Below are 66819 nucleotides of genomic sequence, written 5' to 3' on the forward strand. Positions count from 1 at the left end.
CACTCGATATTGGCACTCAATCAACCCTAGCGCATCCGGGACTTGGGAGCTTCCCTCCCTCTCTCGCCACAGGTTGTACCCCCTACTACAATCACTTAGGTGCAAGTAATACAGTGCATACCCCTCTGGTGGACGTATGGCCTCATCGGCCGGAACCAGAATAAACCCGGTGTCATTGTATTTCTTCTTGCATCAACCATCTGGAGACAAGGACACGCATCACATTCACTGGTTGGAGCCGGGCCGCGATGTCAGGACACTGACAACTATGTGTTGAGCTATGTGAACAATATGAAAATTAGTATTCTTATGTCTTCTCTTATACATGAATATATGGTGACACACATTATGGTTAGTATTTTTATATAAATAATAACATAAATAATATATTAATAATGATAGAAATCGTAATTTAGAATTTAATATTATTTTATAATGGCATAAGTGGATAATTTACATGAAGATTAAGATATTACTTTAGATTATTTTTTATAATGGCAGAGGTGGGTAATTTATATACATGTTTAGGGGATTACTTTAGTTTATTTTAATAATGACATAGGTGGGTAATTTATTAGAAAGATCATAGATTCAATGACTATTATGACTACAGTTGCCAAATTGATGGCTAGATGTTTCTGATTTTTGTGAGAATTCATAGAATTTCTCTATTTTTAGACTGTCCATCTAGGATCCTTGGTGGCTTCACCTGTAGGTTTCAAAAAGAGTCATCAATTAGTAATAATAAAATTTCTTTATTTTCTAGATTGTACACTTAGAATTTTTGGTGACTTCACTGGAGGGTTTAAAAAAATCTTCAATTAATAATAGTAAGATTGCTAAGGGTGTAGACGCTCAGTCCACTAGTCGTGGTCAGACGACCCAGCACATCATCACCGCTGCAAATGCAAATCCAGTGGCGTCAGCAGGTTAATCGCACATCAGCTACTACCGACCACGAACGTGCAACTCGATCCACCAACCAATGATCGGTGGTGATCACGTCGATCCCAGGTAGAACCACTACCCGAGCTAGGCGTCGTCGTTTCCCGGTGCACGGCGGCGCGGCTCTTTTCGTACTGGCACCACGCCTGCATGCTGCGTGTGGTGGCAAGCGGCCGCCGCGTACATCCTGCCGCGCGCAGCGCACGGCGCGGCGCCGACGACCCGGCCGTCTTCCGGCGGGCGGCCTCCTGTAGCTGCGAGGCTCATGAATGCGGCGCAGAGCCGAGACGCGAGGGCCACCAATGGATCGCCGCCGGGTGGCCCCTCGCCCACCGCGCGCCATGGTCAAACTCGCTGCCACCACTGCGGCACTGCGACCGCGTCGGCGTGTTCGTGGCCTCTCCGGCTCTCTTTTCACTCCCCCCACGGCCCCACCCACCTCCTTAAATTCCCCTACGGCAACTAGCCCACTACCGCGCATCGTCTACTCCCCGCCGTATAGATACTACGCGTCCGGCCATCCGGCGCCCTGCCCCTGCCGCTATATATACATCCGCTGCCCGCCCTCCACGACCCGCACTGCACCACACACGCTAGATTGCCCCTGGCCCTGCCTGCAGCCACCAGCCTCGCCACCCACCCACCACGCTCCTCACCATCTGCAGCGACAGAACGGGGCAGAAACGAACCCAAAGAAGCTCCATCTGCCGAGCTTAGCAAAAACCTCGTCATCTCCACAAACAGGCCGGCTCGTAGCCCTCGCTATATGCCTGCCTGAAGTGATCTAGAGGAGTACGTAGGACAGAGAGAGGAGGAGATGGTGTTTCCGGCCGTCCTCCCCAAGGTGGCCGCGCGGTGGCTCTTCACGTTCTACCGCGCCGCCAGGAAGCTCCGGCGCCACGCCTTCCAGCTCTACAACCGCAACGCCGCCGCCAAGCCGTCGCCGTCCGCCGCCGTCCCGCAGCAGCCGGGCCACGCCGCCGCCGCCGCCACTGCCAGGCAGCAGAGCGCCGCCGCCATCCCTGACGCCGCGGCGGGCGGGACCGGCACCGTGGTCTGCGACGCGCACGGCGCGCTGCTGCGCTCCACCGCGCTCTTCCCCTACTTCATGCTCGTGGCCTTCGAGGGCGGCAGCCTGCTCCGCGCCGCGCTGCTGCTCTGCGCGTTCCCGCTCGTCTGGGCCCTCGGCGAGCGCCGCGGCGCCGCCGCCATCCGGGTGATGGCGTTCGTCACCTTCGCGGGGCTCGCGCCCGGGGACGCCGACCTCGTCGCCCGCGCCGTCCTGCCCAAGCACTACCTGGAGCAGCTCGACGCGCTGGTGTACGAGCGCCTGTGGCTCCCCGCGAGGAGGAAGGTGGCCGTGACCGCCGCGCCCCGGGTGATGTCCGAGTGGTTCCTCAGGGAGTACTTGGCCGCCGACGCCGTGGTCGGCCCCGAGCTGCACCAGGTCGCCGTCGGCCGCCGCCGCTACTTCACTGGGCTGCTTCTGGGGCGGGACGTGCAGCAGGAGGAGGCGTTCGGGGCCAAGGGCTGCGCCGTGGCCGACGTGGGCGTCGTCAGCAGCTGCAGCTCCAACCTGGTCGATCAGCTGCTCGTCCCCTACTGCAAGGTGCGTTGCCTTGCCTTGCTACACGTACTAGCTTTTTTTTTTGGCCCATATTGAAGGGGGCCGGGCCTATCTGTTTTCAAAGAATTATTATAAACTAAATGGAGAGTAGTAGTACCAATATATATTAGCATCATTAACGTCGATCGTCTCACGAAAAGTAAGCACCAATAATTAGGAGACTGCTGAGCAAATCACAAACTCTGCCAACAATATCATCATTTATTTTGATGTGGAGGAGAAAAGAGTTGTAGAAGTTACTGGGAGCTGCCAACTGCTAGAAGTAGACAGACTAGAATACCTTAAGGCGTACTATACGAAGTTTTCGTTACTCTAGTGCATGCATGTTAGAGTGTACAACTACTTATGAAAGAGATCCGGCTGGCTCTTGTGTGGAACAAATTAGAAGACCTAGTACGATTAATTGAGTGATCTGTAATATCGATGAATTGAGTGATTGTAATCTCCTTATCACTTTTACTAGGAGAACGTGGTATAGTTCAACTGTAGATATTGGGTTACGGTATTATTCTATTCGGCTGGCTGATTTGGCCGTGAGAGAATAGTATTGTTGGTTGGGGCTGAAAAAACACCGCTGGTCTTATGGTTGCCGAGCAGAACAGAGTCGATGGCTCGATGCATGACAGGCCGGTGCCGAGCAGTTCATGAAGGAACATCGATCAGTGTCTAGACTGCATCTGCAGTAGCAGAGCGGGTCCACAAAGCCGTAAGCCATAGGCTGGCTGTGTTTAGTTGCAAAATCAAATAGAATAATATTTACTACAAACAAAAACAAAAAATATTATAGTATACTATGGCATCCGATGTGATCTTTATACCGTAGAGTTGCGGATCTAAACACAGTCATAGCTTGCCAACCTATAGCGACTGCAGGAGGGGGGCGCTAGAAAACTCCGGGTCGAGGAGGCCGTGCACTGTGCGTGGGTCGATCTGCAGAGTTAGCACTCACTGTGTATGTAGCCTGTCCCACGTGACATGGAGCTCGAATAATCGGAGTCTCTGTTCTCGCATGCACGTACCGGACGGTGGCGGCAGCCCAGCCATCGAGAAATTCTGGACCAAGACGCCTCGGGGGGCGCCGGGCATGGCAAGCCACGACCGGATCGTGGTGAGCCCAGCCTCAGCTCCATCCCGAGGTAGGGCCGAGCCAAAGGCGACCGCATGCATGGGCAATGGGGCGCTTGGCCTTGCCCCCCGGCGCGGCCGCCGCGGGCGTCTCCTGGAAAGGACAGACACACACACGGACACAGCAGGGGCGCGCTGCATGCGATGCGAGCGAGCGCCATTGAAGCGCATTCACGGCGCGTTTGGTAGCGGCATTCAAAGCGGCAGGGGTGCTGTGCGGAGGTGTCGTTCGCCACCACCACCCATCTGGCTCTCCCCGAGGCCGGCGGCGGCCGCGTCGTCCTTTCATGGCGGCGCCTCCACTATTGGCATTCTTCCTATGCACTGTTCGGACACTTGGGTTGGGAAGCTGCAGCAGGCTGGCCGAAGGACCAGTGCTCCTCGCTGGTTTATGGTTTTTACTACTAGCGGCTATCTACACCGCCAAGTTGGGCAACCCGGGGATGGGCTCCCAAAAGGCCGTCCGACACGGGCTATTAATGTACTACAGCCCATAAATGAACACCATTGGCCGGCCATGTGTTTTCGTGCAATTCAAGGACGACGATACGAGTAGATAGGCCGGCGTTTTTTTTCCAAAAATTACAGGGAGATGATACTAGCAGCAGTACGGGAGAAAAAAGAATTTTCCAGAAGCATCCACGCATGCTTGGAAATTTCGAGACTCACGACAGTAGGATGGGCGGCCCTCCCAAACTCTCGAACCCCAAAGTCAGCTGCTGCCGCTGCTGTTTCAGATGGGTACAAAAGGGCTCATAAATTTTCTACAGTGCACGCGACAGTGTTTGGAAATGATTGCCGACAGCGTACACAACTATCAAGTCGGCATGGGCAATCAAATTTGAGTGTCACAGTGCCAGTGATCGGTATTGAAGTCTGAAAATGAAACTTGGCCAGTGTCTTATCATTGACTCTGTTCACCACATCTTCGTTGCATCTAGCTAGCAGTATTTCTTTCTCACATAAAATCAGTACCAGCCAGCGAAAACAGTGATTTTTTTCACACGTTATGTCTTCCGTTCACGAAACTGCATATTTGTTTTTCAAATTGCAAATATTCGATTAGATTGGTGAAATGGTAACGTTTGTTTTATTTTTATTTAGGATACTTCATCATCAGTTTCCAACATAAAGGAAATCTAGTAGTTTTTTTTTAAAAAAAAGTGCTACTTAAACACTAATTCGTGGATAACTGCTTCTCCTTTTAAATTATGCAAATAATTGTAGTTAGTATGTTGTAGCCGGAAAAGGCACTTATGAATAGTTTGACACCCCCCTTTTAAGCAAATAAGTGTGGTGTGTACTCGGAAAAATTATTTAGATCGCCCTCCTTTTTAGCAATTATTAAATGTTTCTTTGGACCATACTTTTATTGATGGATCGTCTCGACAACGATTTTCAAGCCTGTTAGCTAAGAGTGCTAACAAGGCGATCAAAGATTCAACGCGTACCACGGCTGATTTGTTGGTGCACCAAATGCTGCTCTCGGAACAGTCAGCATGGGAGTACCGTGATAAAGTCATAAAGACCAGGACCAACGGTGTCTGCACATTTTAACTCCATCGGGTTGATAGGAAGTTAGGAACGCACAATAATTATCTCGTGGACGATGTTCTTATCCACGTTTTCATGGGAGACAAGCAAAATTTTCTTGCTGATCCATATAGCAAGTGGAGGAAAACACATGCTTGCAATTTGTAGTAGTAGATCGAATAATACTGTTTAAAGTCTAAAAAAGGTTTGTACAGTACCTGTTACATCGAATCTTCGGACACATGCATGCATGAAACATTAAATGAAATATTAAATGCAGTTGGAAAAAATAACTAATTACACAGTCTAATTAATTAGTCTAATTAATTAGCACGGGATGAATTTTTTAAGCCTAATTAGTCTATAATTATATATTATTTATTAAATAACAACGAATGTACTACAATACCAAAATCCAAATCTTTTTCACCAATTAAACACACACTTACTGACCGGCCGGCTGTGATTTCGCTTCTTGCAGGAAGTTTATGTGGTGAGCAGAGAGAGCAGAGAGAGCGCCAAGCTCCCGCGAGACAAGTACCCGAAGCCGCTCATCTTCCACGACGGCCGCCTCGCCTTCCTCCCCACCCAGGCCGCCATGCTGGCCTTCTTCCTCTTCCTGCCGCTCGGCGTCATCCTCTCCGTCATCCGCATCAACATCGGCATCGTCCTCCCTTACAAGATCAACTTCGTCGCCGCCGCCATCTTCGGCATCCGCTTCCGCACCTCCGGCCTCCGCGCCCCGCCGGCCGACGGCGAGCGGCGCCGGGGCGTCCTCTACGTGTGCACGCACCGGACGCTGGTGGACCCCATCATGCTCACCACGGCCCTGCAGAAGCCCGTGCCCGCCCTGACCTACAGCCTCAGCCGGCTGTCCGAGGCAATCGCGCCCATCAAGACGGTGCGGCTGACGCGCGACCGCGCGCGGGACGCCGAGACCATGTCGAGGCTGCTGCGGCAGGGCGACCTGGCGGTGTGCCCCGAGGGCACGACCTGCCGCGAGCCCTACCTGCTGCGGTTCAGCCCGCTGTTCGCGGAGCTCGCGGACGACATGGAGCCCGTGGCGCTGGACGCGCAGGTGACGGCGCTCTACGGCACGACGGCGAGCGGGCACAAGTGGCTGGACCCCGTGGCGTTCTTCGCGAACCCGGTGCCGTCGTACCGGGTGGAGTTCCTGGGCGCCGTGCCGCGGGAGTGGACGCGCGCCGGGGGCAGGACGGGCGTCGAGGTGGCCAACTGGGTGCAGCGGCGCCTCGGCGAGGCGCTGGGGTTCGAGTGCACCGGCCTCACTCGCCGCGACAAGTACATGATGCTGGCCGGCAACGACGGCGTGGTCGCCAAGTAGGCATGCAGCTACATGCTGGGTAAATTAGTACTGTCAAAAGTTCGTTACTGTGTGATTAATTTGCATGCGAGTAATGGATCATCCTTTGCTTCTCCTGTAAATTAAAGAAAGTTTGATTATCTGCAAAACCTAGCCAAATAGTAGATGCTTGGCTTGAACTTCTCAAATGAAATACTACTAGTATATATGTTTGGTCAGATAGTCTTGCAGTATCATCCGCTTCCAGTTCCATCTAATTGGTGCTCCTGGCTTCATCCGTTCAGCTTGTGCAGCCTCACACGCTTCTTTATTATCTCCTCACTTCTTCCTTTTTAGATTGTCAATCAAGCGCCCAACTTCACATTTATTTGCAACAGCCACCAACTTTGATAGCTCATCTGCTGAAAGCATCTGTATATTGAGGGATAGCCAAAGTGCAATCTTTCCTTCAGGGAACAATAACATAGGCCGTTGCTGAGTTTCGGAGAAGTCCAAATCCTGAGAGCCCACATCCCCAATTGAGATGGTCACCGCTCAGCAGCACTGCACAAGGACGAAAAGTGTTCCTTTCAACAAAAATCACAATCAAGCAAGGCGCATGCCGCCGAAATGATCGATACTCTGATCAACTAACCATCTCTGGTTCGACGTTGACGCCATCAAAGCCGTAATGATCCAGGAGCATTTAGAGAACCGGAGCGATTTTTTATTTTAATTATTTTTAATTTAATATCTTACTATTACTAATTGGAGGCTCCTTTTGAAACATTCAGATGAAGCCACCTAGAATCCTAGGTGGACAGTCTAAAAAAATAGAGAAATCCAATAAATTCACATAAAAATCAGAAACATCCGGCCATCAATTCGGCAACTCTAATCATAATAGCCATTAGATCTGTTATATTTTTCTTATAAATTACCCACCTTTGCCATTATGAAAATAGACTAAAGTAACCCTCCAAACATGTATCTAAATTACTCACATCTGTCATTATAAAAAATAATATAAAGTAACCCCTAATTTTCATGCAAATTACCCACTTATGTCATTATAAAATAGTATCAAATAACTCCCTAAATTTATATATATATTATCCAATGATAACACAATAAAAATTTAAAATAAATCCAAAACCTAAATCAAAATTATATGATTATAATAAAATTTTAAAGTGCATCAATATAAAATTCTAACTTCTATCATTATTAATATATTATTTATGTTATTATTTATATGAAAATACTAACCATAATGTGTGTATCATCATATATTTATGTATAAGACAAGAGATAAGAATACGAATTTTCATGTTGTTCACATAACTCAAACAAAATGTTCAATTAAATACATATCAAACATATGGATGTGTGATGCAAATTGAGGAAAAAAAATTAGTAACTAAGCCTATCATGTTTTTACGATTATATAATGATAAATATATAACTTTACACTACTGGATTAAAATATTTAATTGGTTAAAGAGAGCGTGAGATAGATCATTATTATATATCTCTAACTAGCCTGTGTGGGAGCACGGGTTGATAGATTAGTTTTAATAATAATATGTGTGGATCTATATTTTGAAGAAGTAGTCTTTAGTCACGCCACAGCTCGTGGCGCGACTCCCTGAACACAATTTGGCGGGACCAATCTGTCACACTGGTACACACCACATGCTTCTGGTTGGTTTGGTTGATTTGTTGTTAATTTTATTGTTGTCTCATCAGCTTTCTTTGTTCAACCCTTCTTTTGTGGTCTGTGTCGGATCTTGCATATTTTTACATTTCTGAGTACAACTCTACTAGTGACTTTGGGTGGCTCTCTCGAGAGGTGGGAGGCTAACTTAAATAATAATCATTTTATATAGTTGTGCAATCATAATTTGAATTTGACGGCAGGTTTGAGAACTTGAACTTTTTAAGAGAGAGCAGTATAAATAAAAATATTTTTCCATGAAACCGTTCCATGTGGATGTGTCAGGTTGTGCAATCAAATTAAAATATGGCCGGCGAGTAAGAAGTGGTTACCTTTTTAAAATGTTTGCTGCAGCTAAAATTTAGTGCAAGTTCATATTGGCGTGTTTGATTTAAGGAGGAACACCAAACAAATAACCTGATCCTTTGGCCAGCAGATTCTTCGATACATACGCTGGATTTACCAGGCCTTAGATTACATTCGACAGTAGCCTGCTGCCTGCTGGCGAGGAGCGGCAGCTCGTACCAGGAACGCATCCCTTGACGGGTTAAGTTCATGGCCACAGGCTGTACCGTACCTGACGTAGATGCCGAAGCTGAAGAGCTCGGGGCTGTTCGGCTAACCGCATGAATAGTAGACTGATAGAATGAATAGTATTCTGTGAGAAAAAAATAAACCGAAACAAATCGAGATAAATCAAGACAAGACAAGCCGAACCGCCTCCATGTACAAGCACCAAGCCGAGCACGGTGGCCGCCATCTTCCTCCGGGTGCAGGAACGCGAAGCCCTGGCGCGACGGGGACGCGGCCGCCGCGAGCTCCCCTCCCTGGTCGTCATCGCCACCTGCAGCGGCGGCGGCGGCGTCTTTGGCCGAGCCCGCACGCTGCTTCGCTTCCTGTTTGCTTCCGGGCGACCTCGGCTTCGTCTCTCTTCCCCGCCTCATCTTCCCGTTCGGCGTGCGTGACTAGATCAGACGATCAGGAGTAGTAGTGGCGAGTTGACACCGAGGCAATTTCAAAGGTGGAGCTTGCCGGGTCAAGAAGGGTGGGTGGGTTGCGCTTGCGGCTCAACCCGCCGCACGGTGGTGGGCGCACGCCGGCCGGCACGCGTGAGTGACGTGATGCAGCCGCCTCGGCACGCTCGCGGCGCGGCGTCGAGGCGCTATACGGGGACGGGAGGCCTAGATTCTCGGCCCACCATGGCAACACTGGGCTGTCGGCCGTAGTGCGCGTGAGCCGGTCGGCTGGGCCCGTTCGTTTTCTGGGCGGCGTGGTTCGAGCCGCCACTTTTTGGCGACGTTACGATGGTTTGATTTTCTAGCCGTCTTTTCTTAGAGTCAAATTTCAACTAAACATTTTACAGGATTAAAATGTTTTGGTGATATTTGGAGCCAGTACTTATTTGCACGATGCCATATATAGCTAAATAAACCTGCAATCGACGACGTGCTCGTACATTATTTCGAGTGAATTCATCGAGGGCATAGCCATATGGCAAGTGGGCCAACGACGTCGATTTCTGGCTTGTGGCTTCACATGCTGTGAGCCTACGAGTTTCGGTTACTTTACTGGCTTATCGATGTTGAATTGAGACAGAAATTTTGGGCGGGTCTGTTGGATTGAGCTGTGCATTTATCATTGTTTTGGTGGAGTTTCTTTAATTGAGATGAAAATATTTGATTCTTGCTTCTAGGTTCCAATTTCCCTCAACTTGAACTTCTAAGGTGGTCGAGTCGGGAATTGTTTTCTTCCTGTTTCTTTATTTTTAAACTCAAGTTGACGTTGCTGGGCGCCATTTGTGATCCCAATATTAGAGTTCCAAATTTGGAGAGTAAGCTTTGATGGCAGTCGAAATAACAATGCAAATACGATTGAACCAGCAACAACAATGAGCAGTACGTGCCAATGGTTTAGGAAGAAGGGGGTGTCTCTGCAATAAATGAAAAAAAGGAAATTCAGAACTCGGGGTGCACGGTGCCGGTAGGAAACAGCCCCAACGGCAACCCACCAAAAATCTCAAACAGGCAGGCTCAGATTTGCATCAAATATTTCACAAGTACTACTTCTTCCACACATTTAGTGGGATGAAACGAAACAGCACGCCGCAACCGTAATTCAAACCACCTCCCCCTTCCCCCTTCTCTTCCAGCTCTGCGCTCTACCTCGGTGCGCCGGGCCGCCCTGCCCACCGCCACGATGAAGCAAAGCAGCGGGCGCGAAGGCGACGGCGGGGCCCGTCACGGGCGGCAAGCCGAGGATGGGCGCGGTCCGCTCCGGGAGAACTCGGGCCGCACGTCAGGGCTCCCACCGAGGGTTCCACCGGAGCGGCCGCCGAGAGGGCCGCCAGGGGCGTAGCTAGGGGGCGGGTCTCCCCTATGGTTCCCAATTTTACATTATAAATTTGAAATTTGATTAAATTTTTATATAAATTAATGTGGTTGGCCCCCTAATAATAATAAAAACAAATTCCTGGCTCCGCTCAGCCGCGAGCCATCGAGAGCCACCACGACGCCGAGGAGTCCCCCCGCAAGCTAGAGCCAAGCCTGGAGGAGGAGGAGCTCTTGGCGTTGGCTGTACGCCCACGCGGTGCTCCGCTGGAGCGCCCTTAGGTGGAAGGCGGGAGGCAGCGATCCGCCGCGACGGCTCTCGCAGGGAGGGGTCGCCGCGGACACCACCTCCACGACGCCATCAACTGCTACCCTTGCGGGGACCGCGGGGACGAGTCCCCAACCTGGGAGGCCGGGGCGCTCGTCGTGCGCCCACGTGGTGCTCCACGGGAGCGCCCTGGGGGAGGCGGGGCTTCGGAGTCTGGCGCAGCGATGCAGCGATCGCCCACGGCAGCTGTCGTGGGAAAGGGTCGCCTTGGATTCCTCCACCGCCACGCTGTAGCGAACGCGTCCAAGGATTTTCCGCCACGCCTTGCGTAGGACGTGAAGGTGATTGATGCGAGGGTTGGCCGCAAGAGCACCATGGCTGCCGCCTTCTAAACCAGATCCTCATCTGGCAGAAGGTGAACAACAACTACTGATTTTTATTTGGTGCATTTTTCAGTCACATTTGCAGCCACATATTGACTCATGAACTATATATTGCTGCAAATTCTATTTTGTGACAATTAGAGCTTCTGTTGTGGATTGTAGTGCCTTGAATGTTTATGTTTCTTTTTTTTAACGGGAATGCTTATGTTTCTTATACTGTGAAGAAGATCATTTTGATATACACTATTCATTGAGGTATGCCGTATACAATCATGTAAACTACTTATTGGCTATGAGTTTGATCATGTAACTGTGCGTTGATGAGGATGATCATGTAACTGTGCGTTGATGAGTATGATCATGTAATTGTCTAGGTGGGGCTATAGTGCCTAGGCGACAAGTGGCGGGTGAATAAAATCCTGAAATGGCTCAAATGATACTAGCTGATCTGATAGAAAGCAAAACCATCATGGATATCGACTTTCTTGAAAATTGGTTGGTTGAAAAAGAAAGGCTTTCTGTTGACACATACTTTGAGGTATGCACTGAAACAATCTGAATTGTGCTCTGATTTACTTGGAATTCGCTTAATATGTCCTACCTACAAAGTAGAATCTACTCAGTAAACTGTACTTAAAGTGTACTTATCATTTCCTTGCTGCAGATGTATGCTTCTTTGACTCAGTGTGTCTGGTACAGCAAGTGGCTTTTATCCAGCAAAGAATACACTAGGCACATCCCTGCATTGCCTTCTGAGAAAGGTTTCAAGGATTCACAGTGCAACGAAATACTAATTGGGAAACTGTCTGAGTTGATTTCTGCAATAGAAGATCAGCATCACAGATGCCAACATGAAGATCTTGTCAGAGCCAACCGTAAAGCTATGTATGCAATCCGAGAATTCTTAGGCAAGACCTGCTTGAATCCAAAGCCAGACTTAGAGATTCTTTGCTTGAACATCATATCGCTTTCTGCCAATGACACCAGCAACAACCTCATTATTGGGAATCATCTCAGGCTTATTGGAATCATTGTTATCAAATCAATCATTGGAAGCCCAAACGTTCAGTATCAAGCCTTCAGGGTCCTTGGAAAGCTCGCTAGGGTCCATGCAAACAAAATGATGATACTAGACTTCGGTGGAATCTCTTCTGCGGCACAAGTCATAGAGAACTCAGTGCTGGATATGGAGTTTGCCATAAGGATGATTACTGTTGTGCTTGAATCAGAGTACAGCCATCCAAAGGTATTCAAGGATCGCTTGCCATACCACATTGTAAAAGCTATGGGTGAAAGAAGGCTAATTGAACTCGCCTGTATTGAAGCAATTCTGGAGGCGGCAACAAAGGTTGAGCTTGCAACGTCAGAATTTTTTGAAGCACTGGTTATCTTGAAGGATGGAAGTGGAAGCAAAAACCTTCTGCTTGGAATCCTTCTAAGGATGGCTACACTAGGGACAGATGAGGAGTACTCATATTAGGCTATTGTGATTGCCTCATTTGTCAGTTCTGTGCAAGATTCTATTTAGCTGAGATGTAGATAATTGTTACTACCTACGATCGCTACTTATACTTAGAGGTGTGGAATTTGGTTTGACCGAGATTCTATTTGGCTGAGATGTAGATAGTTGTACTCTAGAGCCATGTACTCATTAGATTGCTATAGTTTTAGAATGCAAAGTTTTAAAATAGGTTTGGATCCAGAAGTTCAACATTTGAAATGCCCTACTAGAAATTTTCTGGGTTAAATGCCCTTTACAATAGGAAATAAAACCTTTCAAGTATCGAGATCTAATAATCTAAAATATTGAATCTATGGGCACAAAGTATTAGTTCGAGAGTATACTGTTTGAAATGAACCACTAGAAAGTTCTAACTATTTAGATTATAAAGTTTCAAAATACAAAATTTAGGATTTGAGAAGACAAACTTTACAACATGCTAACTGAAATTTTCTTAATTCAGAGGGCAAAGTTTGGAGTTCATTTTAGTAAATAGATTTTAACTAGTGACTTCAAATACCCTGAATTCGAAGTGCAAACTTATTGACTTTTAGAGTTCAAAGATTTTTTATTTGTCTAGAAAGTTTTCATGTATAGTTTTCTAAATCTATTTGTAAAAAGTTTTAAATATCCCTATATAAAGTTTTTTATTTGCAAGAGTTTTAGAGTTTACAGTGTTGCTGATTACTTATATTTTTTCTTCTAGTTTGTAGTACTGATAATAAGGAGGTACTTCACAAAAATTTGTGAATATTGAGAATAGCATTTACAAGATCTACAACCAAATTGGCGTGATAAAAAGAATGTGTTGATATGAAGTTCCTAAATTTTAGAATGTAAATTTCTTGGAATTTTAATGTTTTAGAGTTGAGAGTACAAAGTTTACATTGTTATAGTCTAAAATTTATAAGTTTACATAGGTACAGTCTAAAGTTTATATTCAGGAGTGCAAAGTAATTCGAATCATAAAGTTTCTAATATAGATTGCAAAATTTTGGATCTAGGAGTACAAAGTTTGAAATGTGTTTGCAAAAATTTCATGATAAAATTTCTGCCAATAACTTGACCTCAAGTTTTTTAGATCTCTAGGACAAAGTTTAAAGAGTTTGGGACCATAATGTCACTTCCACTAATAAAAAAATATATAATTTGAATGCTATTATTAAAGTTCTATACTCAGAATTTGGAATTCTACGACATTCCAATAGAAAGTTCTATACTTAGAATTTGGTAGTCTACAACATTCCAATGTGAACGTTTGGATAATTTTTTTAAAATTTCTAGTAAAATATATTTTGATATATAAAAGTTTGCTACAAAATATTTATTTATGAGTTTTAAAGTTTTCAATATCAAAGTTGTTCTATATGAGTTTCTATATATCAAAAAAATTAGTATCAAAAGTTTCTTTTGTTAAATTAGCAAGTCTTTCTGTCTACATAGTAAAACTTAGCAGAATATGGTGTCACTGTACATGATTTCAAAGTTTTAGAATTTGAATAGGAAGTTTTTTGTTTATAGGTTAACCACATTTTTAAAGTGTTTGTATACAAAATTTAAAAGTTTATACAGTTCAAGTAGAAAGAGCTTGACCATATTCTTAAAAGTTTGGATGCATAACACATATTCATTTAGCATCCTAGAGCTGATATTTTCATTATTTTTCTGTGTATGAAGATAGTTTCTTTATACATGATTTATAAGTTTATAAGATCAAGTTGGAATATTTTGATGTGTAGGTTAAATGTTAGTTTTGGATGTATGAGGTGAAGGTTTTTAATATGTTTTGTATAAAGTTCTAAAAGACACTTGATAGTAGGATGCGCTATGTTCTTTTGGTATATGATTCCACAGCCTTTTGAATTTGAGCCATGAATAGGAATATCTTAGAGATAAAATATAAGTTCATATGAAGTTTTTAATATTTGAGTGTAGAGTTGTAGGACATTTACTTTAAAGTCAGATAAACAAAATTTTGGATTAATGATTTATTTTTTTCAAAAATTGTTTATAATGTAATTTGCAAGTACTATGTGTAAAGTTTTAGATATATGATTTGAAAGTTTTTGACTTTGGGGGGTATAAAGTTTTTAATTGTACAAAGTTCCTTAAAATTTGATAGAAAGTTTTTGATCTGTACAATGATAGTTTGGGAATGTGCAAATAGTTTGTTTAAGAGCTAGAGTATGAAAGTTGAGTTTTTTCTATATGGGACAAATAGTTATGGCATAACAGTTTGAGAAGGATAGTCTTGGGCTTCTCCCACGGGGGTCTTGGTACAGACACATTGTGTCATATGAAAGAGATGTAAGTTTATCCCAATCTCACACATTACATATATGTGCATTTCAATATTTCTTATTTTTCTATATATGCTATGATCTATTTTGTAAATGTTTATTATTTTTCTATATGTGTTTTCTTTTTTTACCCAAATTCAGCACACACCCTGCTTCATAAATAGTCTATTCGTGATATATTATTTTCATGGTTCATGAGTATTCAAAATATATTTACTTATTCAAAAAATTATAGTTTCGTATTTTAAAGTTTGGGACTCCAAAGTTTATTAGTGTGTCACTACAAAGTTCATAGTTTCAGACTTTAAAGTTTTTTGTGATTACAAAATGTGCTAGTACAAAGCTCATAGCTTCATATTTCAAAGTTTTTTTTCAAGGGGACTATAAAGTCTATTATTGTGCTACAAAGTTTATAGTTTTGGATTTCAAAATTTTTATGCTGTAGACTTTATTACTATGGTACTACAAAGTTCATAGTTTCGTATTTCAAAGTTTTTTGTAGCTGCAAATTTTATTATTTTGCTAATACAAAGTCCATAGTTTCATATTTCAAAGTTTTTGGGAAGCTAATAAAATTGATTAATGTGATAGTAAAAAATCATAGCTTTAGGTTCAAAAGTTTTTAAACTAAGAATCTATTACTGTAGTACAAAGTTTATAGCTTGAGACCTCAAAGTTGTTTTGAACTACAAACCAGGTTACATTTTTTCTCTTTATTTCTATTATTTTTTATGTATACAAATATTTAAATATAATTTGTATTTTTCCCAATAAGAAGATGCAAAATTGCTTCATTAGTGCATATCCTACTACCAACATGTTCATGCAACGAAAAATACGACACCTTTGTAGAGATAAAAAAACTAAACATGCATGTAAGTTCATATGTGGATATATTTTTTTAAAACTAATTATAAAAGTTGAGCACAAGAGTTTTAATTTTCTGATTTTTCCAATTTTTTTAGAGCATTACCATGGAGTTCTATGAGTGAAGATGCAGTTTATGGTTAAAAAAGATAACGATATTGGATGATGGATATGGACGCGCTGTTTATTCTATATTGGAGAACGACAACCAATCAGTTTCTTTTTATTTATCCTCCTGTACGCCTAAACATGAGACACTGGAGAATTATTCTACATCTTTTCTTTATCAAATCTTGTGACTTTTTTGTTTCTATTTTCTCATTCTTTTTTTACTACTTCTACATGCATATGTATGTGAAATCCCCTGCTCATTCACTCACCCACTCACCCATTGTCCCAAAAATGAAAAAAAAATAGAATAGAAGGTAGAGTAGAGCACGCAACTAGAAATGTCAGGGTGTACTTATTACTGGAGAAGTCAAATGATTGTTCGCTATTACTGCTGCCACTGCACGTGCGCTGCTTCCTATCTGCAGCGCTCGTTCGCCGCATGGTTGTTGTGGCGCACAATCGCCAAATAGCAGCCCCCGTCTGAAACTGAACTTTACCAGGAGCTGTAATTTGCTCTAGTTGTTGTGCCTTGAATGGGAAGTTTCAGACTTGTGGACACAAATATGTTGCCGCTTAAGAATTTGTGGTTCAGGCTTATTGTCGCTCTTATTCAAATCTGAGATTGTTGGAAGTGAAACTGCAGATGTTTAATGTGCCTGCAGTTGGAATACTTTGGTTACTTCTGTTCGACGCTGTACTCCTCCGAAGAGGTTATGTAATAGGTGTGTTGTGCGTACTGCGTCGTAGCGGGCGTCGTTGATCGAAGTCCGACTCGGTGTCGGGATCGGAATCTCGGTGTCGGCGAACCGTATCCGAGCAGGGCTTGGTACTCGGTTCCCAGATGCTTGACGATGCCATAAAAAGGGCGAGGATGCTTGACTCCCATCAATCTGTAGGCTGTAGCCTATCTGGAGAAGGGAGCAGCAGGCCATGGCCAAGAAGAGCAGGCCGACGTCGTTCTTGCCGGACGACGTCGTCGGAGAGGTGCTGCTGCGCCTGCCGTCCAAGTCTCTCGCGAGGTTCCGCTCCGTCTGCCGCTCCTGGAAGCACCTCATCTCCTCGCCCGCCTTCGTGGAGAGCCACCAAGCGCTGGCGGCGGCGAAGCGGCCCACCAAGTTCGCCTTCGCACCGACGGCGCCGCCGCACCGATGGAGCCTGTCCGCCTGCTATGACGAGCCCTGCTACGAGTGCCCGAGGGTCATCGGCCACAAGCCCTGTCGCGGCCTCGTCCTCCTGGGCCAGCGGTGCACGCGCACCTACTCCGTGTGCAACCCTTCCACCGGCGGCCGCCTCCGCCTGCCGCCGTGCCTCGCGGGCTACCCCTACATCAAGAGCAGCGCGGGGATCGGCTTCCACGAGCCCACCGGCGAGTACAAGGTGGTCGTGATCGCCCCATCCACGGACTACCGGCCGAAGCGCTGCGAGGTGCTGACCGTCGGCGACCCCGCCGGCTGGAGGGCGCCGGCGGGCGGGAGCTCGAGCATGCCCCGCACCTTGGACGTGGATGTCAAACTGGACCCGGTGCTCGCGGACGGCTCCCTCCACTGGCAGCTCGGCTGCAGGAACTACTCGGAGCACCACGGCGCCGTCATTGTCTTCTCGCTCGCCGGCGAGTCCTTTACTCCTTCCGCCTCGTGCCGCTGCCGCCGTTCGCCAACGACGATGTCCGCAGGTGCTACCTCGACGAGAACAAACGGCTCCCCACCGCGAACCCCCGGAAGCCGGCCTACATAAGATGCACGACGCCGGTGGGCCCCGTCCTCGCGGAGCTTGGCGGGCGCCTCTGCATGCTGCGCGACCTCCGCCACCGCCACGACGTGGACGGCACCTTGGAGGTGTGGAGGCTCGACGACTACGACTCCGGCGCGTGGTCCCTGAGCTACCGTGTCGACCTGGCCGAGCACGCCGCGAAGCGGCTGATGACGACATGGTTCGTAGCGCCGCTCTACTACCTCGCCGGCGACTGTGACTCCTCCGATCGGATCATGCTCGCCACCACTATGCAGGAGGTCCACGTGTATGATCCCAAGACCCGTACGCTTGAGACGGTGCTTTCTGTGGTCAATGTTGGTGAAGCTGCGACAAGTCCAGAACGCGAGAATGTTACTGATGAAGTTCAGCAGGGATCCCCATTTTCCTTATATGATGACCGTAGCGAGGATTTGCCGAGTTCAAAAGATTACCTATGCTTCGTGATGTTCCAAGAAAGCCTCGTCCATCTGGAAGGGATGGAATACGGCAATAGTGAGCTCGAAATACTGGATGCATGTGTAAGTGACAAGTACAGTATACATGTATGATCGGGCCATTTAGATGAGTCCATTGCTTCTTAATCAAGCAAGGGTGATGGCGCCTCTGATCAATCTAAAAAAAATGATACTCCGATCAACCATCTCTGGTTCAGCGTTGACGCCATCTAAGCAAAGCCATAATGATCTAGGAGCATTTTGAGTCCTCGGTCCATCCGGAGCCGGAGGCCGTCTTCCTTCCCATGCTCTGATTTATCTTTATTTACTCACTACTCCCTCTGTTTCAAATTATAATTTTTTGACTTTTTTAACTCTAAATTTGGTCACTCATTTTATTCAAAAAAATTATACAAGCATGATCAAATTCGTGCGCAACGGTTATTAACTCGTCAAAAAATTATATTTTTTCAGTAATGGGACCTCAGACAAGCCCGCGGATCCGCTGAACATAATTAATTTTGGCCCAATTTAGAGTGGGGACAGTTGAGCCCCCCAAAAAGCTCAAGCACTGGGAAATCGGAAAACATGATAAGCCCAAATTGGTAGGCATGCGTCAGCACCAATTGTGGAGAACAGCCCAACAGGTTTGCGCATCCCCCTAACTTTTTTTTCTCTCTCTCTCTTGCCAAGCACCAGAAAGGCCCATCAAAACATTCCAAGCCGGCGAATGGCTCGGCAGATTCCGTGCCTAGATTATGCCCTAGCCCACCATTGTTGGCGCAGATCAAGCTCAGCCCCTGATCACTGACTGTCGCCTCGACAGGAAAGCAAATCTGGACGCTTTGTCCACCATGATATCTGCACAGAGGAAAGGGGACGAAAGGAGGCGGCAAACGGCATCGTCGTCTTTAGGAAGTGATGAGGTGAGAGGAGAGCTTCAGGGTCAGGCGAGCCTTTTCCCCGTGCAGTTGTTATCCCATGGCTACTGCTAGTTGCAACAGTGAAAGGCGGCCAGACCGGAGCTTCTGCCAGAGAAGAAAAAGGCGTGTCATTTCTCTGCTCCAACTGCGAGTCTCCAACCACCGGCACAGTCGGTCCGTGTCTAGTCGGTGCTCCGGCGGCAACCATCCTGCTGGAAGAATGTGCAAATGATTCCATGCAGGAGCTCTAGTGGACACGACATGACGGCTACTGATTGAGATGTAGAGAAATATTCATTTCCCGTTTATGCCTGTTTGTAGAAAGGCATAATGTACCATATGTAGAAACGACCGTTTCGCTCTCTCTTTTTTTGAGAGGAAATGGAACTGTTTTTAGAAAGGCATTTCTGTCAGAAACACTACTTATATATTCATGATTTTCTTCTGCACTTTAAGCCGCGTACTACGTTCTTTAGTTTCACTGTTTCGGAGGTGAATCATCGTGGATGCATGGCCGAATATAGTTACTCTATCATTCTGTTCCCGCGAGGTAGTTGTTCAACTTGATCGCGCGCATCCTTGATTCCTGCACATACTGAACTTGAAATACCAAAATGGACGAATGATGAGAGCCGACGGAAATACCAAACTTTGTGAAACCCCATTGATAAACATACACGAACCTCGTACCAGACCGCCCCTGGGCGCACATAAAAAACCCCAAAGCCAAATATTCCCCCTCCCCAATCCCGATGCCCTCGCTCATCACGGACGCAGCGGACATGAAGAATTCTTTCACCTCCAAAGTGCTCCTCCGGCCAGCTTTCCTTCCCCCTCCGTCGAGCTTAGATCCCCCCCCCCCCCCCCCCCCCCCCCCCCCCCCGATCGGCCACGGCCGGCCTTTCGCTTTGCGCGTGCATTTCTTTGCCATTTCTTAGTAGCGCTGCCGCCCACACCACCGCCGTTGCGTGCTCCAACCCCGCAAAGCTCCAATCCTCCCCTCCCAAGTTTCCTCTTATTCCTTGTCCCTCTTTCTTCTCGCCTCGATCTCTCCCCGGCCGCGGAAGGAACCGCCGATTCGGCGCGCGCGCGCGCCGTGTTTATATATACGCCATGGACGCAGGGAAAGCAAGGCCCCTACTTTACACCTCTTCTCCGGCAAGTAGCTGTCGCCCGCCGCCGCCCAGTTTTGTGTCTTGGGGGGTTTTGGAGGAGGGGAGATCAGGTTGAGATTTGGTCATTTCGAGGGACGGCATGGGCCGCAGGGCGTTCGGTCGCTTGGGCTTGGCTTTCGTTCTTGTTGCCCTCTGCGGTGGTGAGTTGCTGATTCTTCGATCGCGTCGCTTTCTTTGCGCACCAGATTGCTGGAGTTCTAGCTACGTGATTGGTTAATATCAGGTTAATTTGTAGCAATGAAGCATTGGCGCCTGTCTGTTGTTTTGTAGAATGTGATGACGTTCTCTTTGAATCGTTTGTTTCTTTTCACCTGAATTACTGAAGAAATCTTATTCAGTGGTTTTCTTTAGTGACCAAACAAGATACTACGTGCTAAATAAGCATTAAGCTTACTTCGTCATCGAGAAGTAATAGTAATCAGCCGCCGCCTTCCGTCTGATCCTGACAGGAACAGAGCAGGGGAGAGCAGAGGCTGCCGGCGGAGCGACGCGGCACAGGATGCTAACCACGATCTCGGTGTCGAAGCCGTCCTACCCCACGGTCACCACGCCCATGTCGGCCTCCGCCGACCCGGACTCGGCGCCGGGCAGCCCGTCGCCCACGTTCCCGTCGTTGGCGGCCGGGAACGGCGGCGGCGATGCCGGTGGCGTCGGGGGCGGGGGCGGTGCCGGAGCTGGAACCGGTGGCGGTGGCGGTGGTGGTGCCGGTGCCGGCGGCGGCGGCGGTGCCGGAGCCGGAACCGGTGGTGGTGGCGGTGCCGGAACCGGTGGTGGTGGCGGTGCCGGCGGCGGTGGCGGGACGTGGTGCGTGGCGAGCCAGAGCGCGAACCCGACCGCGCTGCAGGTCGCGCTGGACTACGCCTGCGGCTACGGCGCGGACTGCTCGGCGATCCAGCAAGGCGGGAGCTGCTTCAACCCCGACACCGTGCACGACCACGCGTCCTACGCCTTCAACAGCTACTACCACAAGAACCCCGCCCCCACCAGCTGCGACTTCGGCGGCACGGCCACCATCACCACCACCGATCCCAGTAAGCTACAGATGCATTTCTTGGCGTCCTTGATCAGAAGATAGAATCTCCCGAAATTATTTCTCACGCAAGCAATCCCCTTTCCAACCTTGCAGGCTCAGGGTCGTGCCAGTATCCAGCATCAAGGTAAGCGTTCGTCCGTGCGAATCACAGAACGAGCTGAAACAATACTATAAATTGTTCTTATCTTAATACGGTTCGTGCTGGAAAAAAATCAACGATGATCTGAAACTGCAGCGGCGGCGGCGCTCAGACCACGATGCCCCCGCCGTCTCCGACGACCCTGCCGCCGACCGCCCCGATGACCCCGATGACACCGATGACGCCGGACACTGGCACCCCCGTCAACGGATTGTCCCCACCCGACTACGGCTCGACGTCCCCTCCCGGCTACGGATCGACGTCTCCCCCGGACTACAACGACGTCGGCGCCGCCGCGACGACGACGGGGCAGGGTATGGCGGCGCTCCTGTGCGTCCTGGTCGCGACGATATCGCTGCACGCCTCCAATTGAGAGGGCGCGCGCACATCTGAAGACGGCGAGCCTGCGACACGGCAGTTTCAGTTCGGACGTTACACGGCGCGCCCCGTACGTGGTGGCTGATGAACAGATGCAGAGTTAGGTGCGTTGCACAGGACCTCCGTGGTGGGTACGGTGTTGCTCGGCGCAGAGAGAGAGAGTACAGCCGCAAATCTGCTTTATGGTGTCGTACGAAGCGTGGCAATACAGCGCCCCACCAGTTCTAGCGGGAGCACCAGATGTTTATATGTATTATTGGGGATTATATTTTACTACTGTACTACTACCTCCATATCTTTTTATATGACGTTTCAGACCAAATAATTGTACTAAAATAAACTAAAATTTTATGTCCTAACGACATGTAAAAAGGTATGGAGGGAGTATTTATTAGGAGTATATCAGAAAATTGTTTCCTTGGTCACTCCATTTGCTTTATGCTGAATGATAGTATTGTGTTACCAACACCTCCTTTTTCCTTACGGCAGCGTGGGCCCTCAACCTTGATTCATCCTACTTCTGTCACTATTCTCTAGTTTTTTTTAGACTCGTCACTATTCTCTAGTGAGGTATAAGCATAACGGAGGTCGATGTGGTAGGGTGCCGTTGGCCACATTACATAACATATATAGCAGGCTGTGTGCAAGAGTGCAACCCAGTAGAAGTGTATGATCGGGCCGAACCTAAAAGGCCATTTTTGCGTATGGACAGCCCAGAACGGGCCCATGCAGCCCACACAATCTAGCAAACTGCTAACTCACTTTTCAAGGGGGCCTATTCAAGGACGGCCGGAAGCCCTGAATTGTACAACCAGGTTTAACACAAGAAAGAAGTTCCTAGTGCAAAAACTCTCCGGTTGTTGGGCCATAACTTGACAAACAGAAGTTGGAAGGCCCTAATTGATGGTTGACGAGAGCCAGCTCGGAACCTCCTCTATTTTCTGTGGTCCCAGAGTGATAATGTGGTTCACGCCCAAGGCCGGTGGCGCGGGCGGCAGCTTTCGTCGTCGTCCGTTCGCAGGCAGGCTGGGCAAAAGTAAGTTCGTTGGTCCAGCCCAGCTTAGGTGTGTGGGCCCCGTCCGCGCGAAGGGCCAACGAATGTTGAGATCCAGAGTCTGGGGCCTAGCAAGACCCTGGCTGTTGAAAACGCAGCTCGTTTCAGTTTTGCACGGAGGAGTGAAAGCTGAGCAATTTGGAGGAGAGCCGAGCGGTGAGCTTTTTCCAACCCTCCTACCAGCCATAAGAGCAACTTCAGTGAAGTGACTAAATTTGAGTGACTAAAACTCATTTTAGTCACCCACTTTTTAAGTTTAGTCACTCAAAATATAGTCTCTACTCCAGCAGCACCGACTAAATAGACTAAAAAATGGTGGGCTTTACTTTTGGTAGCCTAAGTAGAGGGTGACCAAATTGAGGGGGTGGGAGAGGAAATTTAGTCACCCTCTCATTTTAGTCAACCAAATAGAGACCCTGCTGGAGATAAAAATTTGAGAAAAATAACTAAAATGTGGATTTAATCACCCAAATAGAAGCCCTGCTGGAGTTGCTCTGATAACTCCACAAGCATTCCCCGGAGCGCATGAGCGCGACGAGTTTTCCGGCTTTGGCAACTTTTGGGGCACGCACGAGAGGGAACACCAACCAGCTGGATCACGCCATGCCGGAAACGTAACGATCCACAGCGGCGAGAGGCTCCGGGGCCCGGGACGACGACGCACACGCATCGGCGTTCGGGCTCCACCCATCGCACATGCGCACGACGACGGCGACGGCGGGCGTGAGGGAGGCTCGCCGGCCGTCCGGCCACCACAGTACCGGCATGAGCTGGCCGTAGGCGTACGTGTGGTCGTGTCCCGTTTTACCGGTACGTGCCCGCCCCGGGCGGCGCCACACACACGCACACGTCGCGACCCCCTGCCAGGGAAGACTGCAGCTGCGCCACGCGCGTCGCTGTCGCCGGAGGGCAACAGGTACGAATACGCAGATAGCAAACCCGACGGTCGTGAATACAGGTTTGAGTTTGTGCACGCGAGTACGAGCGCGGATATAACTCTAAATTCAACGGATGTCTTCTAATAGGTTTGAAAAATTACTACCCGAATCCGTAAATCCGCAAAAAATAACTTTTGTGATGTATTATATATAAGACTAGTTTATTTATTTGCTAAAATTTATCTGTTTCCTCGAATAACTGGTGTTGACATGTTGCTTGTTGGATTATAATTTATTAGTTGAGAAATAGAGGTGCATTTATTGATATATTTATATTTACATGCTATTATAATATGCATGTGTACTTAATTTTCTGAAGGTTGCAGGTATACGGGCGTGCTCGCAAGTTGCACCGTTTCCTGCCCATAGCGGGTTGGGGCGCGCGGGCGCGGGCACAGATTTACAAAGTTAATATCCGCGCGAATTTTCCCGGGGCCGGACGCTCGCTCGAGGCGGGTTTTTGTCAGCGTGGCAGCCCCTTTTCCCGCAGCGGGCGACGAGAAAAAAGAAGAAAAAACAGGCGGTGCCCGCGCGCGGGAGCCCCGGCCACGCCGGGGGGCGTGGCGACGGCGGTCCTGGGGCTGGCCCGGCTCCAATAATGGCCTTCGCCGAGGGCGAGGCGGAACATGCGCTGCCTGCCGAGACCCCATGATCTTATCAGCTGCAGGTGCGATGGCGCCACGGCGGGCGGCGGCCGATTTCGATCGGCGCTGTTGGCTACAGCGTGGATGCTGCTGGGGGGCGACGGAGCACGAGCACGGAGCGTCATCCGCAGCCCGTTGGACGTTGGCCCACGAGTGTAACTGCGCGAGGACACCTTTCAAAAAAAAAACTGCGCGAGGACGGAGGACAGGCGTAGGCGCCGGGCGTCGCGGCGAGGGAGGAGAGACAGACAGGAGGGGAGGCCGAAGTTCGGGGTTTAGAGCAAGTATTATGATCGGCGGTAAGAAGACTGAAATCGACGTGGAAGAGAGAGAAACGATGAGAGAAGAAGACGGGCGTCTCACCAGACGCCCGCTCGAGCCGGCTGGGACGGGGCACGCGCCTCTTCTATTGGCTGAGATTGCTGGGACATCATTGAGTAGGTCCGCACTCTCACCCGTTGGGACGTGCGCGCTTGCAGCCCGGCGTCCGGCGAAATTATAAGACCTGCTCTTAGGGGATTCTGTACCCCTGTTTGGTGAAGCTTTTCATTCAGAACAGAGCACCGGTGTGGTAGCTCCGTAGCTAGGAGTACTACTCAGGATTATTGGACGGCAAAAAGGAGCAGCAACTCTCGATCGTGTGGGAGTCAGACAGCTCACTAAAGCGACACGTTGGTTATGGTTGGATGATCGTACGTACTAAAGGGGGATTGGTAGGTCGACGGACAGAGAGGGCTACTGCTAATTGCAGGTTGTTAGCTGTAGCACGTACTCCTACTGCCCGTCGTAGGAGGAGCATTACTCTGATCCGATCCATCCATCCACTAGAACGGCGCCTCTTGCGCGAGCCTAGATAGGCTAGGTAGTATTCGGCGGCGGCCTCCGCTTCCCGGACAGAGAAGCCGGCGCCGCGAGCCGTGCCAGCCAACAACCACCCAGCCCATGTCCCCCTGCCCCGAGCTCGGCGAAACGACACGCGCCAGCCAGGCCAACAGCCAGCCCGAAAGCGGCGGAGCGAGTCGAGCGGCGCCGCGCGTCGTCGTCATCCAACGCAATCATCGACCGGGCGGGCCGAGTCATGGAGGCAGACGGATTGAGGGGGAGCAAGCCAGCGCGCACGGGCACGGCGCCGCCCGCCAAGCTCTCGGTCTCGCGGTCTCGCCGCAACCGTTCGTCGGCCCGGCTTCGCCGCCGGCGCTCGCGTCGTCTCCCGAGTCCCCAGCGCTCCACCACCGGTGGCGGCGCGAAGAGGTGACGATATGATCTGATCCCTCCCCGCGCCCGCGGCTGCTGCCAACTCGCCATGGGTCCTAGGCTCTCCTAGTTGGTGGATGGTGGTGGTGCCTGCGCTGCCTGCCGGCGACTGACATGCCCGTTGCGGCATGCCTTTCCAGTTCGCGTCACGTTACTTGCGCAGCGCCAGCATCGTGGCCCGGTCGCCGGGGCCGCCGGCCCGTCTGGGCCCGGTCCCCGCTTCGCTTTGGCGATCGCCTGCGTTACCCGTCTCGTGATGGAACACATCTGTGCTGTGGTACATCTGTGCAGGAATCTTGCCAACGCGCCTGCGGCGCAGTGGTAGGACTACCGTTGCAGAGACTACCCGCTCGGGTTCGATTTCCAGTCCGAGTATGGCACCGGAGTTTATCTCTAGAGAGGGTACCGGGGTGCATGTGTGCGTACGTGTGTATAGGTGTGTGGTGTGTGGTGTGTGTGCGTGTATAAGTCTTGGCAAGTGCGTCTTCGGACTTTCCGGTAGTTCATCTGTGTTGAGCGCGCGATCAGTGTGAGTGTCCAACTGAGTTCTTAAATGATTTCCTAGTGCTTTGGGTGCTTTCGAAAAAAAGAATCTTAGAAATGGTAAAATCCGTGGTAATCGCCCTTTCTTTCCTTTTTTTTTGTCACGGTTTCGAAATCGAAAGCTTGTTTGGAGAAATGGTTCCCGCTTCGTGGTTTGGTTTGACGGGTCAAAGAGCGGGGGTCCTGGTTGGCCTAATCTGGCAGGTGATTGATGGGCCTGCAGAGCCAACATGTGCGCAGATTCCTAGACACCCATCCAGTCCGGTCCTCACCCACCGCCGGAGAAGCATCACGCCGCCGACCGCAGAGGATCCGCGGATGCCCGGGGGAATTTCACGAGCAGCGACAGCTGTGACCCGGCAAGGCATCAGGCAGGCATGCAACCAGGAGCCACCAGACCTGGCCAATTAAAAAATAAATAAAAACGGCGCAAGGCAACAGCGCAACCGGCCGCGGCGCAGAATTGCAGGCAGAGATCGCGACGAGGGGTGCTGGGATATCGAGGTGGGGCGGTGAGCGAGCGAGCGAGCGAGAACGAGGCAGGGAATGGTGGCTGCATAGCCCAGCCTGCTCGCTCGGTGCCATGCTGATGCGTGCTCAGCTGCTATTCCGAAGCATGGATTGTTTAGTAAAAATTTTTGGTTTAAATGTCACATTGATTGTTTGACTAGATATCGAGAAGATTTTTCGGGCACTAATTAAAAATTAATTTCAGAACTCGTTTGGAAATCGCAAGACGGTTTTTTGAGGCCTTTGACCGCATATTAGCCCATGCAGGTTACTGTAGCACTTATGGCTAATCACGTACTAATTAGGCTCAAAAGATTCATCTCATCGTGTACATCCAAACTGTGTAATTAATTTTGTTATTTAATTATATTTAATGTTTTATGCATGTGTTCAAAGGGAGATAAAAAATTTTGCCCAAAAATTTTGGGAACTAAACGGCCCCTCTGCCCTGTCAGTTGACCAGAAGAGCACGTTCTCCTCCCGCTCGCCCCTCGCCAGCGCTGCGCCCCTCGTCGCCGCCGTCGACGATCTCTCTTCCCCTCCGGTTTTCACCGCTTTTAGGGCTTGTTTGGATGCAGCCCTGCCAGGCAGCACGCCGCCCAGGCAGCGATCCTGACCCCAGGCCACCAAAATCGGACGCCTGAGCTCGCTGCCTGGGCCAGGCAGCTTTGCCAGGGCACCAACCAAACAAGCCCTGCTCTCTGCCGCGCCCGCCGGCCGTCTCTTTCTTTGACCGCCGCCCCCACCCGCCCGTTTCCCTTTCGTTGCGCACCCGCTGCTCCTTCACTCCTCGCTGATCCAGCCATTAATGCCACACCAGCAGCATCCGCTGCCTCCCTCTCCCTCTCCCTCTCCCTTCCTCCCCCCATTTTACTCGCCCCCATACCCCTCTCCTCTCTCTGTCTTTCTCTTCCCCTCTTCCTCCCCCCACGCGACTGCTGGCACCACGATCCCTGTCGAGAATCTGGCGTCTAGCTGGACTGGGTTGAGTGCGCGATTCGGTCTCTCAGCCCCGCGGGGGGTTCCTTTTGCGGTTTCAGGTTCTTTGCTTGAGGGATGAGTGGAAGCAGGCCCGGCTGCAGAAAGAGGTGAGCTTTTGACTGTCCTCTCGCCTGATGGGGATTCGGATCACAAGGCAGTTTCGAGCCCTATTTTCATTTGGCCTGTGTGCCTGGCTGTGGAATTCAGTTCGGCATCCTGCTTGCATCCATGTATCTCTCGCCAAAGAAAAGAAGGGGAAATGATTCCAGGCAGTATCCCATCTCTGAAACATAGTTCTCGTTGGGAGCAGATATTGTTCGTAGTCCCTCTTGATTCGCAGGGGCGGCGTAGTCTGCATTCGTTTATAGTACACAACACAGAATTTTAGCCTCTGCACAAATGGCGTTCTGTCTAATAGGTGCTTCATTCGCGTTCTGCAGGGTGAAAACTTCGTCTGCACCTGTTGCTGATGTGCATTAGGGGATCTGCGGTGGTAACATACAGCTGGATCTCACGAGCTTGACTGAATCGACTCTTGGAGCCTGACACAGCGCCATGGGTTCCGGCGATTTGAGCTCGGAGATGAAGAGGACGGTTCTTGGCCTCACGCTCTGGGTCTGGATTGCCATCGGCGTGGTCGCCCTCCTCGTGGCCATCCTGCTGATGGTCTGCATTTGGGTCGCCTCGCGCCGGAGGACCAAGAGAACCATGGACAGCCTGAGGCAGACGCAGATCCCCATCTACTCCAAGGAGATCCCCGTCGACCGGGTCGGCGGCGGCCGCAGCCTCGCGCAGACAATGCACGAGCGCGAGCACCCGAGCTTCCCGCCGCAGGACAAGCACGCGAGCCGGGACCCGGCCGGGGCGACGCTGGGCCACATGGCGCTCAGCAAGTCCTCGGATCACGATAACATGAGCCAGGGGAGCTCGGTTTGCAATGTCGATCGTGCCGCCAGCGTGCACTCCGGTGAGGATGGGAGCTCGGGGCCACGGAGGAAGCCCAATTCGCCGGCGGCGTTTGTGTCTGCGTCGCCTCTCGTCGGCCTTCCCGAATTCTCTCAACTTGGCTGGGGTCACTGGTTTACTCAGCGTGACCTTGAGCTTGCTACCAACCGTTTCTCCAAGGAGAATGTGCTGGGAGAGGGTGGCTATGGAGTTGTGTACCGTGGGCGCCTGGTGAACGGGACTGAAGTTGCCATCAAGAAGATCTTTAACAACATGTAAGCTCACCTCTGGTTTCTAGCTACTGCTTTGATCTTTGTAATCTGTTTGCCCTTGCTTTGATCTTTGTAATCTGTTTGCCCCAGTCAGACTAATTCTGAATCACATACTCACTTTATCTCTGGGCTTGCAGGGGGCAGGCAGAGAAGGAATTCAGAGTAGAGGTTGAAGCTATTGGCCATGTCCGGCATAAGAATTTGGTTCGGCTGTTGGGATACTGTGTTGAGGGTGTAAACAGGTATGTGAAACTGCCAATAATGAATGTGATGTCAAGCCTTGTAAGGAGCTTTGAAAATTGACGTTAGTATTCGCTCTAAATAAGTCAATGGGAATGAGCTACAACATTGATTATTAGAGCATCTCCAAGAGCTCTTGTATCTATGAATAGCTAAAATCCTGATATAGCTATTATGTAAAACGAAATAGCTAGCGAAAAAGGGATGAAATCTAACAGCTTCTCCAAAATCCAAAAAGGATGGCTAGCGCTCAGCGCTAGGCAAAGATACCCAGCGGCACCCCCTGAATAGAAAACGAGGTAGATAGAGTTTCTGTTAGATGGGTTTTTTTTTGTCTTCCTTTTCTTTTTTTAGCTAACTCACCCAAGATATAAGAGCTCTTGCCAAGTAAATATTTTAGCAGAAATTTTGCATTTTTCAATTTCTGGAAACTAACATATAAGTTATAAACAATGCTACTTGCTAGTGTACTTTTGGTTTTACCAAAGAGAATTGAGTTGATTGATCACCCTTTAAACTGTAGTACAGGTCTTCTACTATCTGCAAATAAAATTTATTAATTATTTGGCAGCATAATTTTCGTTCTTCACATAATAAAGAACAATTATGCTGGCATTTTAGAGTTGTAAGTTCTTTGTATATGTTAGTATGAGATTCTTTGTGTGAACACCATAGTTTACTGAAAGTTGATTCTGTGTGTGATTATTATTCTTTCATCCTTTTTGCAGTAGCCCAAATAGCTTCTGTAGAAATTTGGTGTTTTTATCCACAGAAATGTTATAACAACTTTTCCTCTGTTAATAGGATGCTGGTATATGAGTTTGTGAACAATGGCAACTTAGAGCAGTGGCTACATGGAGCTATGCGTCAGCGTGGTGTTTTTACCTGGGAAAATCGCATGAAGGTTGTAACGGGAACTGCAAAAGCGTAAGTCTCATCAGCTTCTCAGTCCACAAGTTACCAACTATAAATTTTCTTTGTGTATTTTTATAGGTATCAAAATTTGTTCCAATATTTTGACTAATTATGGTGGTTGCAGGCTTGCATACCTTCATGAAGCTATAGAACCAAAAGTTGTACACCGAGATATTAAATCAAGTAATATATTGATTGACGATGAATTCAATGGCAAGGTCTCCGACTTTGGATTGGCTAAGCTTTTGGGCTCAGATAAAAGCCACATTACTACTAGAGTAATGGGAACATTTGGGTATTCTTTTTTCCTTTCCACCAATACTTGTCCATCATTATCTCTGTTTCTTCACAACTACTCATGGAGTTTAACCTTCCTCTTACTTTTATTGTTTTAGATATGTGGCACCAGAATATGCTAATACTGGGATGTTAAATGAGAAGAGCGATGTCTATAGTTTCGGTGTTCTCTTGTTGGAAACTGTGACAGGAAGGGGTCCTGTTGACTACAGCCGATCTTCCAATGAGGTAAATTGTTGGAGATTATTTACGTCTATAAATTTTTTTGTTCCATCTATTTGGACTGTACATCATTTTACTAGAATCACCGTTCCAATATAATGGCAACTAAACTGTATGGCAACAGAGTTGTTAGGAACAGTTCCATCATTTCCCATTCTAGGATCCTTAAGGCTTTTATTGTTCTGTTAAATCACTATGTATTTTTTGTGTTATTTCCCCCATCAAATGATGACCTACCTTTGCTTATAGGTCAATCTTGTTGAATGGCTCAAAACAATGGTGGCCAGTCGAAGGGCAGAGGAAGTGGCTGATCCAAGCTTAGAAGTTAGGCCATCTATTAGATCTCTGAAGCGGGCTCTTCTAGTGGCACTAAGGTGCGTTGATCCTGACTCTGAAAAGAGACCCAAGATGGGCCAGGTTGTCAGGATGCTTGAGTCTGAAGAAGTTCCGTACCGGGAGGTAACAATAGTTGAAAACCTACCTTGATGTATACTGTATGTAAAATATGTGCGATTATCATAACACCTTTTGGGGGGGGGGGGGGAAATCAGGACCGGAGAAACCGGAGGAGTCGCACTGGAAGCATGGATATTGAGTCTATAGCAGAGGGTTCAAACTCTGCCGAGTTTGGAAAGAAGGTGGAGAGGACTGGCAGTGCAACATCAGACCGATCTCAGCCTTGAGGCCTTGCAAACAAATTCTATATCGTGAAAAGTCTGAGAAATGATGTTAATCACCAAGGTGATTGCTGCCCTGATAGGGTATGTTGGTAGGTGGTGGAGGCAGGGCAAGCCCTGATGTTACTACCTGAATCTTAGGTCTACTAGTATCAGGTCGAGTAGAAACATTCTTGGATGTAGGATCTCCTGGTCTCCTCTCCTGTTGTCTGTACAGGTTATATGTTGGCGCCTAGGGAATTCCCTTGGTTGGGTGTTTAACAATTGGTCGGTTCTTCTGGATCTTGCACTGTTACCTTCTCAAATCTGGTTCCTTGCTTCTGCGGTGCTGTATATGAGGTTGTACTGTTAGTGTTCCTGGCTTGCAGCTTGTTAATATTTCTCTGGATTTGTCTGCAGCGTACCACATGATTTGTTTGGCAAAGCACTGTTGATTTTCGCGACTTTTTTTATCAGAACATACCTATATTAAAGTTACAGTACATGGATCCGTACAAATACAGATATCTGAGGACAGCTGTTTTGCAGACAGATCCCTCGAAAACAAAAGAAATACTATCAAGCCCCTAGGAACCTCTGCATCTCAAAACCTCTAGAGCCTGATTGCACCGGGCTCCTCGCCGGCTCGCCGTCTTCCCCAGATCTGCCGAAGCTCCATCGCCGCAAGGCTTTGAGAAGAGTCGAAGTAGACACTCACCCAAACGGATGAGATAAAGGCATCGCCGATAGCCCGTGGACGGGCTGCACCCCAAGCTCCGACAATCTTGGACCAAAGCTCGTCGTCGACCATCGGGGGGAGGACTCGAGCTCGATCCACTCTCCTACCATTCGCCGGACCCACAGCCGCCGCTGCATCTTCAAACCAAAATGCCAGCGTACTCAACTTCCTACCGGGACGATAAAACGCCGGCCGTTGCCTCCAACACAGGAGCTCCACGCCGGGAACGGGAGGCTCCACCCTCACAGACCTCGCACCGGCGTCTGAGTGAGCGTCGCTGCAGCAGGGACGTGGCCGAAGGGACTTATTCCCCAACGCCGATGACGCCGCTGCCTCGCCATCGCCGTCCGGAAAGACCTGCCTCAACTCCTCCGCGGAGAAGCCAGGCACAACATAGCCCACGCCGACGACGACTCCACCAGCGGGCAGACAAAATCTATATACATCGGCCGCCTCTCCCTCCGCTCCCCATCCCCTCCGACAGCACAGAGGCCGCCGAAAGGGAAGGAGGAACAGAGGAGGTCGACGCCGAGCACCCCCTGCAAAAGTCGCTCGCGGCGAGCTTCCACCATAGGAGCCGCGTCCCGCCGCGGGGCTCACTCCGCGGGGAGTCATGCTCCACCGCAGAGCTCGCCCGCAGGGCCGCACGCCGCCGACGAGCTCGCTCCGCGCGTTCCTCGGTGCAGGAGATCGAGAAATCGCCAGGAAGGTCGCCCTCTACACTGTAGCTGAGAGAACTCTCGAGATGAAGCGACGTGCTGAGAAAAGTTCGACTTGGCAGGTGCCCAAAATCGTGTGGCTATTGTTGGTTCGGGAATCATTTGAACAAAACGTTGGACACTTGGACGGCAGACAGACCCGGTGGTCTTGTAAGCCTGAGCAAGGCAAAAATACGAGCTCAGCATATTCAGGCCCATCCTTGGCTGCAGTTCCGGTCCGACCCAAAAATGCCTGATAATCACTGTGTGTACCTGGCGTGAGCAAAAATTTGGGCCAGGCCGCCGGGCCACAAAAAACCTGATAGGTATAGAACCTGAAATTTATGCCTAGGTAGACCCATTCATGGAATCACGGCTGGCGCCGGGTCTAGGGTACAAAACGTTGATCAGGTATTTCCCTATGCTGAATTTGGTTTTGTAAAGCACTGGATTATAATTTTTCCTTTTAATGTAAGTAAAAATATAAATCTAAATTCCAGAGAACATTTTTTTCGAACCGGTGAGTACAGACGCCTGACCGTTACGATGCTCTATAGGCCGTTTGATCATGAGGTATAGTACGCTTCTTAGAAATAAATTGCACATATAAAAGGAAAGAAAACACAACTTCCGTCTTGTGATGACGTAGTTCATGACCTGTGTGGAAATATGCAAGGCCAGGTCCAAGTACGTTTTTTTTTCCTAGAAGAAAAAGGTCCAAGTATGTTGAATGGCCGTCTAATCATGAGTTATGTGCTTCTAGAAAGAAATCGCAAAACCATGAAAGGAAAGATAAGGCATCTGGTCAGTACGGCAGTACCCACATAAACAATCTACTGTTAGCAGCAGCCCTGCTTGCTTGCCATCAGAGTCAACCGCTTCGCGAGTAGCCTCGCCGCGTCAGAGATGACGAACCCATCAACCCAACCGGGCGGCGAAATCTCTGACTCCATCACTATCGATCCAGCATTCCAGCAATGGTCCCCTTTGATTGATTATAATAAGCTCGAGAAAAACGGCTGCTAAAATCATCCAAAATCTTCTAACCCCCCTTCCCCAAGCTATCGTCAACCGTCAGCACGGTCCCCCTCTTCCATTCGGAAGCTTCCCTGCCAGCTGCCTCTCAGCCTGCAGACCTACCTACCTGACCAAGGCGCGGTTTTGACTTTGAATGGCGAGTTGGGAATAGTATTCTGTTCCGTCCCCATCGGTGCAGTGGCGCAGTATGCTAGAAGTGGTTACGGCACCACCTGCGAATTGGGGCAAGTTCCGAGTGAAGGCGCGCGCCACGGCGGCATTGGCAGGCGACGGCGTCGTCAACCCCGCCAACCGCGTGGCGTCGCAGCCTTAAAAGGCTTTGCGGGGAGAAGAACCGGAGACCGTGCAGTCGCAGTTGCAGAGAGAGCTGGGAAGCGGTCAAGCAGGCAAGAATCAGTTGGAGGCTTGGAGAGCTTAGCCGGATCGTTTTTTTGAGTTGGATGGCGGGCGGGAGCGCGAGCAAGGTGCGGGAGTGGATGCGGAAGTTCATGGCGCCGAGGACGAGGAAGGCGGCCGGGAGCCGCGGCGACGGCGGTAGCAGCGGCGACTGGATGCGGAAGTGCATGGCGCCGAGGAAGACGAAGGCGTCCGGGAGCGGCGGCGACGGCGGTAGCAGCGGGTCCGCGCCGTCGTCGCCGGGGCGGAAGCTCCTGGCGGGCGCGGCCCCGTCGGCGCGGCGGTGGAGGAAGCCCCGCCGCGGGAACGCGCTGGCGGCGCTGTTCCGGTGGGCGTCGTACCACCTGCTGTGGCTGGTGGAGTCCGTCGTGGTGGTGGCGCAGCTGGTGTTCTTCTTCGTGCGCTTCGGGTTCAGGGTCTGAAAAAGCTCTGCCTGACTCGCGCCGTGCCGGGATTTTGGGGGGCGCCGACGGATCCAGCGATTCTTTCATTTTTTTCTTCTGTCTTCTCGTTTGTTTTTCTGCTCGCCATTTCTCGGTTTCCATCACCACAAGCTGTAGATAACTTGTTCTTGTGTTTCGGAGAATGTGTAAATTGCTCCTGTAATTGTCTTCACAAGGGACTACTGTTTTTTTCCCCGATTCAATTGAGAATGTCCTTGCTCATACTATACTAGCGTGTAATGTAATGGCACGAGAGTGCCACGTCAGCAATGCTCTTACGGTATTGCTAAAAAAAAAGAACCGTCTTGTTATGCTACTCGTCTCAGGATGACAAATTGCAGACGTCAAGGTTTTGCCATTCGGTCAGGCAGACCAAGTAGCTTGTTAGCTAGCTAGCTGGAGTAGTCTGCATTCCACGCAAACAGGGGCAATTTGCTTTGCGCAAATGGCTCGGTCCCCCGAGCCTGCCAGCAAGCGCAATTAACTTTTACTATTCAGCAACTTCACAAATCTGCCTAACTTCAACGGATTCCTCTCCGACTCGTCCGGTCAAACCTACGGCTGCGCCCCTCGAGCCCTGCTTCCTTTGCCGCGCACCTGATCAGTCAAAACGAGCACGAGAGCTTTTTTTTTTTGATAAGAAAGATCACGAGAACTTGGTGTGCCCATGGCATCCTCGAGGCCCCGGGGACGATTGCTACCTGCCTGCGAGCACTAGCGTAGCTAGGCATTGCCCCGCCCGGGGACGTGAAGTGGAGCACAAGTTTCACGCCCGGTGCCGTACCGCCGCCGTGCCCCCAAAGGCTTCCCTGCTCGCCACTCGCTCAGGCTAGGCTTGATCGACCTCCCCCAAGCCCAGCCATGGCGGCGTTCTGACGCCACAACTCCTGCCATTTGTGCGGGGGGGCGAATCGTTGATCTTCCAAGGCACCGCACCGGATGCCCTGGTCCCAAAATGTAACGTGCCGCCAACCCTGCTTGCGCGCAACCCCAAATGCAGGCGTGCTGCTACGATGCCCTCGTGCTCCCGTCCTCCGCCTATAAATTGTTCATCCAACGCCGCCTCCAACTCTTGGGCTTTCCCTCTGCTACCTCCTCGACGATCCATCATCCATCGCCCCAGACCAGACAGGCCAACCGGGTGAGTGTTCTCCTCGCTTTTCACTCCTGACGACCAAGCTCTAAACTAAAACTGGGCAAATGAACCGTGTCCACAGTGCATGCCTTGCATTTCTGCTTGTCAAGAGATGGGCCATCGAACATGGGGGCCGATCTGCATCCTTCTCTCCGTGCTCTCGGCGTCGACAGTGCTCGCATCGTCGAGCAGCGATGGCCTGGTCCGCATCCCGCTGAAGAAGAGGTCGATAATGGAGAGCATCTACGGCGAGCTTCTGCCCAAGACCGGCCCGCTGGCGAACCTGGCCGCAGCAGCGAGAGAGTTTATCGATGATCCCGTGCGTGCAGCCATCGCGCAAGCTCGCGAGCGGGAGCACCAGATGCTAGCTGAGGCTGCGGCCATGGAGCGGCGGCGCCAGTACTTCTGGAGCTACGGCGGTGGCACGGGGAACGGTAGCAGTTTGCGCGGCGGCGTTCGGTCCGAGCTCGTCCCGCTCAAGAACTTCCTGAACGCCCAGTACTTCGGGCAGATTGGGGTGGGCTGCCCGCCGCAGAACTTCACCGTCGTCTTCGACACCGGGAGCGCCAACCTTTGGGTCCCTTCCGCCAAGTGTTATTTCTCGGTATGGACGGCGTATGCTTCTGTTTTAGTGGTGTTCATGGTTGTTATGCTTGGGGCGAATTGTTGCTGACTTTGGTTGCTCTGGAAACAGCTTGCGTGTCTCTTCCATCCCAAGTATGAATCAAGTCTGTCCAGCACTTACAAACCGAATGGTATGCTACTATATTTCAACCATCTTTACTGCGATTATGAAATACTTCCCTCGGGTGTTTTTTTTTGGCTCAGTCTGTAAGTGAAACTTTGGCCACTGATTTCTTACAGAGTGTATCATTCATAGCTTCAAAACCATTATAGCGTGATCGTATTTTAAAATATATATAGTTGCATAATTTGTAAATAGTAAAAATACATATAACTCCACTATATTTTGGTCAAAGTATCCAAATTTGCTTTTCCAAAATTAGATGAGCTTTTTATCTTTTTAACAGAGGTAGTAGTAATATTACCATTGCCTTTTTTTTTATGAAATCATTGCCTTTTTATTCAACCCGCCGTAACATCATTACCATTGCCTCTGGTCTGAGCACTACATTTCTTTGCTGTATTCAGGAACACCGGCTTCTATTCACTACGGAACAGGAGCAATCGCTGGTTTTTACAGCCAAGATCAGGTCACGGTTGGCAATCTAGTAGTTCAAGATCAGGTGCTTCATTTCCCATTTTATTTATGGACTTTATTTCACTAATGAAATATACAGTACTGATTTTACTGAACTCAATTGTACCACCCAGGAATTCATTGAAGCTACTCATGAGCCTGGTTTCACCTTTTTATTAGCAAAATTCGATGGCATCCTTGGTCTTGGATTTCAGGAAATTTCAGTTGAAGGTTCGGTCCCAGTATGGTATGGTAGTTGCTGTAGTTGTTAAGTTTGTGCTAGTTTTTCTGTCTCTTCTGATTATCTGTTTTTTATCTACCACGACTAAGTGCGCCTTAGACTTGCTGCCAGGGATAAAATAAAAGTATGCTTTATCAAATGTAAAAAATAGTTTAGCCACAATTAACTGATTAATACATTGGAGATTTCATACTAATTTTTTTTCATGATTACAGTATTAATAAGATTTTTTTTTCCAAACAAATATTTGTGCTCAGTGGCCATTCCAATGAAGCAATATGTTGTTCATCGAAGACTCCGTCATGTAGTTTGTCATATAGTTTGTAACTGAATGTTGCTTAAATTGTTTTCTACGTAATTTGTGGCAATTGCATCTGTAATGTCCAATCAGGTACAACATGGTGAACCAAAGACTGGTGCAAGAACCTGTTTTCTCCTTCTGGTTAAACCGAAACCCAATCGAAGGGGACGGAGGCGAAATTGTGTTTGGAGGTGCTGATCCCCAACATTACAAAGGCAGTCATACATACACGAGAGTTACTCGCAAAGGTTATTGGCAGGTTTGCCTCTTTGTTTTGCCTGGGCCTGCTATTCTCTCCTACACTAAAATTTCCTCAAAGTTTACATGTTCTGCTGTTGATGTTTGCAGTTTGAAATGGGTGATTTCCTTATTGGTGGGAAGAGCACTGGTAATGCGTTAAGCTTATTTGCTGTTCCAACCACAAGATATGCTCATGGTTCCAGCAATTTGTTTCTCTGATAAATAATGTACGTCATGGTAGGAATTTGTGTGGATGGTTGTGCGGCCATTGCGGATTCAGGGACTTCGTTGATTGCTGGTCCTCTTGTAAGCAAATACATAGCCTTCCATATGTTTCATCCTAATAATGCCTCTGAAAATATATGATGTTTATTCCGATCATAACAAGACGAATCAAAAGTAGCACTGAAATACTGCCACAGAAGGGGCTTCGATTTGAGTCATTTGTGCTATGCAGGTTGCCATTGCCCAGATTCATGAACAAATTGGAGCTGCTGGAGTGGTGAACCATGAGTGCAAACAAGTTGTTGCTGGGTATGGGCAACAAATGCTAGAGCTGCTGAAAGCTCAGGTTTTAGCTCACTCTCTGCTTGAGACACTCTTAAGTTCTTGGCATGTACAACTTTTACTTTCTTCGTTAGAGAAATGGATACACTCTTCTAGCTGAATAAATCACATAAGTAATTCAACATATCTGAATATCTGACCAACTGCAGACACCACCGGCACAAGTATGTTCCAAGATTGGGCTTTGCGCATTCGATGGAAAACATGGAGTTAGGTTCGCGAAATCATTGGCAACATACCCTGGCTGCATTTCCGAAGTCTAGATTTCTATCAAACTCTTCCGTTTTGTGTGGTTACAAATGATCTGATGCTCTCCTTCTGTATACATGTAGTGCTGGTATTGAGAGTGAAGCAGGATCTGTAGATGGCATGTCTGATGCTATATGCAATGCATGTGAGATGATAGTCTTCTGGATGCAAAGCGAGCTCAACTCGAACAAGACCAAGGAGGGCACGTTGGAGTATGTCGATAGGGTGAGAGTTGATCTCTCGAGTCACTAATTCATTCTGCATTTGTTATTCAGACATGTCTAACCAGAACGTGAGTTGATGGACAGCTCTGCGGAAACATGCCTGATCCTGTGGGATCGCATGTGGATTGCAGACACGTCGACTCCCTACAAACTGTTGCGTTCAGCATCGGTGGAAGAGCTTTTGAGCTCCGGCCTGAGCAGGTGCCTGAATCATTCCATAAACTTTGCTGCTTAATTCAGGAAGTAAGTAACGGGATGCATCTCAAAAGATCCCCAACAAATTTGATACGGTTTTCCTATTGTCGAGCAGTACATTCTCAAGGTTGGAGAAGGATTCATGGCACACTGCATAAGTGGGTTCACGGCTCTGGACATTCCCCCTCCAATAGGCCCTCTCTGGTAAGATCGATAGACCGGTGAATACAATTTACCTGGAAGAAATGAATCATGGACATTCCCTGCAGATCATGATCTGTCCACACTCCTTTGACGGTTTACTTTTAGCGGGATGTGATCCCTGAATCCTATTCCTGAAACTGATGCAGGATACTGGGTGACGTCTTTATGGGAGCCTACCACACCATCTTTGACTACGGCAAAATGAAGGTTGGCTTCGCGGATTCCGCATGACATGAGCATTTCACTACAGTACGTTTGATGATGGATTGATGTATGAAATTTGGTCGTTGGTTCCTAGTTCATAGCTTGCTGTTTCACACACATTGCGCAAAAGTTGCTTCTGTGGTCTATGCAAATCGTAGCTTAAGAAAATCTCTGAATTGTGTAGCATTAGATGCTACTACACAATACAGAGTTTTTCTGAAGCTTTTGTAGAGTGCACCAAGAAGAAATGTGTATCTTTGCATCAAGAAGAAATAAAGGACACACACAACTTTCATTTGTTCTTAATTGTGATCATGTAAAGTGAGTAGTGGATCGAGAATCTACGCAGAAGATTAGTTTTGATTAGTTTTGTTTTGTTTTGTTTTTTCTCTTTTACGAAAACAAAAACCAGATGTTCAATGGCCACCACCTCCTACCTCCTGCCATTCCTTCCGGTTATCATAAGCAAGGAGTGGCGAACATCAGCAACATTTTCATTGACAAGTATCGAATGCCCTCGCTCTGCTGACGAGGAGGCATCTGATCGCCATCATAGGGAGGACCTAACATCACGCATCATGAGACTAGAGAACCAGCAGTAGTGTGGATTCTGTTTGAGCATAAATCAATCAAAGCGGGCGGATTAAAGCAGCTCTCCCTTGCTGAACAAAGTGGCATGCGCCCGAAAGTTATTTTTTGTTGGCATCATCCTGCTCACACTAGCACCCAAAATCTGCAAGCAAACGCTTTTCCTGGGCCAGGATGTAGGACTTTTGCCTTCTGCCGCACGGGAAGAATCATTGCATCATGGACATGGATGTGTGCGTGAGTGTACAAATAGAAAACCAAAGTGTGTTGGCACTAATGGATAACTAGATACTAATAATGTCGTCAGTGGCCGAGTGGCGAGAGTTGTATACTATGAATCACCAATACTTCACTAACCCAGCCGTACCCGTATCCGATACTTCGATACTCCGATACTCTCTTTATACTACCATCGTGTCATCTTTCAAACTCACGTATCGCCGTACCAGTATCGCCGTACCCGTATCGCGTATCGTTGATACATAGGTTGTATACAACAAATGTAAAGGAGTGGTGCATGGAAGAACACTGAGATTGGGTGATTTATACATCCCTACAGGCTACAGTTATTAGTAACCAAAGTCCAAAGATGAAGCGCCAGCGCCTACCCTACCCCGGGTACCCCGTCTGCTGGCCCCGCCCCGGGCGTCCGGCCCTGCAGGGGTCCGGTCCGGTCCGTGCCAACAGCACCAACAGTGCGAGCCATGCACGTGCACGTACGCGGGGCAGACAGTCACGCACGCACGCAGCCTCGTCGTCGCGCGCACTCCACGCAAAGCCGTCCAGCCAGGCAGCCACAGCCATGTCAAACTCAAGCCTTGAAACCAGCGGCCTCTGCTGTGTCGTCCGTCCCTGCAGCGAAACGAAGCACGCCGCCAAGGCGAGAGGTGAGGTGACAAGGATTTGTTTACGCGCACCGCCGTGTACCTCGCTGTCGCGCTGCTGCGTAGCTAGTGTACGTGACTGTACGCGCGTGCGTGCGCTTTGAAAAAAGAAAAAAAAATGGCGCTCCGCCCGTGTCCTGTGTCAGTCCTAAGAAAAAACAAATCTTTTTAGCAGGCCCGGCCCGGGGGAAGAAGAGAACGGTCGTGTCCGTGCCTCCTCGCCCCTGCACGCGCTGCACGGCGACAGCACGAGCCCTGCGCGCGCGCCTTGCATCGAACCGGCGCGGTGCCGAGGCCAGAGTCCGCGACGTGCTCGTGCGCCCCCGGGGGCCGCGCCTCGTTTCGGCTCGGCGAGAGCGGCGGCGGCGTGCGCGCCTGAGGCAGCCGGCCGGCTAGCACTACACCTTCTCTACTGCTCTGTCTACGATCTAGCGAGTCTACGCTACCGCCGCTGCCGATCGGGTGCAAGATAGCTGTGCTCGACGCGTGAGCCGTCCAATCCGTCGTGTCCCCGGCGACGAGACGGGCCGCGAACCTGCTCTCGCCACCACAGCCGCTAAACGTGCTGCCGCTTAAACACGACACCAACTCCTGTCGTCGCCGTGCCCCGTGCTCGACTACTCCGGATCGGTTCCGATCGTCACTGGACGACGATCGTGATCGTACGGGCGCCTGAAAAATGCCTACGGATGATGGCGGCCGCCGCTACCGGGCCTGAGAGCGTCCATCCAACAGCAAAGACACAGGCGGAAAACAGATTCCAGATACGGGCGGGGAGCGAGGGACGAGAGGCAAAAGGCAAAACTTGTTCACTAAACAAAGGCGGCGCGCCACCGCGATTTCTTTACGAGACGCTGGTTTTGGCTGCTGGCCCCTGTTGCTCGGGTTCCCCTCCTCTCAAGCCTTTCACACTCTCTCCTTATTGCAGTTGCATACTTGCATTGCAGCTGACTGCAGACTTTGGTGTGTTTTTTTTTCTTGTTCCCTGCTGCTGCTGCTGCGTTTACCCGGCGGCGGCTGATCACTTCACCGCCACCACGGCTCCGGCGGCCGCCGGCGCGCCTTTCTTCTCGGAGGCGGAGGCGACGGACTCCTCGCGCAGGAAGTACTGCTGCTGCTTCAGGATGAACGCGTCGATCCAAAGCCGGAACGCCTCTGGGTCCTGCATCGCCCACCACTCCACCTGAGCCGCCCACTCCACCTGCGCCGCCTCAGCCTCCGCTTGCGCCTGCGCTTCCGCCTCCGCCTTCGCCTCCGCCTCCGCCTTCGCCTTCGCCTCTGCCTCCGCTACTGCCACCGCCCGCTGCCGCTGCCGCCCGTTCTCCGACTCCGCCCGCCGCAGCTCCGGCGCCTCGGCCGAACTCCGGCCCGCCGCCCCGTCGCCGGCCTTCTCCGACCTGCTCCGGCGCGGGGGCTTGACGCGCACCTTCGTCACGTGCACCGCCATCTTGTCCTCGAATACCTCCTCCTCCCCCGCCTCGGTGGTCGGCGGCACCAGGTGCGCGCCCGGGAACGGGAGGTACCGGTCCGGCGCGTCGGCCTCGGAGGGCCACCACCAGCTGAAGAAGGCCCCGGGCGAGGACGAGGAGGCCTCGTCGTCGTCGCTGGGGAAAAGCGCGACGAGGACGATCACGATGGCGTTGCCGACCAGGAACAAGTACTGCTGGGCCGAGAGGGAGGCGGCGACGCGGAGGACGGCGGACGCCGCGGCGGCGCCGCACGGGAGTTGCAGGAAGCAGCCGTAGACGCCCACGGCCAGGACCAGGGCCTTCGCCGCCCGCACGACGCGCCACGCCACGCGGGGCGCCGCGCCCCCGGCGTCGGAGGTGGCCATTGATCGCGCCCGACCGTTTTGGTGGCGGTGGTGGTGGGGTTCGCTCGGGGAGGCGCAGGGAGATCGAGCTCTGCGCAGGGCTATCCTGCCTGCGTGAGCCCGTGGGTTTAGCCGAGTGAGGTGGTGGCTGGTGGGGCACTGGGGGCAGTGCCGGGGCGCTTATATGGAGTTCACCCCATCATTTGTTTAGGGCTTTTTGGGCTGCGCGAGTGCGGTGGCTGTGAAACGATACCAGGTGACGTTCAAGAAAAACTCTAATTTGGAGCGGTTTTTCATTTCAGTTCTCACATCTTATTTGGCTTATTAGCAGTAAGTTGGTAGGAGATGATGTCGCGTACCGATCTTTTAGCTGTGCGGTAACGCATTATGAACTACGGTCCGCGGAGCGCCGCGAGAAAGCTAGCCTGGCAGAGAAAAGCAAGAGGGTGTAACGGAAGCGGTGGAGCTAAGCACGGTACAGATGTATCTAGGTAGATATTTATTGCATGCCAACGTTAGATATCATGTAGTCTTTCGTATCCAGAGGAGCCGCTCAATGTTTAAATGCCAACTAAAAGAGTGCCAAACCTCTCGTCACAAACTCTAGACCGATATGATAGCGGGATAAAGCAATGATGTATGTGTGTATTTGGAGCAGTCGCAAAATAAGAAATGGATTCCTTCATACCAGTTATCCTCACCGAAGCATATATCATGCAGTCTTTCGTATCCAGGAGGAGCCGCTCAATGTTTAAATGCCAACTAAAAGAGTGCCAAACCTCTCGTCACATCCTCTAGACCGATATGATAGTGGGATAAAGCAATGATGTATGTGTGTATCTGGAGCAGTCGCAAAATAAGAGATGGATTCCTTCGTACTAGTTATCCTCACCGTCACCGAAGAGTAACCTGGACAATTTGTGACACGTTGGACAACGGTCGGGAATGCCAAATTATAGACGGAGTCGTGCAAACGTCACATGATGGCTTTCCTGAAAGTTGAAGAAACACTTTAGGATGATTTTTCATTTCAACTCTTGTATCTTATTAATAGTAAGATAATGGAGGATGATATCATGTTTTGATCTTTTAGCAGTGTCATAACGTATTATGAACTGCGATACACAAAGTGCTGGGATAAAACTAGGATGGCAAAGAAAAGCAAGAAACTATAATAGAATCGGTGGGTTTAAACGTGGTGTAGACAGGTACTATAGTAAATATATATTACACGACAATATTGGTAATCATGTGGGTTGCAACATACTTTTTTTATTTAAGAGAAACCACACAACGTTTAACATTAGTAACTAAAGAAATACTAAACCCCTCGTCACAACCTCTAGAAATGGCATGATAGTGGAATAAAACAATGATGCATGTATTGTACGTCGAGCATTGAAAGATGGATGCCTCCCTACTAGTTATCCTCCCCGGACAGCAACCGAGACAATTTTTGACGACCCTCTGCACAACATTTAGAGTAATGTAAAAGCTATAGGCGACAATAATGTTACGTAGCACCACATGATGGATTTTGCCCAAGGTAAGAGACAAGGGGGTCTTACGCAATTTCACCGGGTATTACTTCATTCCTTGCAGAGAAAAAAAAATCCACCGGCAGATTTCAACGGTGTGCTTCAGCCTTATTATTAGGGGAGTAAATTAATTCAGGCGAAATTTTAAAAAAAGACGCACTAGCATCGAGTTTAACCATCGACAGCGACCAACGACAGTGCAGCTTTTGAGAATGTTTTGCTTTGGAGATCTGGGTGGACCAACCGAAAACGACCTCAATCATGCTCCGATCGTACGATACCATCCACGAGATTGGGAGTGTGCTCTCATTCTCACAATACTGTTCGTTTGATACTGTGATGGGTGGTTATAAGTGGTTCCCGAATAAATCCTAGACATCTTTTCCGGTTTCGGTCTGCGCATCGCCACTTTCAATTTGCAGTAGTAACTACCAAATCACCAGCAGGCAAGCTCTCGCACTAGTCAGTAGTGATAATACTGGCTACAATGTAGTACTACACTTAGGCCAATGAAATCCACCTGCTCTTGACACGGTAGTATCCTTGACAAGTCGCAACCAGGCGCCACAATGATTGAATTTAGCCACCTGCAACTTGTGATTGCTAGTAGACTCATCTTTTTTTTTTTTGAAAAAAAGAAGAAACATTAGCAGTAGCCTCTGGCCTTTATCCGGAACTAGTAAGGACGGATCATCATGCCGAAATGTTTCTTTTCAGGTGAGGAGCCCAGGAAAGCAAGCGAAAAGCTCCCTCGCGGCTACATGCACAGCCAGCCAGCTGCTTGGGGAGCATGGGCAGTTCGGCACTCGGCAGAGCAGGAGGGAGCACCACGCACACCTGCACCTGCACGAGCACCTCCCGAACCGAACCGAACCCCACCCACCACTGACCGCTTCCTCCCCTCCGTCCGTAGGGCTACTAGAAGGTAGCCTCTGCCTGCGTCGCGTCCGGAGGCTTGAACACGGCGCGCGCGCTGCGGCCGCCTGTGGGCTGTGGCGAGGGGGACCCCCCCCTCCTCCCGGCCTCTCCTCCTCGCAAGGTTTGGTGGAGTTGGGGGTGTGGTCACAGTCACGGCCTCTCGCATCAGAGATCACGTGGAGCGTGGCATGCAAACTACTACTCTACTCTGGTGCCTGCGCTCGGCTTGCTCCTGTGCGTGCGGTGCCCCCGGCGTGGCGGGCGGGTCTTGACTCTTGAGAGGCCAGGCCAGGCCACGCCGGCCGGCCGGACGGCCGGGGCTCGCACGGCCACGGCTGCAGCCTGCAGGGGACGACGAGACGGGTATACGCAAGGCGCACGGATTCTCAGGTGCCGCTTCGGGGTCTGGCCCCGGCCAGGCCTCTGCCGTCTGCTCGACGGCCTGGCCGGTGTCAGCGAGCCAGGCAGCAGCAGAGGGCAGCGCCCTGCGCCTCTGCTCCGGCACGTTTGTGAATCTTGGTCGCGTGGAGATCCGCGCGGGATTCGAACCGAGATCCATTGCGCGGACCGCCCGGCCCGGACCGGGGGGCTAAGGATGTATCCGGATGACTGAATATCTGAATTATTTGTATTCGTATTTGTTTAAAATATAAATATAGATATCCGTATTCGTATTTGATTTTAATATGAATGTCCTATGGATGCATCCGTATCCGACTTTGAGAACTTTTCTCTATCCAATTCCATATTCATATTCAAAAAATATCTGATCACATCTGTATCCGCAAAGAAAGGGTGACTAGTGAGACAATGTTAAACTTATCTTTATATCTAATTACTTAATGATGTACGCTATTTAAATTATTTAGAAAGCTAGATAACTAATAATATATTTATTAAAATTAGTAATGATATAAAAATTAACTTTAACTATTTAATATATTTATTTCATGATTAAAAATATTTTATACGAGTCAAATTAATTATATATTTAATGATAAAATCTTTATATATATTAATTATTAAGTATTTATTTATTTATTTATTTATTCATTTTACCTTTAAAATTAGTATTATATATTTAATATAAAAACTATATATAGATAATTATATTTTTTTATTAGCTATCTTCTAAACCTTTATTCCCTACTTGTATAATGATTTTGATCCACTATAAAATTGTTGACAAAATAAACTGATACTCGTGATACCTCTATGTTTCAAATCGAGAAGGTATCCGGATCCGAATCCGAATTCGAACTATCCATTTTGTATTCGTATCCGATGAGATCTGTATTCGTATTCGTATCCGGATTAAAATATAATAAAAGGTGACATTCAAATCCGATTTCATCCGTATCCGATCCGAATCCATCCTAAGAGGGGCTGCACTCCCTCACTGTGCATTGCACGGGGGGCAAAGGGTACCTACCCTAGATTCAAACGCCACTCCTCAAGCCTCGCAGCGTGATTGATAGGTGTGCGCAGCGCAGGCACACTCTGAGGTCAGGAGAAGACTGCGGCGAAGGTCACAAAAAAAAGGAGAAGACTGAGGCGTTCAGCCATTAATAATCCGGCTTCGGTGCAGCACGCACGCACCTCTGGTGGGGCAGGGCAGGGCAGGCCATGTTTTGCCTTGTCGCTTCGGACGAGCACGAAGCGACAAGCGGGCGAAACGGAAACCGCTTCAGGTTCAGGTGGCGTAGAAGCGAGCGCCCGCGGCGTCCCCGCCGATGATCGCTGCGGTGGCGGGGCACTACCAGTACTGTCGCGTAGGGATCACTGCGGCGCAGGCGTGCAAAGCCGGGCCGCGGGGTCGGTCTCGGTCCAAGGGAACGGAAGGGCGGTTGCTTGCTTCGGCGCTGATGTTTAGGAGCGAGAGCTAGGCAAGGACGGTGCTCGAGGCCACCAAATCAGGGCGCTCCTTGTCGCCGTGCGGTCACAGAAGCCTGGTCCTGAAACTTTGATCGAGATCACAGGATTTGGGATGGTCAGAGAGGTATGGGGTGGTCCTCGTCCAGTCGTCCTCGTTAGGCTTTTATAGTTTTTTTTTATCACGGGATGGATGCGATGCTTCGTGCCTCTAGTACAGTGATCTGCGTTTTTGTAACGACACAGGGATGGTCAAAGGGACTGCCCCCCGTCTCTAGTACGAGTAGTAGAAGAGGACTATAATGTAATGTAATGTTTAGGCCGTGTTTAGTCCCCTTAAAATTCCAAAAAATTTCAAGCGCTACAGTAATTTCGAACGTTCGACCACTAATTACAAGTCTTAAGTGTGGATAACTGACAAAACCCATTTCATAACCCCTAGGTGTAATTTCGAGACGAATCTTTTAAACCTAAGTAGACCATGATTGGACAACGTCGTGCTACAGTAAATAATCTCTAATGATGGATTAATTAGGCTCGTTAGATTCGTCTCGCGATTTAGAACCCATCCGTGTAAAAAGTTTTATAAATAGATTTCATTTAGTACTTCTAAATGTCAAGATTCCGTTCCCAAAATTTTTGGAAAACGGAACTAAACACAGCCTTAGTTTTCGGGATGTAAAAATTTTCAAATATACGGACACTCATTTGAAGTATTAAATCTAGACTAATAACAAAACAAATTACAGATTTTGTCCATAAACTGCGAGACTAATTTATTAATTCTAATTAATCCATTATTAGCAAATGTTACTGTAGCACCATATTGTCAAATCATGGCGCAATTAGGCTCAAAAGATTCGTCTGGCATTTTACACGCGAATTGTGTAATTGATTTTTTTATTTTATCCAAGTATGTGTCCAAACATTTGATATGATGTTTTTGGCTAAATTTTTTTGAGAACTAAACCCGCCTCTGTGGGAGAAACATCGCTTGACCTTTTATATCCATGCTGCGGTATCATTCAACATTACTTCTATAATTGTTTGCTGCCTTAAGCGTAAGGCACGCGTGTGCCTGCTTTCCAGGGGATCTTTGAAAACATCAAAAGCAAACTGACCTTAATTCTGTCTCTAAATCAAGAGCTCAGTACAGGATCACTTTAGCCCTTGATAAAATACCAAGCTGATAAAAATTTAAACAATCTTATCACGAGCGCAAAAAATAGACTCCCAAGTTCGGAACCATACTGAAACACGAACGTGGTGCGCTTAGTTATTGTCTCGTGATTACCCCTTTCCATAAGCGCCATTCTTTTGATCAAAGTTCGCTTTCTGCCTTTGACCCCAAAAAGAATGAAGACGCAGCTTTAGTCTCTCATGGGTATGTAAGCAGTAGTTTAATACTAATGGCTATGTGTGCATAAGAACAAAGGTAATAATCGTCTTCAGGACTTTTGTACAAAACCGTGTATGAGAAAGAGGAAAAGTTGTACAATACAAGATCATCGTCTTCAAGTCTTTTGTACTTTTTCGGGAAATGAACTTTTTTCTGAGTAAGTTATGTGATCTTCGCTTCTGGTAAGAAAACACAGCTTTCACAGGTAAATGAGATGAGATGTCGATTTATTTTTTCTAGAAAAGACGAAAGTAACAGAAAGCATGAGAGGTGTAAACGATGGTTAAAAAAGATAATAGGGAGCAGGAGACCAGTAAACGATGGAAACTGAAAGTGATAAAAAAAATTACCGCGCCAGGTAGGGGTCGAACCTACGACCTTCTGCTTAGGAAACAGACGCTCTATCCACTGAGCTACAGGCGCCTTGTTGGAAGGTTGATATGTCATCGTCTAAAATCTAATGCGTCACCACACAAAGGCAGAGCACATTCGGAACCATCAATCACTGGGCTTCAGCGATCTCGTGTGCCATCCTGCTTCGAAGTTGTAACAGGAGCCGCAAATGACGCCCAATCTCCGTCGTGACTCCCCCACTTCACCGTCTGCCGTCGTCAATGTTCTTCCGCGCACGGAGACGCTTGCCACTGCGGGGCGTCCCGGCCGGCCAGCTGGGGGTGCTCCAATAATTCGGGCAACCTAGAGCTGCCTAAGTTTAGAGGGCCGTATCTACTACTAATGTTTTGCCGGATGGGTGACAGATGGATGGATGGGTGGGTCGGCTTCGAGCGGTCTTGACTTTTGGGGCCTCGTGCTGAGAACAACTGGATAGAGTCCTGCGGGTCAGGATCCTTGTTCTAGGAACAGGAGCACCGAGCAGTCGCCAAGTTAGAGAAAATTGAAAAGAGCACACTTGCTCTGTGGATGTATTAAGTTGAGCTACAAGGGATGCATACATGGTAAAAAAAAAGATTTTATCAATCATTGGATTTGCATTTTTACGTGGGTGCATCGGCACCCCTGCTATAACGAATCGAGACAATGTAGCGTAAAACTATTTTATAATCTCATGTTAAAATGAACTAGAAGATAGGTGAAGCGAATTTTTTATTTTATAATTCCATGATAAAATGAACTAGAAGCTAGGCTAAGCGAGTTTTTTTTAAACTTCACCAGCTTTAGCTTCACTCGTGAAACTATTCTGACATGAACTATGCCAAACGCGGGGCATCAGCTTCGCACCCGAGTAGAAAGGCGACGCTCGCTGAGGACACGCACCTGTTTGCTGTTTCTTCAGGGGGCAGTCAGCACTCAGCAGTGTGCCAGTGTCCAACACTAAGAGCGGGCGGTCAATGGTCTTCTGGGCTAAAGGGCCGGACGCACAGTTGGGCCGTCTTCTTGTGCTAGATCTTCTCGATGGACGGAACTAGTGTGGGCTCACGTCCATTTCCTCTTCTTCTTCGACGTGGTTACGTGGGCCGAGTGTAGTGGGGCAGAATGTGACCCCCCCGTGCTTACCAGGCAAATTCAAGCTTATGGCTGAAACTGGGTGCAGAAAAGTAGAGGGCTGAAATGAAAAACTTTGCAAAGTTAGGTTTGATCAAAGGCAAAGCGTATGTGGTCTAGATAGACTGGCAGGCCGCAGGCTAACCACAACCCTAGCATAAGAGATCTCTGTTTCCTCAAGTTCAGGGACATTTGTTTGTCTAATGTCTCCTGGACTACGTCTGAAAGTAACAATGCTGCTCAGGTCTCATGGCAATCGATACTTCGATAGGATCATATGAGTACTAAGATTAGAGTGCACTGCACAAGCAAGACACCATCACATACTGGTACCATTACATTGCGAACATTAATCGAACACCTGGAGAGCATTGCGAACGTGCCAAAGTCTCAAATTCCAACCAAGAGAGCAAGGTAAACAGGAGCCGTGACCACGCACCGGGTGAGGGCGGGAAGAAGAAGAGGAGGAGGAGGAAGACGATGAATGGGGGAGCCGCCGTCGATCAGTTGTCCCCCTCGGGCTCGAACTCCGGGTCCCCGTCGGGGTGCATCTCCCTCCACTGGTCCTCGGGCCAGTACTCCTTGATGTGGCCCCACTTCTTGCGGAACTTCTCGATCTGGCTGTCCATCACCACCAGCGCCGAGGTGTCGCCGACGTAGTAGGGGTGGTTCCCGGACCACACGTCCACCGTGTACTCCGGCTTGGTGCCCCCCGTCACCAGCACCAGCTCGCCGTTGCAGTACACCTTAGCGTCCTCGTAGATCTGCGGGTGCAGCCCCTTCTTGCGCATCGAGCAGCGCATCCCCTGCACCACCGCCCCGCCCAGGTTCCGGTCTCCGAATCAGTGGCCGCGCTGATGACTATTCGTGCGGGAAACAGATATCAGACAAGCATACGAGTACCTGTGACGGGACGACGGAGCGGAGGGTGGGGGCACTGGCCCTCGCGGCGGCGGGGGTGGGGAGGAAGGAGGTGGAGAGGGAGAGCGTCATGGCGGATGATGGCCTTGCCTCGCGCGCAGCTCAACGGACGGTCGCTTCGGCTGCCGTCTCCGTTTTGCTTTCCTCTTATCACCTCGCTGATGTTATCCTCTGCCTACGCTTAGTTGGGCTCCAGATTGTTCCATCTAGTTTTGTGGTTTGCTATGGGCTACGTGGGAAATGCAACGGCCCATGCAAATTCCCAACTATTTTTTTTTTCGAGTCTCCTTATATATATTTTTTTCGTTTTTTTATCAGACTCTTTTCTGCTGATATAGGGTGAGTGGCAAGGCCTTTACTCTCGAAATATTTTGCTAAATTTTGCTCAAAAGTTGGAGCCATAAAAATCCCATTTGCTTCTTTAAAGATAAAGGCAAACTTATTTTCTCTATATCATTACCACATTTTCTCTACAACAAATTTCATTATCATATTTGTGTACAGGAAACTTATTTTCACCTCTGGTCCATGATCATGAGTTCAAAGTCTGAAGTTTCTTGTGTATAATTTTTGTTTTTAACTTTTATAAAAACTCCCTTTGGTTGTAATGTAAGTTGTAACGTAAATTGTAGAATTGGGCCTAAGGATTAAGAAAGGAGATTAGATGAACATGTTGCTCTTTATTTATTGCATTGGGAAAGACTATTTATTTATTTATTTATTTATTTATGAGAATGGTAGCATTTACTAGGGTGTATAGAATTCTAGAATGTCTTTCATTTAGAGGGGAGTTAAGAAAGGTAAAACAACATACATTTGCAATTGGAGGGAGTATCTTATATATCTTTTCTGGGCAGGGAAGGTAAGTCTAGAAAAGTGAGAATAAAAGGGGGAGATCACATGTCCACAAATGCAGTTTGGCATTTTTGTAAAAGCAATATTGAGCGCTATTATTTATCTTGCGTGAACGTTTGTGAAAGCTAGCTTATCAGCATTCTCGCCAACTCATAAAAGTTTTTGTAAAAGGTCTCATGCGTACCGTGCGAATTGTTCCAGACAATTGCTTCCAACTCAAGCACCCTCAATTTGTTGCTTGCACGCAAATTAGTTTGCTTTGTTGTTCTAGATGAAAGGAATCCAAAACTATGAGCGGGTAACAGAAAGATGCAAACCACAATTGAGCATTTTGGAAGTATCATCTATGAATGTCTGTAGGGGGGGAAGGCCACATGCCAAAGTTATTTGCTCAGAAACAGCTTCAACATTAATTTGTTTGCCTTATGATGGCATCACCACCCACCATCACTTCTCCATGTGTCTATTTATTTTCTTGCCCTTTCTACTCACCAAAATTATTAATCAGTTATAAACATAAGGTATACCAATTTGCAAATCTGTAAATGCAGCCAGTAGATCATCTTCACACTCTATAGTTTATTTGAAACTAATCCTGCACTAACGGATATCATACACAATTTACCTATGAATCTTCACTAAATGTGAAATTTTAAGAAGAAAGTAACCAATAAACATATTTTTCAAAAGTAATGTGTTATGTTGTGTTTATACCAAAGGTAAAGGGCAAAACTGGAAAACTAATGCTGGTCAGTTGCGCGAGTCTGTAGAAGGTATTGGCGAGAAATGTGAACCCCATTTTGTTTCTATACTTGGACGATGCCAAAGGCTTCCAGCTTTTTCATAGTACTTGCAAGATCTGTGAACTCCTTTTCATTTCTGTTTGTGGATGTAAGTATGTAACGCAAAAGGCATCCAGCCTTTTCACGGTTGTTAATGCCTTCACGCAATTCATTTCCGCCAGTCTGTCCTCCGGCCACTCTTTATAAGCACATCAACCACAACACAATGGACAACAATTGGAGCCACAAGAACACTTAAGGGGAGGCAAGTACGATTTTAATCTCACAGCCATCTTTGTGTCATAAGTATATTGTTCCTTCACGTCTTTATTTGCTAGTTTAATTCATATTTTGGAAGTGTTAGTGGAAAAATGGCGACATGCTATATTTCTATCATCCATATACTCTGTAAATGCATCTAAGGTTTGAATGGGAATGGTTGTTTTATGATAATCTGGATTGTTCATTCTTCCCAATAATAGAGTGCATGGTATATGCCTAGTTGCATTACACCTTCCAATTTTGATTTAGAATCATGGTAGTGGCATACAATTTTGTCCGTGGGCATAGGGTGTTCTGTTTTGATTACTTTGCTTGAGGAGCATTCTTTATGACTTTAGTTTTTAGGAAGTAGTAAACATTATTTTGATCACTTGGTGTCATATTGTAGTGCAAGCATATATATGTATATGTGGGCAGAAGTTTTTTTTACTTCAATCCATCATAAAATTTTCCTTTCTTTGAAAGAGTTATCTACTTATCTATTGGAGTTGCGAGTGTGTCTAGGTGTTTGAGGAGATATGCAGTTTACACTAGCTTTGGATGGGAGCACAAGTCCTCACCTGATGAGACGATCTGGTGAGGGTGGTGGGAGTGATAGGTCAATGGAAAGATTAAATATTGGGGTCATCAATCAGGAGAAAGCTTTGAGGAGTAGGTGCTTCAATGGTGGAGTGGCTAGAACCACACAATGTGTTCTTACCTCTGATGCTTGTCCTGAAACTCATGTAAGCATCTAATTCAGTTGTTATTTATACATGGTGGTTTACTATAACTTTTTAAGGAAACTTTCTATACTTTCATTTTGGGTGAAGTTTGCTATAGTTTTATTTTTTTAGGGAAATTCACTATAATTTTTTGAATTGATTAGAGTCTAGATTTGCCCATATCAATTCGATCTACGATTTGCATTCATGGATGTTGATAAGATCCTTCTATTTAGTTTCAATAGGCTCATCGTAATTATTTGAGATCCTGGAGAAACTGTGGCTTCACTGTATTTAGGAGAAGGAAATTCGTGGTTATTACTTGAATAACTTATGGGGATAAACCTTAGAGCCGCTAAATGGCTATCACAAACCTTTATTATGATATCTAATGATGGTTTCTAGTTCTTATTAAAAATACAACTACAACTCTAAGAACAACATATTCTTTCCTGGATTGTTATTTAAATGGGATGTACAAATGTACTATATGCACTCATTTAGGATTTATTTACATAGTCTAACTCTCGGCTCATATTTGCAGCATTTTCAAACACATTCCTCCAGAAAAAGTTATGCTGATGCAAACCGCGTATCTGCTGTAATTTTGGGTGGAGGCGCTGGAGCTCAACTCTTTCCTTTGACAATCACAAGGGCTACACCTGCTGTAAGAGATAAAATTGAAAATCAACCATTGATTACTGTATTATAGCATTATAAAAAATTAGTCTTATGTGGTATTTAGTGGATTCATCTCAATTTCAGGATATGCTATTGAATCATCAAATTGACATACATAAGACAATAAATACATGCAAAAGTTACATTCAACTTTATCTCATAAGTAAATTGGTCTCCTTATTTTTGTTCTTGTTGCATTACTTAGGTCCCTCTTGGAGGATGTCATAGGCTTATTGATATCCCTATGAGCAACTGCTTCAATAGCGGTATAAATAAGATATTTGTGATGACTCAGTTCAACTCTGCTTCTCTTAACCGCCATATTCATCGTACATACCTTGGAGGCGGGATCACCTTTACTGATGGATCTGTACAGGTAATTTATCTCACGTTTCTGATATCTGTAAGTTGGAAGAACTTCAATAGAAGGAATAGTGAAGATATGGCAGGATTCAAAATATAGACTACTTTATGACACTGTTGACTATTCATGTCATTACTTTGCCTTGATATTCTTTAGAACTGTAAAGTTATTTATTCATATACTATCAATTGTTAAGCTGATTTTTTTTTGACAAGCAGGTATTAGCAGCTACACAAATGCCTGAAGAGCCTGCTGGATGGTTCCAGGGCACTGCAGATGCTATTAGAAAATTTGTTTGGGTACTTGAGGTAGTTACTAATTTCTCTTTTCATGGATGGTCATTCTCTTATTCTTCTGCCATTCTATTTTTGGAATATTGAGTTCTTGTGTACTTATTTAGGATTATTACAATCACAAAGATATCGAGCACATTGTAATCTTGAGTGGCGATCAAATTTATCGGATGAACTACATGGAACTTGTACAGGTACACGGTACTCTTGTTCCTTAAGTTTCATGCATGTCCTGATATTGGATTACCCAACTATTTTGACATGTATTATTTTTAGAAACATGTTGATGACAATGCTGACATCACTATATCATGTGCTCCTATTGATGAGAGGTAAATTAACTGTTGTACTCCTAATTTATGATTATGTCGTCTATTCACCCAAAAAACATGAGCGTGATCTAATTTGTTTTCTTTTTCTTTTCTTTGGGAAGCCGAGCTTCTGACTATGGACTAGTGAAGTTTGATTATACTGGGCGTGTACTTCAATTTTTTGAGAAACCAAAGGGTGCCGATTTGGAATCTATGGTGCGCAATTCTTTGAGTACTTCTTCTGTTTCCTTTCTTTCTTTGATGAACATATATTTAAGTTTTTTCTATGATCCAATTCTACTTGGCTTATTTAGAAATAATTATATATTTTGATGCAGAGTCTAATACTAATGGTATTGTTGTTGCAGAGAGTTGATACTAACTTCCTCAGCTATGCTATAGGTGATACACAGAAATATCCCTACATAGCATCAATGGGTGTTTATGTCTTCAAAAGAGATGCACTTTTAGACCTTCTCAAGTAATCACTTTCTTGTGATATATTCTTGTTCACACCCTAGTTTTCGTTCTAATATTGTCAACTCTTAGGTCAAAGTATTCTCAATTGCATGACTTTGGATCTGAAATCCTCCCAAGAGCTGTGCTAGAGCATAATGTGCAGGTAACTTTGATCCATTGCACTACGTATATAGTGAAGTCTTAGGTGGAAGAGTTGTTTGGTTTCTAGCTTCCACCAGTTTAGCTATTATTATATTAAGTAGGATTGCTGTGTAAATATCAATCCAAATTTATGGATTCTCAACTTTATTCATCGTACATACTTATGGTATATTGAACTAATTGTGTTAGGCATATATTTTCACGGGTTATTGGGAGGATGTTGGAACAATCAAATCATTCTTTGATGCAAATTTGGCCCTAACTGAACAGGTATTCTTTCATATATGTATTTTGTATGATATATATTGCATGGAGTTTTGTGCATGGAACATGTGTTAGAGGCTTGTAACGTGTTAGTTTCATTATGTGCTTTAATTATTAACTTATCATGTAATATTTGGTGATTAGAATATGAACACAAATTCAACTCATGTATATCTTTTTTTAGCCTTCCAAGTTTGAATTCTATGATCCTAAAACACCCTTCTTCACTGCACCCCGGAACTTGCCTCCGACACAACTGGACAAGTGCAAGGTACATATCGTGTGGAACACAATTATTACCTCAAAATAGAGAGTAGGACGTACAAATATTTTAAGTTTGAATTTTTCTCCTTTGCAGATCAAAGATGCATTTATCTCAGATGGTTGCTTGTTGAGTGAATGCAACATCAAACACTCTGTTGTTGGAGTTTGCTCACGTGTTAGCTCCGGATGTGAACTCATGGTATATGCTCTATCAGCATGTATGCTCATATTTTATACATTCTTTTGCATCAAGATTTTGATTTGACTTAGTAGAATTGTTGCATCTATATTACAATATGCCATATCAACATGAGGGTTCACAAAATCAAAGATAGGATTTGTGACCCTGTACAAGTTCATCAAAATTTTGTTTGAGTTTTCTCAAAACTTTCGATTTCTTCAGCTTCAACCACTAATATCAATTTGATCTATTTAGCATGTGAACACCTCAATTTTGGTGATAATTGTACGCTAACCAATCCTATATTTTCATTAATACGACAATTTGTTGAGGCCAAATCAAAACTTGATCAATTTATTGTTACTTTTTAAAATTATTGTTAATTTATTGTTGTTGCTCTTTCTCATAAATATAGGATACCATGATGATGGGTGCGGATATTTATGAAACTGAAGAAGAAACTTCAAAGCTACTGTTAGCTGGGAAGGTCCCAATTGGTATAGGAGAGAACACAAAGATAAGGTGAGGATTTGGAATATTTATATGACTGCCAATAATTCCAAAATATCACACTCTGAAAGCTTGTGATGGGTATCTTGCTTTGTTGATTCCCAGGAATTGCATCATTGACATGAACGCGAGGATTGGAAAGAATGTGGTGATTGCAAACAGTAAGGTGTGTGAGGTCACCAAGGATGCTGCGAAAAAACTTGTGTGCTCATCCATCCAAGGTGTTATAACCATGGCTTCCATTTTTTATGACAGGGTATCCAAGAGGCTGATCACCCGGAAGAGGGGTACTACATAAGGTCCGGAATCGTGGTGATCTTGAAGAATGCAACCATTAAAGATGGGTTGGTCATATAGATGGTGTACACCTACAAAGCAAGAGCTTGCAATGCGATTATATTGACGGATTGTGTAACTATGGTATGGAAAGAGCTGGTTGCAATAAAGTCCTCAATCATCCGTGCCCAAGACACATAGTGTGGCAGGATGTTCCTTAGTACCTCGGTACTGCTAGTATATACCGCAATAAGCTGCCTAGAAAGTTGCAGCACACCTTGTATGAACCTTTATATTTCTATTGTTACCTACTTTGGAACTCCATTATCTATCATCCTATTACTAAAATTTTTATTGGTTTTGCTAATTTAGGGCTTCTTGTCAGTGTTACTCAGTGACCCATGTCCTAACGTTTTTTGCCAAGTAAGATAGCTTAAATCTATGTTGGGTTTTGACACAAATATTGAATTTCAAGTGGTATTTGGTATGTCCTAAAAAAATCTCAAGCATTAGATACTCCAACACGAGTCGGACACCAACACCTACACCCATGTCCGTTGCAAATAGGGGCGGATCTAGATCCCAGGGAGGGATGGTGCAGCCCGGGTTCAGCCCACAAAACTCCATTAACCTCTGTGTGGTATATAGTGAAAATTAACCTATGTATCTTCAACCCATATATCTCAATCTCCATTGGTGCAGCCCTAGTGCAACTTGATTTATAGCTCCGCCTCTGCATGCAAAGACTTCAGCCTCATCGAGCGTTCTTCTTTTGCAGCTTGGTCAGCACATGCTTAGTTGCGTGTACGTATTGTGAACCCTTTAGATGATGTAGGAACATATTCTAATCCTTTTTGTTTCTTAGAATGTTAAATTAACTTGTGCTTACTATAAAACATATTGATAATGGGTATTGTTAAGACTGGAATGAATGAAAGATTGACTTTAACTCTTAAGGTTCACAAAAGATACAACTATGGGTTATTCGTGAGTGAAATATGGAGTCATGTGGAGCACTATTAAAGTCAAGGTTACAAAAGGTGTTAGGCGCTCTCTATGCATTTTCTAGGTATTTCCTAGGTGATGCTTATAACATGTACTTATACATAAAATAGACAAAGGATCTGGGCCAAGCATTGGACAGAAAGGCCTACCAAAGCAACTCAAGGCCAAGTCTGAATAGCCAACACCTTTCTCCCACCTTATCTATTGGCTTGAAAACCCTCCCATTAGTCACCCTAATCCCCGCGACCCGGAGGACCAATGCGCCGCCGCTCGATGTCCCTCCACCGCACAACACTGTAGTTGTACGCCGTCGTCACCTCTTCCTCAGCCGCTGCCCAATGTCACCTCCACTCACCTCTGTCGACGCCGCTTTCCGCTCGATGTCCCGTCCTTCCTTATCGGTGCCCGATAGCCCAACATCCCCCACACATCCCTGCCTAAGTGGATCTGCATAACGACCACCATGGATGGCATGCTGACCCTCCTTTCACTGACGACGAGCTATCGCCACCTAGGTTACCATCTATCGCCTTGTTGAACATTGATTAAAGTCAAGGATCTAAGATCATTGTTGTCACCCCCATCGGTCCACAGTAGGCTCATCCTTGCCGTTGATGGATCTGAGCTCGAGTACCCTCGTGAGTAGTGGCCGGTGAGGAACTTGGCGGGAGCGGTGCGGCGCTCGAGCGACGAAGTGAGAATGGTGGTTCCCCTCCGCCCCGCCGAGCATCCCTTTTATGCTTGACTCTCGCTTAGTCATGCTCCCATCTTATCGAAGATGGTCATGGTTGGAGGTGCAGGAGTTCGCGCCATCCAAGTTGGATGAGGTTGTTCGGCTCTTTTTCTTGTATGCATGAATATTACTCCTAGAAGCCAATTTATTCCGTAACCAAATAAGGGATGTGAGACAGATGATCCTATAAAAAAAGGAAGAAAAAACACATGAGTCATAACCAAACACTATTTTTCTAGTCAATCCATTATCTACAAACTTTCAATTTTGCCCTTTCCAAAAATTACTCAGGTGCTTGGTTGGCCTAGCAGCCCGACGCGCGAAAGCGACTGGCAACGCGTCTCCCCGACGACGGCTACCTCCTCTGTCCTCCCCTCCACTGTATGTAACCCTTCTCCATCTTACTCCTCAATTTCGTGGTTCTAAAGCTCTAGGGTTTTCCTCTCTCATAGTGCTGAGCAATCGATCCGAATTTGAGTCGTATTGATTTTGTTTTGGTTCCGAAAGGGTTTGAGCCTTGTTGCCTCTTCTAAACCTCTATAATCTTTTGCACAGACACATGGCTTTGCAAAGGGATAAATGAGTGGACGAGGGCCTAGAATTATTGTCGAGTGGTCCTTACATTTGTTCTCCCTTCGATGCAATGGCGGATCAAGCCCTTTAAAAATGTTTTTGTACTTCATCATATTCGAAATAAAATCATTATGATTAGTTAGAAATATAAATTATTCCACAAGTTAAATAATTGTTTTCCTTATGACTTTTGTGCATCATTTCATAAATGTTATTCATTTACGTGGTTATGACGTGATCATTTAAATTTAGAAATAAGATATTTTAGGTATAAATGTACATGCCAATATATGTGTTGTACGTACTGTGTATTATTCTTGCGAATCTTTTGCTTCTACAGAGCTTCTAGATTGTTTTTACTTGTGTTGATTCTATCTAAAAATTTCGGTATGCTTCACTACATTTTATCCCTCTTTAGACAATAACTTCTCAAGACAAAATAATAAAGATTTCACAAGTTTTGTGTATATTCATCTAGTACTTTAGGAAAAAGTCTACATCACCCCCTCAACTATGAAGGGTGGAATACTTCAACCCTGAACTACAAAATTGGGTGTTCTACCCCCTCAACTATTCAAAACCGGTCAAATAATGCCTCAAATAAGTGCTTATTTGGTAGAGCTATGGCTCTTCCTAAACAACTACGATTTTGGCTCTTTTGGCGGAGCAGCTTCCCTGGGGGAGCTAAAGCTGTTTTAATTTTTTTTGGCAAAATAGCTCCTCCTAATTGTTTAATATACATAGAAAGGTCAAATGACTATACTACACTCATATATTTTTTTCTTACTTTTTTCTTTCCTTCTTATTTTTTCTTAACTTCCTTCTCTCTCCTTGTCCGTGCTCCGCCTTCTTTCGTAGCCTTCTCTCGCATCCACCGACACCGCATCCTTCCCCTCAGCGCTACCCGACATCTGTCGATCCACGCTTTACTCCTCTGCGCCAGCTCGGCCACCGATGCGGTGTCGCTCGCCAAGGCCGCCGCCGCCTCAAAGCTCCCGTCGTCAGCCCCACCAACCGCCTCACGCTCCCGCTGCGCCACGGGCTCCCGCTGCCGCCCGACCTCCTGCCGTGGCCCGCCGCGCCACGCGCTCTTGCCGCCTCCCTCCTGCCCGCCTCGCCACGGCCTCCCGCCGTCGCCCGGCCTCCCGCCCTACCCGGCTGCCGGCTGACCTCCTGGAGCCGGTGAGGCTGGCCGAGGAGCAGGAGCCTGATGCCGTGAGGAGGTGCAGGCGTGAAGAGGCCAGCAACTCTCGAGGGGCTAAGGTGGCAGGCAGGATGGAGGTGCCGAAAGAGCCGCACGGAGTCACGTTTTGGGGCTCCTCCACCAAATAGCTCGAGAGAGCCGAAATTTCAGAGCTTCTGCCTCCACCCTGTTTGGCAGGGTTTGACGTGGAGCCGATCTCGGAGCCGGATTTGGAGCCCTGCCAAACGGCTCTAACAACTTCTCGGCCTCCGTTCGACCTCGGCTCGGGATGCTCCAGCTTGAGGTGGCAGGCTCGCTCGAGCTCGGCTCATTGACGGCCCTCCCGCTCATCAGGGCTCGGGGCCTCGGGTTCATCTCCTTTCCTTTCTCTCGGACTCTCCTCCCTGTGCTCTTCCTTCCCTAGCGGCGGCGCCATTTCTCACGTCTTCGTCACGCCCTTTGCCGGCGACGAGCATCCTCCAGGTATGCCGGCCCCTTGTCTTTCCTTCTGCTGTGCGAGACGGCGCACCCCAAACCCTATCAAAAACTATTCGTATTCGGATCTGAATCCAGTTACAATATACTACCTACTAACTTCGATTTCGTTTGCAAAAAGTATCGGGTATATATACATGGGGACACCCATGTACTATGCTGGGTCCGCCCCTACTTCGATGTGTTTTTCACCTTCCAGAATCTTGTTGTATATGGCCTCTTATATCCTGTCAAATGGTGCTGAAACGGGGGCTTGAGCGCAGCGGTACTGCTGCTCAAATCCTTTTCTCAACAAAGGGTATAATGGTCAGAGTTAATGTTGAGTTAACAGAAGTGGTAAGGTGCTGAGAAGTGCAATCTTTTGATGTACATATCAAAAACTTGTTGTTTTGCTTGTATAGATCCTAAGATTGGTTCTTTTGATTGTAAAATAGATCCAATTCTCACTAAACCAAATCAATAGTTTATTGTTGGAAGGAACCGAGATCTGTATTGCTCCTTGTTTAAGTGTGCCCTCGTCGATATCTTATAATGTTACTGCTTTTGAGTTGTTTGCCACTAGCAAGTGTTTGTGCTCATTTTGACAGGTCTAGGATTGTAGTACCATATCCTGCAAGATAAAATAATGTGATCTCCCCACTGTAAATGAGCTGGCTGCCAGTGCTTTTGGAGCACGAACCTGCAGTGTACACTAAATCAACATTTCAAATTCTATCGATTGCAGGAACCATCCTTAAAAATCTGGAAATTGCATCAATCCTAGTGAAATTGTAACTCAACCCTCATTGATGCACATATAGCTGGTTCTATCATCCATAAAGATCTTAAGGCGAACCAGCATCATCACCACCAACTTATCTTTTACAATAAATATTGATGGTGCCATGTCTTGTTATGTTAAATATTAACATTTTTTAATGAACGTTGAGCATGTAGATCCACAAGGAAATTCTTCATAGGGAACTCATCTGAGGACTTGCTTACTGTCACTTGCAATATTGAGTATCAAACCCATCTTTCAGTTACGAGGAGAAATCCTTTGATATCGAGCAGTTGTTTTATTTGTCTAAATAGTTAGATCATGTTGTTTCTAAAATTTAAAAGCTTAGTATGTTTCTGTGCCCTGCTATTTGCTCTATGCTGTTTCTAGCTGTATACTAACATTTTACTTTGTACTATATTTTCTCTCTTTCCGAAATAGGATTATTTGTTCTTGACCTTTTACTTTCGTGCTGTTATTGATTTGCATTTGAGGTGATGAACTGATGTTTTGGCATATTTTCCCTCCTTTATGGATTAATCTAACTGAAGTTGAAGCTCTGTTGGACTTTCGGAATAATTTATATGGTTTGCAAGGTGGAATTTTTTCTTTTTAATGATCTGCATTCTATTTATGGACAAATGTTTTAAAACTTTTAACAAGATGAGAAATTGCAATGTGGCCGTACTTATCTCTCTGTTAAACTATGCTGATTTTACAGCGTGCATGAGTAGAACACAGGTGCACTGAGCACACCCAGTCTACTGGTGTATTGCCCAAGTTGTCCAATTACTCAAATCTAGTTCATGGCATCTAGAATCAAAGGAACAGACTATTATTTGTGTTATGAGTAGCATATAATGCTTTTGGTTCCAAATGTTGTAGTGCTGGTTGCTTGGTTAACCCTTTTGGGTAAACGAGGATGAAAGCCGAAGTGGATTCCTACTGCACCTATAGGGTCCTAGTTGGTGTCAACCATATGCTAAAGGGTGATAATATGTCCATATTCCATGCTTGCTATGTCTTTTTACATACTCTCTAGTATTATGAGTTCTGATACGCTATTGGTATTTCAAAATGTAAAGTGTTCAAAATATAGACTGGATATTATGTTCTTAATTTTCTTTTTCCTGGTTAGGTTAGCAAATTACCTTTTGAAAATGGATCACAGTTCTGATGAAGATACAGAAATCAGTGATTCTGAGATTGATGATTATGAAGGCAAAATATATGCAAGACTGATCTCCGGAGATTTAAAGGTCAAGAAGAATGGAGAGAGTTACACCTGTCCCTTCTGTAGCAGCAAGAAGAAGAACAATTACAGCAAAAGTAGTCTGGTTCAGCATGCTTCTGGAGTAGGTGCAGCACCTAATCGACAGGCAAAAGAAAAGGCAGCCCATCGCGCCCTTGTCAAACATTTGAAGAATGAACTTGCTAAATCACCCGAGCTACGGCCACAGGAAATTCCTGTTGAGCCTCAGCCTCTTCAGAACAGAGATGAGAAGTTTGTGTGGCCCTGGATGGGCATCCTAGTTAATGTGCCTACCGAATGGAAGGATGGGCGCCAAGTTGGAGAAAGTGGAAATCGTTTGAAGGAGCAACTATCACACTTCTGCCCACTGAAGGTCGTCCCTTTGTGGACTTTTAGAGGTCATTCAGGAAATGCTATTGTTGAGTTTGGAAAGGACTGGAATGGTTTCAGAAATGCACGGACCTTCGAAAGCCACTTCGCAGCAGGAGGATATGGAAAAAGGGACTGGAATGGAAAAAGGAATCAAGGATCAGAGCTTCATGGATGGCTTGCGCGGGCTGAAGATTACAATTCTCCTGGGCTGATAGGGGATCACTTGAGAAAAAATGGTGACTTAAAATCTGTCAATGATCTTGCGAAGGAAGAAGCGCGTAAGACTGACAAACTTGTGGCTAATTTAGCTAACCAAATTGAGGTAAAGAATAGGTATTTACAGGAGCTTGAGTGCAAATACAGTGAGACAACTGCATCTCTTGAGAAGATGATGGGGCAAAGGGAACAACTTCTCCAGTCATACAATGAAGGTTTATCTCAATTTTTTTGCTACTTATTTTTTTCCATAAGAGATCTAGTTGTATATACAGTTTCTACCTTCTGCAGCTGCAAAGTTTCATTTTCTTAACGATCACTTAATAAGCATAGCCATTACCAGAAATTCGCAAGATGCAGCAACTAGCTCGTAGGCATTCTCAGAAGATCATTGATGAGAATCAAAAGCTGCGTTCTGAACTTGAGACAAAAATGAATGAACTTGATGCGAGATCCAAGCAGCTTGACGAGCTTGCAGCAAAAAGTGGTTATGACAGAAGGAACATTGAGCAGGAGAAGCAGAAGGTGTGTGATTTCTCCACCTTTTCTTCATATTCCCTTTTTAACAGAATGGAAAGAGTTGATTTTCTGAGTGCTTCTTAGTTTGTACATGTAGATAATATTTATTTTCTGCTAGCAACTCTTTCATATTACTCGTTGTTTTCTTTGTTCAGTAAAATAACACTAGTCATCTTCATATTAGTTGGCACTACAGCACTAGGGTACTATAGTGCAGATGATTAGGCACTATGAATTACAAATAACCATTCAACTTATGTTCTTAGTTGTTGCTTGAATTCAGAATGCTATCAGATCCAGCCATCTTAAATTGGCAACATTGGAACAGCAGAAAGCTGATGAAAATGTATTGAAGCTTGTGGAAGAACAAAAAGTATGTACTTGATCCCCTTTTTGTGATACAATGCTTTAAGTTATGAAGAATGTGTCTTATGATGGTTTTACTGTATGGAAACGGGAAACTGCAGAGAGAGAAACATGCTGCTTTGAAGAAGATTCTGATGTTAGAACAGCAATTGGATGCAAAACAAAAGCTTGAATTAGAAATACAGCAGCTGAAGGGAAAACTAAAAGTGATGGAGCATATGCCAGGTGATGAAAATTCGGCGTCAAAGAATAAAATTAATGAGCTAAGTGAGGCATTGCAAGAAAAGATAGATGAACTGGATGGCATGGAGTCACTTAACCAAACTCTGGTTATTAAAGAAAGCAAAAGCAACATTGAACTGCAAGAAGCTCGGAATGAGCTAGAAAATGTATGCTACCTTACATCAATTAACTGGTGTTCACAGTTCACTGATGAGATCTTTGTGACTTATGTTGGTGATGAGATTTCATTTTATTCATCTTTTGTTCTACAACATGCTATGCAGGGTTTGCTTGGTATTTCAGGTGACCAGCCACATATAGGAATCAAGAGAATGGGTGAACTTGATCTGAAAGCATTTTCAAAGGCATGCCGAAAGAAGTGCTCAGAAGAAGACGCAGAAGTTACTGCTGCCTTTCTTTGTTCAAAGTGGGAAGCTGAAATTAAAAACCCTGATTGGTACCCTTTCAGGATTGTCATGGCTGATGGAAAGGAGATGGTATGAATCTTCGTTTGCTACTACTTCCGTACACATCCCTAGCTTATATTTTTTAGTTATTGATAATGCTATCCTGTCCAGTGAAAGTTGTCAATTTGCTTTTCCTGAACGGTTATATCCTGTAACTTGCATGGATATTTTTTCCCTCCCTCCTACCCTCCCTGTGCAATGATATGGGTTGTCCTAAGCTTATTAGGAGATGGTGTTTCTGTCATTCACTTCCCTGTTTAGTGAACCATGTATCCTCGATCCTTGTCCAATTTATGATGCCTTGCATTTTGTAAATGTTACCTGGGGTATACCTTGTTTGACATCAAGTGGTGCATGCTGTGCTGTAGGAAATAATTGAGGATGATGCAAAGCTTCGAGGACTCAGAGAAGAACATGGGGAAGAAATCTACACATTGGTAACAAAGGCGCTGTGTGAAATTAATGAGTACAAATCTAAGGGTAGCTATCCCGTGGGAGAACTGTGGAACTTTAAAGAAGGCCGAAAGGTGACCCTGAAGGAAGCTGTCCAGTTCGTCCTGAAACAGTGGCGAGCAAACAGGAGGAAGCAGCGCTGAGTTCAATCTTCCACTGCCCTGTAGCTTGTTTGGCTTCCATCCGATCTGAACACCATGTTTCTTCATCGTGAGTGCAGTTGATACCTGCAATACGGCATGATGAGAAGGCATGGGACCACGTCCATTACCTATTCCTAGTAGAACATAAGTTGATGCTCATTGCAGTATCAGCATCAGGGTCAGTGAACCCTGTGGATGCTCTTATTTCGCCTATGTAAGTAGTTCTGTTGAACTATGTCGTAGTAGTAATGTCTAGGATGCTCTCGCCTCTCTTTGTACTGGAGTCTGGAGATAGCCGTGGAACGTGCAGACGCGTAATAATTAATAAAGCATGCTTGGGCCTCTGGTTTAGCAACTGCATTGGCTTACTGGCCTTTTGCCTTGCTTCGTTTTGCATTGCATTGCACTGTTTGGTGGCGCTCGCCTCTGTTCGCATCTCTCCATTCACTTGATGAATAGATAATGTGAAACAGCAGTTTAACAGAACAATAGGGGATCATATATAACTCAGTGCTGGTCCTAGGGGATTGTATGAACAAGAAATAGATAATCCTCATAATAAAGCTGTTTTTCGATGTGAGTAATAGCCAATTCAAAAGGAAGGAATGATAAAAAAAAAACTACAACTCAATTCCCCAGTGAAATAGTGTATTGTTGCTCAAGGAATCCTAGGATCTTGCAAATGTGATCATGGAGGTTGGGTTTAATTTATGTTCTAGAACTCATCATAGCAAAACATGATTGCGAAGGAGTATTTATCATACCATGAGTTAAAAAAGATCTCTACGGTCAAACCGAGTCTCTATTCACAGTTTCACACTGAACATTTACGACCTTCGTGGACCGTGA

The 66819-nt window shown here is 47.0% G+C and overlaps 9 protein-coding genes and 1 non-coding gene across 14 annotated transcripts; 8 read left to right on the forward strand and 2 right to left on the reverse strand.

Annotated features, from left to right (window-relative positions):
* Positions 1-1481: 1481 nt before the first annotated feature.
* LOC120707526 (glycerol-3-phosphate acyltransferase 1-like) lies at positions 1482-6790 on the forward strand. Its single transcript, XM_039992441.1, has 2 exons — positions 1482-2554; positions 5712-6790. The coding sequence occupies exons 1-2, from the start codon at positions 1763-1765 to the stop codon at positions 6573-6575; spliced, it is 1656 nt and encodes a 551-aa protein (XP_039848375.1). The 5' UTR covers positions 1482-1762; the 3' UTR covers positions 6576-6790.
* A 10147-nt stretch (positions 6791-16937) lies between these two features.
* On the forward strand, positions 16938-18307 carry LOC120709936 (F-box protein At5g10340-like). Its single transcript, XM_039995553.1, has 2 exons — positions 16938-17620; positions 17680-18307. Exons 1-2 carry the CDS (start codon positions 16938-16940, stop codon positions 18305-18307), a joined length of 1311 nt encoding a protein of 436 aa, XP_039851487.1.
* Positions 18308-20018: 1711 nt separating this feature from the next.
* LOC120707527 (PLASMODESMATA CALLOSE-BINDING PROTEIN 1-like) lies at positions 20019-22280 on the forward strand. 2 transcript variants are annotated; one of them, XM_039992442.1, is made up of 4 exons: positions 20019-20431; positions 20741-21322; positions 21418-21448; positions 21560-22280. In XM_039992442.1, the coding sequence occupies exons 1-4, from the start codon at positions 20371-20373 to the stop codon at positions 21834-21836; spliced, it is 951 nt and encodes a 316-aa protein (XP_039848376.1). In that variant the 5' UTR covers positions 20019-20370; the 3' UTR covers positions 21837-22280. The 2 variants fall into 2 exon arrangements, with proteins under 2 accessions (XP_039848376.1, XP_039848377.1); XM_039992443.1 differs by having other exon boundaries at positions 20747-21322.
* Positions 22281-27541: 5261 nt separating this feature from the next.
* On the forward strand, positions 27542-31731 carry LOC120707528 (probable receptor-like protein kinase At2g42960). Its single transcript, XM_039992444.1, has 8 exons — positions 27542-27872; positions 28206-28985; positions 29120-29224; positions 30027-30149; positions 30262-30432; positions 30533-30662; positions 30906-31115; positions 31208-31731. The coding sequence occupies exons 2-8, from the start codon at positions 28321-28323 to the stop codon at positions 31337-31339; spliced, it is 1536 nt and encodes a 511-aa protein (XP_039848378.1). The 5' UTR covers positions 27542-27872; positions 28206-28320; the 3' UTR covers positions 31340-31731.
* A 2403-nt stretch (positions 31732-34134) lies between these two features.
* Positions 34135-34853, forward strand: LOC120710685. The gene has a single exon (XM_039996286.1). The coding sequence runs from the start codon at positions 34228-34230 to the stop codon at positions 34603-34605; it is 378 nt and encodes a 125-aa protein (XP_039852220.1). The 5' UTR covers positions 34135-34227; the 3' UTR covers positions 34606-34853.
* A 752-nt stretch (positions 34854-35605) lies between these two features.
* On the forward strand, positions 35606-39693 carry LOC120707529 (aspartic proteinase oryzasin-1-like). The gene is made up of 14 exons (XM_039992445.1): positions 35606-35767; positions 35844-36365; positions 36456-36516; positions 36914-37008; positions 37097-37209; positions 37595-37763; positions 37853-37892; positions 37986-38050; positions 38202-38315; positions 38461-38525; positions 38644-38785; positions 38869-38985; positions 39095-39183; positions 39330-39693. The coding sequence occupies exons 1-14, from the start codon at positions 35621-35623 to the stop codon at positions 39412-39414; spliced, it is 1824 nt and encodes a 607-aa protein (XP_039848379.1). The 5' UTR covers positions 35606-35620; the 3' UTR covers positions 39415-39693.
* A 9056-nt stretch (positions 39694-48749) lies between these two features.
* Positions 48750-48822, reverse strand: TRNAR-CCU. The gene has a single exon. It is a non-coding gene; the product is annotated as a tRNA-Arg (tRNA).
* Positions 48823-50149: 1327 nt separating this feature from the next.
* Positions 50150-51006, reverse strand: LOC120707530 (50S ribosomal protein L31-like). Its single transcript, XM_039992446.1, has 2 exons — positions 50806-51006; positions 50150-50708 (listed from the first exon to the last, which is right to left on the reverse strand). The coding sequence occupies exons 1-2, from the start codon at positions 50893-50895 to the stop codon at positions 50406-50408; spliced, it is 393 nt and encodes a 130-aa protein (XP_039848380.1). The 5' UTR covers positions 50896-51006; the 3' UTR covers positions 50150-50405.
* Positions 51007-53260: 2254 nt separating this feature from the next.
* Positions 53261-57379, forward strand: LOC120710688 (glucose-1-phosphate adenylyltransferase large subunit 1, chloroplastic/amyloplastic-like). The gene is made up of 15 exons (XM_039996287.1): positions 53261-53467; positions 53991-54113; positions 54333-54503; positions 54710-54799; positions 54892-54978; positions 55061-55116; positions 55218-55311; positions 55464-55576; positions 55645-55717; positions 55906-55986; positions 56165-56251; positions 56339-56443; positions 56841-56947; positions 57041-57101; positions 57191-57379. The coding sequence occupies exons 1-15, from the start codon at positions 53261-53263 to the stop codon at positions 57290-57292; spliced, it is 1557 nt and encodes a 518-aa protein (XP_039852221.1). The 3' UTR covers positions 57293-57379.
* A 3645-nt stretch (positions 57380-61024) lies between these two features.
* Positions 61025-66325, forward strand: LOC120707531 (protein INVOLVED IN DE NOVO 2-like). 4 transcript variants are annotated; one of them, XM_039992449.1, is made up of 8 exons: positions 61036-61188; positions 62846-62949; positions 63099-64015; positions 64144-64325; positions 64603-64692; positions 64787-65074; positions 65192-65404; positions 65743-66314. In XM_039992449.1, exons 3-8 carry the CDS (start codon positions 63121-63123, stop codon positions 65968-65970), a joined length of 1896 nt encoding a protein of 631 aa, XP_039848383.1. In that variant the 5' UTR covers positions 61036-61188; positions 62846-62949; positions 63099-63120; the 3' UTR covers positions 65971-66314. The 4 variants fall into 4 exon arrangements, with proteins under 4 accessions (XP_039848381.1, XP_039848384.1, XP_039848383.1 ...); XM_039992448.1 differs by lacking the exon at positions 62846-62949 and adding an exon at positions 62512-62556 and having other exon boundaries at positions 61037-61188; XM_039992447.1 differs by lacking the exon at positions 62846-62949 and having other exon boundaries at positions 61025-61188; positions 65743-66325.
* The last annotated feature ends 494 nt before the right edge of the window (positions 66326-66819 follow it).

This window comes from Panicum virgatum, chromosome 5K, assembly GCF_016808335.1.
Source record: "Panicum virgatum strain AP13 chromosome 5K, P.virgatum_v5, whole genome shotgun sequence".
In the NCBI taxonomy this organism is placed as follows: Eukaryota; Viridiplantae; Streptophyta; class Magnoliopsida; order Poales; family Poaceae; genus Panicum; species Panicum virgatum.

Bases quoted from the DNA above. Each gene is read 5' to 3' on its own strand.
- LOC120707526 (XM_039992441.1), top strand. From the start codon at position 1,763: ATGGTGTTTCCGGCCGTCCTCCCCAAGGTGGCCGCGCGGTGGCTCTTC. The intron at 2,555-5,711 runs GTGCGTTGCCTT...CGCTTCTTGCAG, and splicing joins TGCTCGTCCCCTACTGCAAG to GAAGTTTATGTGGTGAGCAG.
- LOC120709936 (XM_039995553.1), top strand. From the start codon at position 16,938: ATGGCCAAGAAGAGCAGGCCGACGTCGTTCTTGCCGGACGACGTCGTC. The intron at 17,621-17,679 runs GTCCTTTACTCC...CGATGTCCGCAG, and splicing joins GTCTTCTCGCTCGCCGGCGA to GTGCTACCTCGACGAGAACA.
- LOC120707527 (XM_039992442.1), top strand. From the start codon at position 20,371: ATGGGCCGCAGGGCGTTCGGTCGCTTGGGCTTGGCTTTCGTTCTTGTT. The intron at 20,432-20,740 runs GTGAGTTGCTGA...TGATCCTGACAG, and splicing joins TCTTGTTGCCCTCTGCGGTG to GAACAGAGCAGGGGAGAGCA. The intron at 21,323-21,417 runs GTAAGCTACAGA...CCAACCTTGCAG, and splicing joins CATCACCACCACCGATCCCA to GCTCAGGGTCGTGCCAGTAT.
- LOC120707528 (XM_039992444.1), top strand. From the start codon at position 28,321: ATGGGTTCCGGCGATTTGAGCTCGGAGATGAAGAGGACGGTTCTTGGC. The intron at 28,986-29,119 runs GTAAGCTCACCT...CTGGGCTTGCAG, and splicing joins AAGAAGATCTTTAACAACAT to GGGGCAGGCAGAGAAGGAAT. The intron at 30,433-30,532 runs GTATTCTTTTTT...TTATTGTTTTAG, and splicing joins AGAGTAATGGGAACATTTGG to ATATGTGGCACCAGAATATG.
- LOC120710685 (XM_039996286.1), top strand. From the start codon at position 34,228: ATGGCGGGCGGGAGCGCGAGCAAGGTGCGGGAGTGGATGCGGAAGTTC.
- LOC120707529 (XM_039992445.1), top strand. From the start codon at position 35,621: ATGCAGGCGTGCTGCTACGATGCCCTCGTGCTCCCGTCCTCCGCCTAT. The intron at 38,051-38,201 runs GTAAGCAAATAC...TGTGCTATGCAG, and splicing joins CGTTGATTGCTGGTCCTCTT to GTTGCCATTGCCCAGATTCA. The intron at 38,786-38,868 runs GTGAGAGTTGAT...GTTGATGGACAG, and splicing joins CGTTGGAGTATGTCGATAGG to CTCTGCGGAAACATGCCTGA.
- LOC120707530 (XM_039992446.1), bottom strand. From the start codon at position 50,895: ATGACGCTCTCCCTCTCCACCTCCTTCCTCCCCACCCCCGCCGCCGCG. The intron at 50,709-50,805 runs GTACTCGTATGC...GCGGTGGTGCAG, and splicing joins GCTCCGTCGTCCCGTCACAG to GGGATGCGCTGCTCGATGCG.
- LOC120710688 (XM_039996287.1), top strand. From the start codon at position 53,261: ATGCAGTTTACACTAGCTTTGGATGGGAGCACAAGTCCTCACCTGATG. The intron at 54,979-55,060 runs GTACACGGTACT...TATTATTTTTAG, and splicing joins ACTACATGGAACTTGTACAG to AAACATGTTGATGACAATGC. The intron at 56,252-56,338 runs GTACATATCGTG...TCTCCTTTGCAG, and splicing joins CACAACTGGACAAGTGCAAG to ATCAAAGATGCATTTATCTC.
- LOC120707531 (XM_039992447.1), top strand. From the start codon at position 63,121: ATGGATCACAGTTCTGATGAAGATACAGAAATCAGTGATTCTGAGATT. The intron at 64,693-64,786 runs GTATGTACTTGA...GGGAAACTGCAG, and splicing joins AGCTTGTGGAAGAACAAAAA to AGAGAGAAACATGCTGCTTT. The intron at 65,405-65,742 runs GTATGAATCTTC...GCTGTGCTGTAG, and splicing joins TGGCTGATGGAAAGGAGATG to GAAATAATTGAGGATGATGC.